Below are 72,089 nucleotides of genomic sequence, written 5' to 3'. Positions count from 1 at the left end.
CCCTTCAAGCCTCACTCTAGCCCAGTCGTTGCATGGAGACAGCATCCCAAGAAACTGGTGAAAGTAGGCTGACCACACTGCCCTATGGCAAACACAGGACAATGGCTGCCAGCGGTGGGGGCAGGGCTGCTGTCCCATGTCAGGGCTCCTTGGCAATGGGGCTGCTGCTCCAGGGTGAGGCGCTAGGGATGAAGGGGAATGGAAGATGGGGGCTTCAGAACCCCCTGGTGGTGGGATGTTCCAAAGCTTGCCAGCATGTGGGTGGGGGGTGGGAGCAGGGGAATGGAGCAGGAACTGCCTCCCTGAGGCATGGGAGGCTGAGGAAGGAGGGAGTCAGCCCATGCTGAGGGTTTCCTGGCAGCAGGAGCTGCTTCCCTTAAGTGTAGGGCACCAGGAAGAGAGCTAGACACCCTGTTGTGGAGTTTGCCAGCTTGATGGCTGCCAGGGAATGGGGCAGCTGCCACACAGAGAGGCTCCCCGGCAGCAGGGGCTGCTGCCACAAGTGTAGAGCTCCGGGAAACAGGGCAGCTATGGGGTGGAGGAGCTCCCTGGCAGGAGATGCCACCACCCCAAGACACTGTGTGCCAGGGAACAGGAGACCCACAAAATACAGGACAATTTTCCCATTTTCTTAAAAAAAGTCAGGATGGCTGTGAGACAGCTTAAATAAGGGACTGTCCTAGTAAAAACAGTGTGGGTGGTCACCCGAGGTGAAAGCATTAACGCTAGAACAATTGAAACCTGAACTGATAGAGGACAAAGCACTTGTGAATAGCCAGAAGTGAAGAAAGAACAAGGAAAACTTGGTGTTTTTCCATCTCCTTTGTACATTTCTGCTTTGGGTTTAATGTTGTCATTTTCCTCCTTAAACTGGGATAAAAATCTAACAAGGACAGAATAAGCCCCAAATGAAGATAATTTCCCAGCTGTTAAAGCCTTGTCCATAACAAGCCAAGGAAATGATACACGGTTCTTTGATGAGTGAATACGTGGTAAGTCCTCAGAGCAACAAGGTGCAAAGCCCAGGAGCCAGTTTAGTTTGTGTTGTGTGAGACTTGTTGCATTGAACTGGGAGTTCGGTGCCTAAATACCTTTGAGGAGCTAGTCCTGAATTTCTCTGAGCTTCTGATTCCCTTCCCCATCTGGCTAATAATTCTATCTTGTCTATTAGCCCAAGTGACTTATGACTTTAGCTATAGTCAACCTGAAACTCTTTCCTCACAGCTCATGAGGAGTTCTGGGGTTGACATTGACATAGGAATGTGCCATTTTGCGCTTGTGCAAAACGACACCCCAGAAGATTGAACCTCAGAGGTCAATCTTCCGTAGTCAGTGCAGAAATAGCCTCACTTAAAAATCTTGGCCATTAGGTAAGTTATTCTGGGAGAGGACTATCGTTCATACTGTCTTGCTATGTTACATGGTAAATGAGGCCTTGATGTCAGTAGGGGCTTGTATGGGTTACAGTAATACAAATAATTAAGAGAAATTACTACTTTAACTCCAACAAGGTCCACTGTGATCTGTAGCAAACTGAACGGAAATAGATACTACTGTTCCCCAAAGAGCATTACAAGAATGTTAAGGCTGTAAAGTCAAACCCTTCAAAGTTGCATTACCTAGAGAGGTGGTAGAATCTCTGTCCACAGAAGTTTTTAAGTCCTGGCTTGACAAAGTCCTGACTGGGATGATTTAGTTAGGTTTGAGTCTGCTTTGGGCAGTGGGCTGGACTCCTGAAGTCTTTTCCAGCCCTAGGATTGTGATTCTGAAATTTGGAAACTTCAGAACTAAATTTGTTTGAGCATCCTAAATCAGGATGCATGATAAGAGTCTTAAATGACATAAACATGTACTAAAGTATCAGAGAGGTAGCCGTGTTAGTCTGTAGCTCTGAGAACAGCAAGAAGTCTTGTGGCACCTTATAGACTAACAGATATTTTGGAGCATAAACTTTTGTGGGCAAAGACCCGCTTCATCAGATGCATGGGTGGCGGGGGTGGTTTCAAGGGGGTATTTAAAGGGTGGGGTCCCAGTAAAGGGGGAGGGCCAGAGCTGACAAGGTCTATTCAGCAAAGTGGAAATGGCCCAGTATCAATAGTACTTATCAAATGAGGAAAAAACAAGTCAGATCAGACAGGGGGACGTGAGCCTTTGTCAGAGTCTCACAGAGTCAAAGGCTCACATCCCCATCTAATCTGACTTGTTTTTTCCTCTTTTGATAAGTAGTGTTGATACTGGGCCATTTCCACCTTGCTGAATACTGAATATGTATTTCAGTGCTTCATTAGTAAACTTCAAAATGGCTATTTGCTTGGCCATTTCGAAGTTTTTGGCTAGTGTAGACATAGCCTCTCTATTTTACAATAAGGGAAACTGAACCAGACTGGATCTTGGCTGGTATAAATCTGCATCTCTCTGCTGAATTCAGCAGAGCTGATTTACACAGGCAGAGGATCTGGATTGAGATGAGCCAAGACAGATCATCTTCCTTTATATCTATTTTTATGTATGTCTCCTGCCAGGGAACAACAACTGTTATTCATAAAAGATTGCCAGCATCCTGTTATTTGGGAGGGATATTGCCAAAGCACTGATGGTGCTTTTAAAGGTCAGGTTATATTGTTTTTAAAGGGTCTTTTTCAGGATTATATTTCTTCTGCAATTTACCTTGCTACCATCCCAGCTGTGGCAACTGAACATCCATGTGGCTGAGGGTTAGTAAATCACAGCCTCTGTGTCGCTTTCTGAAAGGATAATCGTTTTCATTTGCAGAATATTTATTTTTCTTCACTATGATTTGACAGACAAACCACAGCATCCCAGGATTCCCCCAGAGTCCTTCCGAGCTGATAACAGACCCCAGTGGATTTATTCTACAGCCAGCAAGATTTGGAGTTTTGGTTTTTGTTCACAGAGATTTCTCCCTAGTTTTTCTGTGATATGTGCTGAGGTATTTACATTCCCTAGATGAGTCTCATTTTGGTTTGTGTTTAAGTTACAAGGTTGCTGAAAAATGTTTTCAGATTAGCATGGAATGCACATTAAGGAGAAGGATAGATGGATTTGTGGCTTAACCTTAACACTGAGGTGCAACAGTCAGGGGACTGGACTAGATGTCCTACTAAATTCCCCTACAGTCTGACAGGCCTATGTCTCTGTAGCACCTGGGCTCTCTTCCTAGCTTTGCCCTTGATTTGCTCTTATAAACAATTCAAGGTAATTGGGTGGAAGTCACTGTTATAACACCTCTTACGGGTCACTGAGGAATTAGCTCTTCAGCCTCTGGAGTGTCTCTCATCCACTGTTACCAGTCTTCTGTTCTGCCCCCAACTTGTATCAGGGCCTACATCCCACCCCAGACCACAGTGCCCTTCCCTGAGGGTACTGTCCTGCCTCTCTGGGGTCCTCCCCCCCAGGAACCCCAAACCCAAGATCACCTTGCCTCTGTGATCACTGCCAGTCTTCATCTAGCCCTTCACCTCGGGGGCAAACTGCAGTCTGAAATGGCCACTCATTGGCAAGCAGGTGTGGACTTGCTGCCCTGGCTGCCTCCCTGCAACCTGGGGCTTGTCTGGCCAAAGCTTCTCTAGCTCTACCTGCATTCACCCAGCCCTGTTCGGTGCGGTGCTGTGCTGTGCTAACAGGCCCCCTGTAGCTTCCCTGGCAATTATAGCCCTACTGCTAGAGCCAGAGCTATCTTCTCCCCCCTTCCACTCCCACAGTCCCTATTTATACAGCTCTGTCTGGGCCCCAATTAGCAGCTAATTACCTCAGCTGCAGGCTCCACAGTTTCAGCCTTTTCCTAAGGCTGCGTTTAACCCCTTCCCCAGTATGTCCAATATGAGGACTGGGGCAGTCACCTCACTACACCCAGTCTTATATCCAGGTGCTGTTGAACTCCTCAAGGCTTTTGGGAGACTAAAGACTGTTGTCCAGGAGCGCTGAAAAGTCACTCAGTTCCCCCACCTGGAAAATGAGGATAATGATGACACAGCACAGTGTTGTTTTGATCTCCCCTGGGAACCCTAATTATGGAACAGAGGCCCACAGTGCTCCTTGCCATAGAAACCCAGAACCAAAATTCTTTCCCTACCCAAACATGCTCCAACTCAAGTAACCGGTAAGTCTCTGTCTGCTGGTGTTAGAGAGGCAGCCATGTTAGTCTGTACTGTCACAAAACAAAAAAGCAGTCCTGTAGCACCTTGGAGACTAATACTACTATTATATATAGCTGTCCCACAAAAGCTATATACAAATAATATTGCAGACTGAAGGTGCTACATGACTGCCTTTCTGTTTCCTGCTAGTGTTGTGAAGTGCTCTGGACTCTTCTGATGGAAAGAGCTATGAAAGAGCAAAGTTACTGTGTGCAAAGTTACATTCCCAGCCAGCTGGAATAAATAGACATCAGGCCATTGACTAAGCTAGCTTAGGACCTGGCCCTTCCCTAGTTTCCACTGCTGCTGGATTTCATGTGATAGCTGCTCAGTTTCCTTTATCCACCTGGAGATAATGCCCCAGCTGTAATAAACAATGCTGGCCAGATTTCTCAGACTACAAGAGCAAAACCTTATCAGGTGGTATCTTGTATGGGAGGAACTCCAGATCATTACAGACATCGATGGCTTGTGCCTCACAATACCCCTGACAGAGATAGGACTTGTAATTAACGAGCTCCAGTTTCGAGGAGAACAAAGAGGGATCCGAAAATGTTAAATGACTAGCTCAAGGTTACACAAGGTCTTAGCAAGAGTTGTAGTAGATTTGCTCTCAAGTCTTACTTCAGGACCACAAGCTGCATCAGGCAGAGGCATAGAGGGTTACAAAAAGAGAGAGATCTTTTCCATTATTATATTTTTGTAAGATATGCTCTTTTCTCATCAGTTTCCGAATTCAGAGTTTTTCAACTAGTTCTAACCAGAAAGTATTGGGCACAAACAAGAACTCCTTGGATGAAGTTCTATAACTTGTATTATGCAGGAAGTCAAACTAGGTAATAGTAATGACCCCTTCTGGTCTCTCCACAAAATCTGTGAGTCTAACAGCAGACATGAGAATGAAGCCAAGGGTGTTTATCTCTCTCCTCAACTCTGAAAGCTAAACCAGAGTCTCTGCTTTGTCAGGATCTGTGATAGTTAAAGCCACTGCACTTGTATTAGTTTCTGCATATATGGCCAATATTATTTCCAAATAAGGACATGATCCAAAATCCCCAGATCCAGTGATCATTGAAGAAGCTCACATCTTGATTGGTGACAAGTATCAGAGAGGTAGCCATGTTAGTCTGTAGCTTTGAGAACAACAAGAAGTCTTGTGGCACCTTATAGACTAACAGATATTTTGGAGCATAAGCTTTTGTGGGCAAAGACCCACTACATTGTGATTGTAAGTCTGGCTTGGGATAACTGCCAATGATTTCCTTATAGCAGAACTACTGCTCTCATGTAGTTAAGGCTGAGACTCCCTGTTTAACAGCTGGTGCCAGTAAATGCTCCAAAATCCACATGCTTGCTCAGATTTGCCTGTGTCTCATGGGGATCAGGAGTTGAATTAGTGGTCTTAATTTTGGTTCCTGTGAGCCCGTGATTTCTAAGATACAACCTCCCCAGAAATCATATAATATCATAATGCTGGCTCGTATAATCTCCATGCATGTGTAATATATGGGGCCAGCACTACAGTTTAAGGGCACTTTTGACAACTTGCTGAGGCTCTGAATATGGAGAAAACCTTCTAACTGCCCGGGACAGAAGACACCTCTTGGCACCATCCTCCAACTGACCAAGAGAATGCTGAGGTGCTGCCAATCTTATTGGCTGCATGGATCAGTCAGCACTACCTTAGGGGCAGTGAGGATATATAAACATAGCCAGCCCCTGCATGAGAGCGAGAGAAAGGGAGATGCACGAGGACGGTCACTGTAAGGTTTTGGATTTTCCAGGAAGCACAGGGGCATGGATTCTGTACTGACCCAAAGGGAAGAATGCGTATGTGTGATCTTTGTTGTATTATCTCTTGTACTAACATCATCTCAGCTTACCCCACCAGCATGAGTAAGTGCTTGGGCATAGGGAAGAGGGTCACCTGCATGAATGGGGGCTAGTCCTGCTTGGAGCAGGGGGTTAACTAGATGACCCCCCAAGGTCTCTTCCAAACCCTCCTTTATGATACTATGAAATACATATGAAATCACCTCCAAGTCAGCAACCTCATCCTCTGCAAATTTAGGAGTCATCTCAGGACCCATAAAATCCAACCCCTCTGTTGTTTGCAAGCTCTCTGACCCCCTGATTGGTTATTGTGGCTTGGAAGGCAATGAGCAATGTCACCAGTGTGAGACTAATGCACTGAAAGGCAAATATATTGGCACAATCTGTAATGCTGACATCTTGATAAAGTACCTCTGGGCCCAAATGTGAGGTTGCATTGATTGCCTTTGAGTTTTTCCTTCTAAGACCGTCACCTCAGTAGCATGCTTGCACATGGTTCTTAAACACCACAGGGCAGCCGGCCAGCTTTCTACTTGCCTGCCTGTGAGAGAATAAAGCAAGAGAAATCCCAATGGCAGAAGGGTAGAAAATCACAATCACTGGGGATGGAAAAGACCAACAGTAACTGCATTACTCTTTAATCATTCCCTGGTTGACTGAGTCCTCTGTTTGACCTCATGAGAACCTCAGAGAAGCCACTTTATTTAGATCAGTTCAGGGCATGTTCAGCAGGACATTTCTGAATGTAGAAAGCTGATAATTTGCTAATTAGGAAGAGGCTTAAAAATTGTGAATGGAAGATGAAAAGACGTATTCCTGATAGTACAACTCCAGCTTGGAGTGAATTACTGATGCCTGTGCTCTGCTCTGGAAGGTAGCAATAAGTGGAACTGGAAAAGAAAGGATTGTTTCTAAGGGGTTAAGTTAAACTCAGAGTTAAACTTGGTCCTGCGGTTCCTAGAGTCAGATGGATGATGCAATAAGTAATGGTACCTGGCTCTTATCTGTAGATGTAAAATCATTTTGCGAAGGGCATCCTTCGGGTTATGTCTACACACCAGTGTTATTTCAGAATAAATTATTCTGGAAGGGATTTTCTGGACTAGCTTATTTAGAAATAGCGGGTCTATACACAAAGGCTACGTCTACACGTGAACCCTACATCGAAGTAGCCTATTTCGATGTGGCGACATCGAACTAGGCTATTTCGATGAATAACGTCTACACGTCCTCCAGGGCTGGCAACGTTGATGTTCAACATCGACGTTGCGCAGCACCACATCGAAATAGGCGCCGTGAGGGAACGTCTACACGCCAAAGTAGCACACATTGAAATAGGGGTGCCAGGCACAGCTGCAGACAGGGTCACAGGGCGGACTAGCGCTTCCGGGGCAACAGCTAGCCGCTCCCTTAAAGGGCCCCTCCCAGACACACTCAGCCTGCACAGCACGTGGTCTGAAGAGCCATAGGCACGCAGACCTTGGGCGACGCAGTCATGGACCCCCAGCAGCAGCAGCAGCAGCAGCAGCAGCAGCAGCAGAAGCCAGAGGTCCACCCAGCTGCCCCTGCTATTCCATCTCTAGGTAACGTGAGGGACTTCTGGGTAGGAGGTCATTCTATGCACTCTGAAACCTCCTCTTGATTCTCATACATATCTTGTGTCCTGATGTAGCTGCCTCTTCCTTTGAGCACTCAACATCCCTCTCCAAAAGTGTCTGCGAGTGGTTTATCTTATGGAAGAGTGGACAGGAGGCCCCGAGCCCTGACCAGAGTTACAGTGCAGAGGTTCTTCCTCCATTTCCTTCAGCTAAATGCAACTATCAAAGAAACTTCTGACAGAACAGACAGTCGCTAATATGGCTGACCATTTAGAACAGCTCAGCTGCTGGGCTGAAGGAGGTGAAGCACCACAGCTACAGGAATCCCAGCTCAGATCTGAAATAGAAACTCTCCAGTGGTTGCTGCCCTCCCTTTATAGACAGAGTAATCTTGGGAATCTGCAGGCAGCATTAGATTGACGGGAAATCAATAGCGAACTCCTGTCAAAGCTTTGTATACACTGCTTGCTCTTTACAAACAGCTTGGGGAAAAAGTCAGAAGAGTGCCTACTGCTCAAATAGTGCTCTTCAGACAGGCTGAAGTGGCTTTCAGAGATCCCCTTTGGAGGAGGAGTGAAAGGTGTTTATGAACTGGAACACACCCCATACACCAGGGACATCTTTAGATTCTAGAATAAAAAGGAGACTGTAGCCAAGAAGTCCATCCACACAGCAACAACCATCCACTCTATGTCTGGATTTCTGTTAGCCCCCCGCTGGTTCAGATCTGTTCCATTCTTCAGGTCAACCTAACTTAAGGATCTGTCTACTGATACTGATTTGCAATTTCTGCCTTCAAAGTTATTGATCTAATTTACATACCAGCTGTGGTAGGGAAAAGGGGCAGTGGTACGGAAAATATAGTGAAAGGTCTTTCGGGAGAAAATGATGTCTTCTCTGTGCAGGGGAATTTGAGGCTACTGTGATAAATTGAACAGCACCAGAAGAATGAAGAACAGGGAAAAAGACGACCTACAGAATTGTCTTTCAGCCATGTAGCTCTATGGTTAATATTGTAGCTGGTCACATCATGCACAGCAAATCACATATTCAGCCAGGGCTGCCAAGCTCTCTGTTTGCAAATTGCCTGCAAACAGATTGGAGGAAAATCTCAAACAGATTCATCACTATTTGAAATGATTTGCAAATTTGCTCATGCTCCGAGGGTGAATGGAAGTTGAAAATGCTATTATCGAATCTACAGTCACATTTATACATGCCACACTGACCTGGCTGCAGCCTTCAGGCCCTGCTGCAATATTAATATAAACAAAAATCTCATTGATTTTAATGCCAGAAGGGAACATGCTTTTCTCATGTGATCTCTGTAGAACATATTTCACTTTGTGATTCCTGCATGGAGCCCAGTAGCTTCTTAAAAAACACGTCTTTTAGAAAGAAATTTGATCTTGATTTAAGGACTCCAAGGGTAGGTCTACACAGCAAAGTTATCCTGAAATAACGCCCATTATTCTGAAATAACTTTGCTAGTGTCTACAGAACGCAACTGCTATTTCGAAATAATTTTGAAATAGCAGTTATCTTATTTTGAAATAGGTAAACCTCATTCCATGAGGAATAATGCCTATTCGACAGCAATCTTTTGAAGGGTGATGTTCCAGAAGAGATCTTTCAGAAGATCTTCTTTCGAAAAAGCATGTCCACACACACAAAAATTGATCAAAAGATTGATCCACTCTTTTAGCAGAGAGGGTCCACACAGCCACAGCAATGTCAAAAGAACAGGCCAGAGATCAAAACATCCAGCATCATGAGGATTGCTCTTTTGAAGAAAGGGTCCACATAGTGTCTACACATTCTTTTTTTCAAAAGAAGCTTTCAAAAGGAGGTGCTTTTCCTGATACAAGAGCTGAAGAGGGCTTCCGGAAGAAGAGCCACATTCTTTTGATTTTGGATTGAAAGAGTGCATTGTTTGTGTGGACGCTCTGCTTGTTCTTTCGAAAAAGGGCCTGATTTTCTGAAAGAACTTGCTAGTGTAGATGTATCCACGGAAAGAAAGACAGACACTCCTCTACCGCTTCAGTTGAAAGTCAGCTATCTTTTAGCTCCAACAACAGAGGCTCCTGAACTAAATTCCAGAGCTCACAGGTTTGAGTCTTCCTGTTGGTGATTACAAGTGGGGGCTTCTCTGGGATTTCAACTGTCTCTGAAGCTTTGGGAGGGACTTTTTCAGCTAGAGAAAGTATATAACTCACACGCCTAGGTTTGTGGTTCACTGGTCGTATACATAGGGAAAGAATGAGTCTCTTCTATAGCCTTAACAGAGAGCCATCTGTTTTTCACCTCAAACTGCAGAGTTACCATGTCCAATACATTCTCCACTTGTGGTGAACAGGACGCCATGGTCTGGCAATTCTGGGCTCTGGAGCTGCATGGAGCTCTCGGAGCCTTTAAATGCAGCTCCTTAGAGCTGCACCTATGGGACAAGCTTGGTGGGACTAGTATGTGGCAGCAGTGGCAGTGGCTCCAGCAGGCGCTGGTGGCTCCAGCAGGCACTGGCTTGAGGCCCCAGCATGGCTTGCATGGCGCCTTGTGACAGTGGGTCTCGTGAGCTGCTACATTCAGTTTGCCCGAGGCAGGAGGGCTGGAGATGCCTGTCTCTGGGGGAGGGCATTGATGAGGGGGCCTGGCTCTGGGGGAGGACTAGGACTGTGGCAAATAGGGACAGAACACAACCACAAGTGTGGTGATCCCTGAATTGCTTTCGGACACCACTGCTGTAGAGGCTCCACCACTCAGTTGCCGAGGTTCGAGCCTGTCTGTTGGAGGTTACACTAAATTAAAGGACTTTCTCTGTTTTCAAAGATCTTCTCCCTATATAGCTACTTTTGGACCATCAGAGGTCATGTTACGGGTGAATTGCATACCAAACACCATGTTCATGGCTTGTCTACACAAACAGCCTGTGGGCAGGTGAGTTTAAATCTACAGCATACTAGGGCCATGCACTAACTGTCTCTGAGGGCTGAAAGGTCCACAGTGCACACTTGACTTACTCTCATTTCAAAGCCGAGTAGTTCAAAGCTAACAAACTTTTTGTGTGTGGTAGCAGGATCCAGACAGACATTTTGTGCCTGGTGGGCTAGCAGGCTGACTGTAGATTTACACAGCAGCTTGCCATGCAGCAACTCCTCCTCTAGGTAAGTCCTCAGTGCTTGCAAGGCTAGTTTTTAATTTGCATTAATTATAAAACATCCAATGAGCAAACAGATAAAAATAGCATTTCTCAGGTAACTAACCAGCGTGGCTTAACATTTTCAATCAGCTATGTTTGGAAGTGCAACAGCATTAAATATTTCAGTTCAAAGTTTGCTTTCTAGGTGCAATCATGCTTGTAAAGTTTGAACACTCCCATGTTCATTGCAAGTGAATGCAAATGGGTCAAAGTGATGCTCTCTTTGAATTAGAATCATTATCCTTCCCCGTTCGGTGGGGGAAGAGAGCGAGAGAGGAGTGAGGAAAGACTAGAACAGAGGAGGAGAGAGGCATAGAGGAGAATACCAACAGTGTCAGAGACAGCATGGGAGGTGAGGAGCTCCCACATGGAGTGTTTGGGGCACACAGACCCTGTTACCATGAGGGTTCAGCTGGGAAGTTGGAAGGGACCGGTTACTCAGCCGAGTTGGACCCAGGGGCTCATACCCTCTGCCTGCTGAGCCAAGGGACTGAAGCCTGAATTCCAGCCAGGGCAAGTGGGCCCCAGACCATGGGACTGTGGGCTGAACAGATGTCTGAGGCCCAGGAGTGGCACTGACCCTGCTGCAACAGATGAGCAATAAGACACAAAAACATAAATGGGAAATTGTGGTTAGCTGGTGCTCCACATTCCCGTTAGTTTGTCTCATTCATGTGTAACATCCTTGTGTTTTGAGACTTAAGTTCTTTACACAACATCTAGCATGATAGGTTCCAGAGCTGGCTGGGGCTTTTAGATGTGAATATATTTGAAATATTGCTAGCTAATAATGACTGTGGGATTAGTTGGCACTAGCTGCTCAGTTCTTGATAATGTCCATTTAGCACTTAGGCCAGGACTATACTAGACCTTACAGTCGATTATAGCTACTCAATTCCAGCTCTGGCAATTGCATATCTGGAATCAATGTACCTGGCTGTCCTCAGTGCGGGAGGCCGATAGGAGAAACTCTCCCTTTGACCTCCCTTATGCCTTGTGAGATTGAGGAGTACAGGGGTTGTCAACCCCTGATCGTTCTATTTTGTGCATCCCCCTGGGCATGAGAAATAGAAACCCAGACTGGGTCGATCTTCTGGATAGTGAAGATGTACCCATAAATAGGACTTGACAATGTCAGGTGGAGAGCGAACTGGGATTGGAGGGAGAGAAAGTAGTCCTATCGGACGCAATTTTTTTTGAAGCCTAGATCTCTCTCTTTTCAAGATCCCTTAACATGAGGTTGTGCTTTCAAGTAGCCGATGGATGGCTTGTATGCAGGGGCAGGGGGGTCCTCCACACTCTGTTAGCCACGTGTTTCATTTATCTGTCACCTTTGTTTACTCTCATTTGTATACTTAACTAACTTGACTTGACACAATAAGGGCATGACCACAAGAAGCCAAAGACGTAGTTTAAATATTTTATATAATGCTTAAAAGAGAGAGAAAGACATAGCCAATCCTACATCTTGCTCATTTTTATTAGGAAGAAAGAAGTGGGGTGGGGGGAAGAAATGGGCAGCATTATTGCCAGTATATGCATGAATTCATAATAAAACTCCCCAAAGACAGGTAAAATATCAGTGCCTTCACTAATGGGAATTGATTCTGAATTTTATTCATTTTTAACAAGGTTTAATGAAGTTTCCTTGTATGTTGCTTCTAGTTGCTCATTAGTCCATTAAGTGCCATTTAATCTGGGAGATGCATGTAGAAGATAACAGTTTACGATGGATTTTGCTCAGCAACTCCTCCCTCGCTCTCGGACGAACTGAGAAGAAGTGACAGGCCCCAGTTCCACATGGTGGCTGTCACTGCTATGTCCTCCAAAATGGCATGAAAGATAAATGCGATTGGTCTGGAGTCTACTGGTTTCAGCTGATGCACTTGTAGCTGATTTGTTTGGAGGGGAATTAAGAATTTATAAGGGACGTGTCCTGTGTTTACAAGCTTGTGGTTCTCATAAACTGTGTATCCCCTTCTCTAAATGGCTGCTAAGAATTTAGTTCCAAAACCCAGAATCTGGATAAAAGGCTTTCATGTAATTCAGAGTGTTTTCCCTGTAAATGTCCTTGTTTTGCTATTCTGGTTACGTTGCTGCTTTGTGTACTCTAATGGAGCACCAGGTGTTGTTCCCCCATCAGTATCGAACGTGGCATTGTTCCGTTCGCTCCAGCCGCATGCTTAGATTAAGTCAGTCACTTCTAGCATCCACTGCAGGAGGAAGGTGAAGGCTGAAGGGTTCATGTGAGCTGGCAGGTACTGTTGGTGGCCATCTCTCGAGTGACATTCACTGGTGTCCCTGCAGTTGTCCTTGACTGAGTAACTGTGCTGCCTGCTGCACTGTCAGATTCCTGCTCCCACCTGCTCCGCTAGGACCTGGGTTAGCTGGGACACCTTTTTTAGACATGGCAGTGCCACTTCCTCCTCTCAGGAGCTGCATGTTACTTTTCCAGTACAGCTGCACAGACAGCTGGCTGTGACTCACACCTGCCCCTCCAAGCCTGACTATCGTGGAGCCCTGTTAGGCAACTGGATAATCGAGTCCATGGTAAGTGGTGCATGGACAACTGTGGGCACAGTGGATTTCACCATTAAGGTAATCTCTCCCGCCAGGCTTACATGCGTCATCATTCAGCTACATGCGACCGTCAAAGAAACTGCAATATCCTTAGCCCATGCTGCATAGGGCCCAACCTGCCCACAAAAAACATGTGCACTTCCGGGTGAAACCATCAGAGTAGAATCATTGTGCAGATCTTAATTGTGAGGTGAAGGAGGTCAGTCATGGGTGCGTAAGAACTGGCAATGGTGCTGCATTTTGTGCTTCTCACATAGCTTCAAGAGAGTTTCTGGTGCCTGCCCTTCACACTGGGCATTGATGCTGGACAGGGCAGGGATAGGGGCCTCTGACAAGGGAGCAGAGGTTCCTGCTGGTTAAACACACCCCTATTTTGAGTGTTCCTCCGATCTTGCTGACCTGCAGACTCTTTAGGAATAGGGACTCACAGAAAATTTGGTACGATGAATCCCGATTTAACCAGGCCAGTCCTCCTGAGAACAAGCAACCCTGTAGAACCCTGTTAGAGACTAACAAATGTAGTTGGTCCTGAGCTTTTGTGTGTAAGATCCACATTCTTAGATGATTGGTTTCCTCGGGCAATTGATCCCAATCCTTTGAGGAAATGGGTCTTGCCCACAAAAGCTACACATTTGCGAATCTCCAAGGAGCTAAAAGACCGCTTGTTATTTGTGACATTACAGACTAACACGATCCCTGCTCTGAGATCATTTACCATGCAAGCCCCCGAGAACGGTTTATCTGGTGTTATCTGCAGCTTAGGACCAAGCATCCATTTCCCATTAGACACCACACAACACAGAAGTACGTGACAGTGACAACAGAATTGACCAGCTTTTCTCTAAGTCAGCTTCATGCAAAGTGTCCATGACCTTCATTGCCTCAGGGTAACTCCACTGTCTTCAGACTTACACAGCAAGTGAGACCAGAATAGAGCCATAGGTCTCCAAATGGTAATTTCCATGCTCACTCACCGTAACTGTGTGGTGCAAATTAAGTACCCAATTGTACACACTTATTTCTACTCAGCACTGGGAAAATTAGCCTACTGAACCCTGCTACCTTGGGGTAGTAGATGTCCTCACACTGGCATTTGTTGGTGCTTTTAGTTTGTTGGGCCGAACTTCTTGCTTAGAAAACCAATAATGGCACATTGCAAAGATTCACGCGTAAAATGAGACAGAAACCACACTGCCACTTCAGCAGGTTGCCTGGGGGTCATCATGTGGCTCAGAGGCTGGTTTCTGGCCATGCCTTCAAGGCTGAGTTCATTGATTTTTAAGGCTTTTAGCAAAGCTTAGCACATCAGAACTGGACTACATCTGTCCTAGCATGCTCTGTCTTTCTTGGAATTGCTGTAAGTGCTGTTGGGTTTATAGGGTTGGGAGGGAAGGAAAGAATATTGATTTAGTTGCTGTCAACTTGTACTCTTTGATGTGGCTTGGGCACAAATTTAAACTCTTGAACTGTGGCCTTTGTGTACACAAATAATCATTATAGTTGTGCAAAACATGAATATTTCACTTCCCAGAGGCTCCAGGAGAACCTTTGAAGGGTTCAGGAGCAGACAAAACAGGAATATTTTATCTGATTTTGGGTCATAAACCATAGAAAAGTGGAGTTTCCCATGTTTTGACTCACAACCATAAAGTACTCTTGTTTTACCCAACCATTTGTGTGTCTCTAAAGATAAGGGACAGTTAAATGTAGTTTCCTTGATGACACTTAGATGCTATGGTGATGGGAGCAATAGAAAGCCTGTAGATCACCAAATGTTAAATGTCTTTCATGGGATTACAGAAGAAGTCTGCATTACAGCCAGCTGAGGAAGAGATGGTTTTTCTATCTCAGAAGAATGTTCAACATTTTTAAAAATGTCCTCATCCTGAACTGTGAAGGAATGCTGAAAAATGTGGAGAACCAAAAATCCCACAGTTCTTTCTTTGGTTTGGGACAATCAAAATATTTTTCTTCTCTGTTTTGACCTTTATTTCTTTTTAAAAAAAACTTTGTTGTATAAATTAAATTTCAAAACAAAAAACTCATCTCACTATGTATCATAAGGTTTCATCACTAAGGTTTTCATTTTGAATGTGTTGGAAAAAGGACCTTAAGACAATTTCAGAACTTTCATTTCAACATTTTACCAAGTTGGAAAAGATGTCCAAAATAAGTGTTGATTAATAGCTTATTTTAAAAAATAAATTTAGGTAAAAAATTCCCACTCAGCTCTTGTCCTGACCCTTATACCACAATGCCATCCTTCTAGTAAAGATCAAAATGAGTAGGAAGATATGTACTACAGGTTGAACCTCCTAATCCGGAACTCTCTCATCTGGCAAACTCCGTAATCCATCATAATTTGAGTTAGCTGGATGACCACTTATCCTGTGTGTGACCGAGTCTCCTGTGATCCCATAAAGTTTGTTTCCAGCCACAAGTCCTGGCTCTCAGTGTTCTGTACTGTTATTTAGCTGTAATTTACCCCTAAATGTCTCCTAAGAGCCTAGTAAGCAGTGGAAGTGTTGGTAATGTCCTCGACAATATTAACCTCCCGTGGTCTGGCAGATTCTCTCATTTGGTACCTGTCAGGTCCCAAGGGGCTGAGTGAGAAAGGTTCAATCTGTACCACTTTAGAGAACATGCACCAGTGTAAAAGCCTGCTTCTATTCAGGGTGAAATCCCACTCTTGCAGACTGGGGGCAAGACCATGACTGATCTGCCCATAGTCCTTTGCGACAGCAGTTCATACACCCAAGAGTGTCACTGGCTTTGTAGCACACCTGCATGACCAGCACCGTCAGGGAGCTGAGAACTACATTCTTACAGACTGGAGGCATCAGTGGCGAAGAATCTAACAGGCTCTGTCAACTCGGGAGTCCATCACAGCACCTGCCTCACTTGTTCACTTGACTGTAGATTCTGGACCAGACTCCACAGGCTACTCTACTCAACCAGAGTTGCTGCAGCTACAAGCTGGCTTGGGTCTGGTTTGCTCCCCCGGCTGTGACTGCAGGGACACCAATATTAGGCAATAAGTTACATGGTGGAATGATGCCCAGCCAGTGTCTGGAGGTGGTTTTCAATGCTTGGCCTCCCTGGCTACAGAGGTTCTCCACTGGCTATGGAACCTGGACACTGAGCTCTGGCAAGTGCCTGAGAAAGAGAGAAAAGGGAATAGGCAGGAACTTACATCTGGGAAAACTCTGAGTGTAATCCAGACGGCACTGCCCGCGCTAGCACTGGGCAAACTAAAGAGGGAGCTGAGCCAGGATGAAGAATGTAGAAATTGTTTCCTCTCAGGTTCTAGGAGATTGGCCTAGTAGAAGACTTTGTCCATTTCCAGTCTGGGAGCTGGCCCTGAGGTAAGAACCTGATGCATTGTATATTGTAAGTGCTCTTGTCCTGAAGCGCTATTCAAAGGAGACGCGTTATTGGTTAGTGTGTGTTGGTTTCTCCTTGCTCTGTCCTGCCCCAATTGGGGAGACAGGAGTAGTAGTGGGGGAAGTAGGTGCGTCTTCCCCACACCTTTACTCTCTATCAGGCTTGTCCCAGATTTCACTCAATTCCCAGCAATACATATCCATGCAAAATGCCTGCATCTTTCACTTACAACAATTTCAGTGCCATGACCCATGAAATGACACCTCCCCACCCCCAGCAGGTGGCTGCTTTACATCCCAGTGACCTGCTGGAATTAAGAGAAATGAGTATAATAGGAAATAAAGCTCTTCAGAATGGGAACAATGATTCATTTTATTGTAAAAGCTTTTTCTCACACCCCCTTCTTCCTAGCCCACTGGCGTCGGAGAGCTAGAGAGCCAGGCTGGCGCCAGGCCAGTAATTACAGTGATCAGGCGATTTGAAATGTTTTGCAAAGCTGGCGTAGCTTTTATAGGTGAGCTTCAGAACAGGGCAGCTTGGAAGGCCCCTTGCTTTTCACATAGCTGCCAGTTCATTATTCGAATAAGCAGGTACCCTCGCTCAGCCAATGTCTGGCTCTGTGAGCTGCCCATCCACCCTGGCGGGAGGGTGGGGATCCACAACCTGCTTGCCCACGAGAAAGGCAAGTAAGTCCCCAGGTGCCTGGGTCTTGGATACGCAATGGCCTGCATTCTGTTCCCACAGTGCAAAGAGGGTAGGAATGGTTCCTCGAGGGTACCCCTACACAGAAGACTTCCCTCCCTTGGGTAGCGCTGGAGCAAGGTCCCCAGCCTAGACTTTCTCTTAACTCCACAATGCAGAGGGCGGTTCAGGTGTAGGAATGACCACAGTGCACTGTCACTAGGAGCTGGGCAGGTCTCTGGCTGACCCAGAACTTGGGGACCGTTAAGGTGCCATCTCTAACCCTCTCCCCAATCTGGCCTCACCTCCTGAGACAGGGAAATGGAGAGCCCAGGCCCACAGAGGGCAAAGGTTACAGGAGGAGACAGAAGACTGTGCTGTGCAGCTGGGGTAGATCCCCATCCTTCCACACAGGAAATGCTGGCTTCTACCCTGGAGCCAAAGGAACTCCCCTCTTGGGTGTGGTAGCAGCAGTAGTAGGTGTCTTATCTTGCAGGCCCAGCTGCAAGAGAGGAACCCCTGGCAGGGAACCAGGGACTTAACCCATTGCCTTTAACTCCTCTCCGTGCCATGCAAAGAATAGGTATCGCCGGAGACGTGACCCTAGAGTCTAGTCTAATGAAGCAGGGATGAGTTTCAGATCAGTCAAGAGGTATTATCCTCAGCTCCAAGAGGGAATGAAATGGGACTTGTGAGAAGGGAGCAGCTGCAGGCAGCTATTCCGACCTTGTGGCACGCTGGCCTTCTCCTTGTTTTTGAGTGTACGTAGGAGGAGCTGGTGATTAAACATCATGGCTATTCATCATGTATATTGTGGTAGCACCTACCAGCCAGAAGCGTGTCAGGCTGATATGCTTTGGAATGAACAAATATATCTAGCTCTTATCTAGTGCTTTACAGAGCCAGTCAGTAACATGAACCCCATTTTGTGGATGGGGAAACTGAGGCACCACACGACACAGTGACTTGTGTGAGCTCAGCCAATGGCAGAGAACACAGATACTGGCACTTCAGACACATATTAACATAGATTGACATGTTGCTGCTCTCTGATATCCATCCAAGAGTGGTGTATTAATCCACATCCTGTAATTACTTGCTACCATGCTTAAAGACATTCTAATACCATACGCTGCACTACGCTACCTGACAAAGGAGCCCCTTGGAAGAACACGCATGCCTTTGACTGACTCACATGTGCCTGGATCCACAGGCAGGAGTGGTTTTGTCTCCTTATTGACAAAGGCACGTTTTAAAAAAATGTTATTTTGGGGGGAAGCATTAAAAACGAATTACTTTTGACTCTTAAATAATGGAGATGGAGCCTGAATCCCACTCATCATTTCAAACTGCCAACTCATTGACCACTTGAAACGAATTGAGGGCCGTTAAAGGTTTTATAGGAGATTTCATTAAAAATGTGTTGAGCTGGCTTAAGACGGAAATTGTTATAAAAACTGGCCCTGGTTCAAACAGCCAAATGTTTCCGTTTATTACCGAGATATTTTATTCCTGCCTGTGATCAGGCCCCATTATCCCACCGAAACTCGCAGGGCCAAAATCATCTGTATTGTGGCCTGTAATTGCTGTCGCTCCATGAGTGTCTGCCGGGAGAGCTGAGTAGTGCATGGCTGGCCTGCTCTCCAGAGCAGTATTGGGCTTGGCAGGTTTGACATATTCAGCCTGACCCTGGCAGTGCTTTCCCTTGCATGATAACCCAGTGTGGAATTTTGTGCCTGGAATAATACATGGCCCAAGAGCAATCACGGGGACGGAGTTCCACTGTGGGCTGGATGATGCAATGTGCTTCCACAGCAATGGGGAGGGTTAGGCCACGTGGGCCAGGGGAGGAACAGAGGGAAAGCATACAAGGCACGGGAAAGCAGAGCTCATGGTTCCCAAGCAGGGCCATGGAGATGCATCCAGCAGGGGGTTCCAGTCCTTTTAAGCACAAGATCGCTTTTTGAATTTGCGGTAAAATCCGGATTAGCTGACCCTGGGTTATCCAACAGTCCGTTTTATCCAACACTGCCCAGGGCAGGGGCGGCTGTCCCCTGGAGCCGCCTGGGGCTCCACGTCTGGGGCTGGTGGCAGCGGCCTACCTGGGGCTGCCCGCCTGGGACACGGGCCCCAGGGAGCTAGCCCTAGGGAGTCTGGTCCACACCAGCTGCCAGCTGGCCCAGAAATCAACTGCAGGCAGCTAGCAGCTGGCTGCCCACCCTGCAGAAGGGGCCGGGGTAGCCAACGGCCCCCTCCCTCTACTACCTCCACCCGTGATTACCTGCCACATTCGGTTATCTGATTGTAATCAGTCCCAATTATGTCAGATTATCAGGGTTTTACTGTAAATACAATCCAGGATCTACCTCAACCCCAACCCCAACCCATAGGTCCACCTCCTTCCTTCTCGGAGGTTCCACCCTGCTCACTCCATCCTCCTCCATCCCCCATCCTCACTCACTCTCATCAGGCTGGGGCGGGGGTTGGGGTGCAGGCTCCAGAAGAAGCCTTGGCCAGGGCCTTGCGGTTGGAGAAGGGGTCTAGGGTGCAGGTTCTGGGAGGGAGTTTGAGTGCAGGAAAGGACTCAGGGCTGGGACTCAAGATGAAGGCTCCAGATGGGCACCAAGTATCTCAGACACGTCCCAGACAGTGGCACAGCAGGACTAAGGCAGGCCCACCCCCACTCTGGCTCCACAGGGGCCACAGAAACAGGAGCAGGGGAGGGCCAGGGCAGGAGGTAGTCTGTCTTTGCCCTGCTGCACTGCTGGACTGTTAGTGGCCAACCTCCAGTTTGGCTGCAGGATTCTCCAGCAGACCCAACCCAGTTCCAGGAGACTCCCTGTCTGTGTCCTGTCTAATTTTTTTCCATCTGTGTGTGGAATGAATTTTCTTATTGAGATAATGTGCAGATGTGCACCACCAGTGGAAAGCAAAAACCTAGCTGTAATATCTATTTTTAAAAATTACCATCGGGATAATTACTCCGGCCATGACAGGTCAGGCATTTTAGAACACACTGCTCAAAGAATTAGATTTAAACACAAGAGGGAAATGCAGAAGGATGAAATGCGCAGACTATCCAAAAACAGGAAATAACACAACTGGAAGGGAGTAGCAACAATAGCAACACAAGTATGTGCTGGGCTGGGACATGAGTGAAAGAGACGGAGTGTGTGTGAGTGACAGAGATCATAGAACCCTGGGGCTCAAAGGGACCTCAGGAGGTCATTGAGTGCAGCCCCCAACCTTAACTATTCACCTTGCCCCTTTACACACCCTCAGACCTAGGAGCAGCTGCCAGCAAGCTCCCTCCATTCCAAGCCCTGTCATGGCTACCCTGCTCTGTATAGATGGGGTACAGGGACAAAGGGAGGAGGGATGCCCTGACATCATTGCCCCTCCCTCCTTCCTCATCCTGCACAGGAAACAGGAGGCTGTCTGGGGTGGGGAGTGGTCCAAGGCAGAGGGCTTGGGCCCCACAGAAGCGTGAGGAGGAGCAGCTGAACTGCTGGCGCTTGATAGCCTCGCAATCAAACCGGTCATAATCATCTGTCAGACTCCAGGATCTCCTGGGAGATCCCTATGGATTGATTGGTGAGCACTAACGTGGAGTGCTGCTCCCGGTGCCCAGAGGGAGTGGTACAGTACGGAGATGTGAGAGGCAGGCTTGGGAAACAGGGAGGCTGGTAGACAGATTCCCTGGATACAGGCACCATGGAAGAAGCAGGGGCTGAGCTGCCCTGCGAAGGTGGGGATTGCTGAGGGAGGAAGACGTAAGCCCTTTGTGGGGTGCAGCCAGCCAAAGAGTGACTCCCTAGAGAAGCAAGGAGGGAGCAGCAGAGGTCAAAAGGAGTGAGGGGGATTTCTGAAAAGATGATGTCACTGAGCCTGGCAGTGGCCTTGAAGGTGAGGGAAGCCATTATTTTAGTGCACGTTGGTGTGGAGCCAGCGGAGGGGGAGGGTTCTGGATGGAGGCAAAGTGAGCATGTTTCCAGCGATGGTCAGAAGGCACGATAACGGCTCTGTTCTCTGTACGACTAACGTGTACCGAGGGCTGGCACCTCACACATGTACCTGTTCCTCATCCGCGCTGCAGGCTGGCCCATTGCATCAGCTGCACATGTTGACCGACCCATTGGCCCCTTCTGCATGCTGCAAACCAAGCCATTGCTTCCCGCACACCTTCTGTGCCATTGGGGGGAAGCAGAAGGTATGAAACTGCAGAATGTATTAATTATGTCTCCATCTAGTTACCAGCTAATTACAGGATGCAGCTTCATTAACTATCCTAGCTGGATATTATGGATCAGCCATACAGAGATTCACTTGGATCACATGGGGCTGAAGTACCATCATCCAGGAGTCTGGCAGCTCTAATTCTGCATTCCTTCTCTCCCTCCCCATAAACCTGCGACACAGCAAAGACCATTTCTTCCCTTCTCCATCCTATTAACCATGGTGATTGGCTGCTGCAGGAGCAGGAGCTCCTGGACCATTCATAAATGTCTGGCTGCCTTCCAGGATATCAGTGGAGCTCCATGGTGGAGGTGCAGTCTCCCCCTCTCATGCCTGCCTTCTATTTTTGTTGTGTACCCTGGGCAATCTTCTCTCAAGGACGACAGCACTGCTCATAAACTATGCATAGGTCAGAAGAGCACTTAATGGAGAAATAACCATTTGTTAACACAACATTAAATGTTTAATAGTCCATTAGTGTAAAGTCTGTGTAGGGATTTGATTTTGTAATGGGGAATATTTTCCTCTGTGTCATCCTGCTACCCAGCTAAGTACTCAGTATCTATATTCATAATTACCAGGATCTTCTGACCTCACTAAAGAACCGGTTAGGATCCCCTTTCAGCCAATGTAATTACTTTTGATGTGCCATAGCTAATTACAAAGGGGCTTGTCCGTCTGCGTTCAGAAAAGTCTCTGTTCCTGCTGTACCTGATAATGTTGACTTCAAACAGAGTTTCTGAATGCTCCCCTCCAACAGGTTCATTCATATTACTGTGCACTGGGAATACTTCATGCCTCTTGGAAGACATTTAGCCTAAGGTATCAGAAGCTGGATAGTTATAGGTGAAATGAAAATGTACCTTCTTACAGGCCAGTAGAATAAGTTCCATTCAGGCTACATCTGAGTGCCTGTTCCGCTCGTGTTATAGAGGAAAAGACTTCTTGGTTTGGCCTTGTTTCAACTGATGCACTACACTTGTGTTCAGGACACTCAGGGTCAGGACCCAACCACATCAGATACCCTGTGCGATCTTCAGCAGGTCACCTAGGGCTGACCTAGCTACACTGATTTACACCTCCTGAAGCACTGCCTTTCAAATCAATGTTCCAGAAGAGCCTCTAGTAAGAAACCTTAAAACTGAAGTCCTACATGGATGTCATGACATATACACCAGCAATTTCTGTCAAAGTACTGGCCAAATTGTTGTTTTTTTTTTTCCCTCTCCAGCATCCTGTCTGCTCCTGCGCCTGCTCCTTTGCTGCCTGGTGAGTTGCACTTGGCCACTCGAAAAAGAAAGTAAAAAACATGTTTCAGGAAGAAATGGTATAAGTTACATTACTAAACATTGCCAATTGGCTGGCATCATTGCAACCTAAAAAGGCCTTCTGCTCTCACTTCCTGGCCAGCTAGGAGTTAGGCCCCAGCAGTCACTGCTGATTTTCCAAGTGCCTGCCAAGTGAATGGCTGGGAGGGACGGCAACATATGTTTATGGTCTCCATGGCTCATTTCTCAGTGGATTTTCCATCCCAGAAGGTGTCTTGGGGATACCAAAGAGTTTCAACAGCTCCATGAGTTCCGGGACAGAGGGGAATTAAATTACTTCCTCAAAACTTCTTCTACTGCTGACTCCCAGAAAGAAAGAAAGAAAGACAATAATTGAAGACTGATAATGAGGCTAGAATAATGACTGTGGCATTCCTAGGAGCACCAGGCCTGATCCCGAGTGGTGTAACTCAACATCGACTGCAGCAGATTGGTTATTTACACCAGCTGCAAGTCTGGTCCATTGCCTTCAACGGAGATTTGCCAGTTTGGCCCATTGTTGTTGCCTCAGTCTTTATTAATTCAGTCAGCTCTCCCTGTTCTGTCACAAGGAGGGATAAAAACACAACAGGCACCAGAGGCATATCATTCAGGCAAAGGGAATGGTGAGCAAACGAAACTAGTTTGTCAAGATCAGCACGACATGGCTGTTCCCTCAGGCTAAGCACAGATGTGCCTCCCTTATAACATGATCACAACAATTAAAACAACTGTACCAGCATTTATCACATTGATGAAAACATGCTGTACTGCATTGTGTGGCAGTCAGAGAGTGCATTATTTATGTGTCTTTATACAGCACACAACTATTTTCAACTTTGTTTTTGTAAATGCTTCTGTGTATGCAGGAGGTGGTTCATCTGTGGGAGAAGAGAATTGTCTGTTTAGGCATTTCTGGCTTGCTATCAACATGATAACTAGCTAGCAATAGTAAATGACCTAAGGGTATGTCTATACAGCAGCATTATTTCAAAATAAGCTATTCTGGAAGAGCTACGTGTAGAATTGGCTCTTTCGTTTGACCATCAGCCTGGGAAAGACCGAGACACTGTTTCAACCTGCTCTAGGATCTGCTGATCTCCCCGCTTCAATCTCTATTGAAGGAACAGAGTTAAAAACAGTAGAGGAGTTCCAGTACCTTGGCAGTGTGATAGCCAATGATGGCTCCCTTGACAAAGAAATCAATATCAGAATCTGCCAGGCCAGCCGGGCACTAGGACGTCTGAGAGCATGAGTGTTGAATCAGCATAATATCCGACAGTCCACTAAACTGAAGGCATACAAGGCTGTAGTCCTGACCAGTCTCCTGTATGGCTGTGAAACCTGGACCTTGTACAGAAAACATACAAAACTGCTGGAGCGCTTCCACACATGCAGCCTGAGGTCAATACTGCTCATTTGATGGCAGGACAGAATTACAAACCTGGAAGTCTTGGACAGAGCAGGAGCCACGAGCATTGAAGCCATGATTCTGAAAGCCCAGCTTCACTGGACAGGGCATGTCATACGAATGTAAGGGTCAAGAAACCCTAAGCAACTCCTCTACAGTGAACTCTCCCAGGGCAAAAGGAAACAAGACAGGCCTCGCAGGAGGTAAAAAGACTGTGTGAAGGCCAACATTACTCATTCTGGTTTAAAACCAGATCAGCTAGAGCAGCATGCAAAAGACCGAACAGGCTGGCGTGCTCTCATACGACCTGCGTATGACAACTCTGAAGAGCAGTGATGCATATGCCTCGTTGATGCTCATGAGAGGAAGAAAGCAACAGCAGCAGCCGCTGCACCAACAAAGCCAGACAATTCCCTTGCCCCCACTGTGAACACCCATGCCATTCAAAGCTTGGACTCCTCAGCCACATGCGAGTCCACAACCGATGAGCTTGTGCAAGCGCAAGCCATCATTGTCTGACACGACGGACTACCTACATGTGTAGACATATCCTCAGGCTATGATTACACTGTGAGATACATTTGTATACCAAAATAGAAACCTCTCAGCTAAATGCCACACTTGAAATAATAGGACTCTTTGGAGAGCAGTATTTCATTCCCACTACTCCTGGGTGTCCTTGGTGTGAGAGGGGTGGTGGAACATTTGAAACAGCTGCTTGCAATTTTTGCAACACATATTGTGTAAGTTATTTCGAGATACAGCTATGGTGTAGCCCGAGCCTCAGTGTTTCTCTGGTTTCACAATTTTATAGGGTATTTCTACACAGCAAAGCTTATTTGGAAATAGGTGAACCTCATTGTATGAGGAATAGTGCCTATTTTAAAATAAGTATTTCAAAATAGGGGCTGTGTAGACAGGGGATCGAGACTATTTCTAAATAAGCCATAGTGTGTCCAATGGCTCTATTTCAAAATGGTGTCTATTGTGTATGGATGGTATTTTTCAAATAATACTCAGCTATTTTGAAATGCCTTTTGTGTGTAGCAGCATTAATTTGAAATAAGCTATTCTGGAAAATCTCTTCCAGAATAGTTTATTTCAAAATAAGGCTGAGCTGTACACATACCCATAGGCATAGAGTTTAAAGCTATGACCTCTTCTATAGCACAGGTCTTTTAATTTCACTTCGTTACCCATATATTGAGCTCAATAAATTAAACTAAATTAAAGCATTTCAGGTTGCAAAAGTCTAAACTGTTGTATGCGACAGGCAGAAAATAAACACTGCAACTTTCAGGGTTTTGAGAGAGACTAAGGTGTCCCCAATTCCCGAGATCCCCACAATAATGCAGAATTGATTAGCTGAGATAGACCCAGATGATTCCAGCAGGTGAACCATACCCCAAACTGCAGATGAAGGTAAAATATTCCCCAGGTCCCTGTGAATCTGATCTTGGGGAAAATTCCTTCCCAACTTCAGAAACAATGGGTGGGTTTAAAAACCGGGAATGGGGATTATGTGCTACCGAGATCAGGTTGCTTGGAGAAAAGGTGTTTCAAGGAAGAAAATTCAATGAAGAATAGAACAGAGAGTTGGCAACAGCTTGCAAGAGAGGTAAGCACTCAACTTTCAATAGAATTTGGGCACCAAACTTCCTTTGGCACCTGTAAAAAAAAAAGGAAAAGTCAAAGTTAGAAAATGAGCAGATTCTCTGAAAAGACACAGCTGTTGTTGTGACATGTTAACGGCACATGGAGATCAGGTTCAAATCGCTGAGCCTGTCTGATGTCAAAATACAGGAGACATCTCTGACCTAATTCAGCCTGATATGCTTTGTCTGAAGGGAAAGGCAGCTGACAGGATTTGCCTGTTTAAAGTGTGAATAGAGGACTGACCCCAGAAGGTTACAACCCTTTTTCACAAATGGTGTCCTGAGAGCTTTATTGTCCATGGACAGCAAACAGCAAGTGTCGCATACAGTAAAGTGTACACAGAGGAGAATTGTCTCAATGACTGCCAGAACTGGTTGATAAATGGGGTGAGAGGTCATGAAGGATCCATGGAAAATTATCCCCATTTTTCATTGAAGATTGGAACATTGCTATCCATGTCTAGTCACTATGAGTCTGAGAGAGGCCACTGATTGCTGGTCCATTGTATTTTGTACAACATGCATGAGGAGAGAGCAGCCATTTTGTTCTCTGAGCTGCCTTGAGACCTTACAGAGAAAAGTCTCACACACGTGCAAAAATGCAAAGTGCCCTTTCCTGAAGACCTTATATTTGTTCTTTCTTGTAGCTGATTTTACTCTAATCTACTCTATATTGAAAGAGTTTGTCTGTGAGTCTGTCTGTCTATTTGTTCAAGAATTCCACCTAAATGGTAAGAGCTGGGCCACCAAATTTGATATACAGCTTCCTCTTACTATCACACAAAGCAAGATAAGGGGTTGGTTGTGTCAGGGGTGGGGAGGCTGAAGATCCCCAACCCCCAGACTTTTTGCTTGCTATTCCTCTTCCTAACTGCCAGGGAGTGAGGGAAAAGTGCACAGTTTGCTGCAATCCTCACTGTAGCTGGGGATGGCAGGGGGCAGGTGAGCTGTGCATTTTGCTCTTGCTCCCTCATAAGGACAGAAGGGGAACAGCAAGTGGTTAGGGCTGAGGAAGGGGTCTGGGCAGGGGGCTGGTGGCATGGGGGATGCAGGATGCAGGGTTGGAGGTGTGAGGAGTAGCAGAGGGCAGTAGGCTGGCGTGTGGGGCTCAGGCTTTGAAAAATACAGTCATTGAAATCAAGCATGTACTTTTTTTTATTTTCCAAATAAGCCCAAAAACAAACAAACCAATCACGAAACCTAAATCCCCCACATCATGATTAACTTAAGTACCTGAGCCATGCTGGGTAAATTTGCTAGTCATAAAATGAAAGTCATTCTGCCTGAGAGTAGCCAGTGCCTGGGAAAACACAACCCATTCCTTTATTGAAACCTTTTGTTTCTTTCCAGACACCTGCTGGTAACAGTAAATATATCTACTCATGTCCCTGTAGTCCAGTTAATGCAATAAAACATGACAAGCTTCCAGCCTCTATTACTGAAAAGCCTGGGCTTGTAATAACCCCCAACTCTCCCACTCCTCTGACTGAAGCACAGAATTTATAAGCAACACATGAAAAGATCCCACAAAGCATTATGCTGAATGGCGAATGTAGGATCAGCAGGTGTCGATATTTTTAAACCAAGGCATGAAAGCTCAGCGTGGCTGGGATGCACTGTTTAAGGAACAGGTGCATTAGCAGTCACAAAAGACCAGAGGTAGCTATTTCTGTCCTGCTCTAACAGAGAGGCGCTGAGACAGAAGGCAAAACCTTCTCAGTAAGGCAGGGTTTGTTTCCTTCCTCCTCCTCCTCCTCATCACCCTCTTCATCAATGGTCCTGGAAAGATTGCCCTTGGCAATAGATAGCCTGGTGGGGTAGACCCAGTGCTTGTGCCCCTTTTGGATTGTGTTTCTTGGTGCTGGGAGCTGTTGAATCCAGAGGTTGGTGGGTGGAGCTACCAAGTCAGCAAAAGTTCTCTCCCCACCCTCAGTTGACCTGTGAGCCATAGAGCCCAGAACTCTACTGGGCAGAGAATGGGTGGGTGCTGGAATGGCTGCCCTTGCTTTTCTGTTTAATTAGTGCAGGTGCCATGCACGGAGGATCATAAGCTTGCATGGCTCTCAACATGGACCTGAAGTGATGTGCCTGACAAAACGCTGCTCTGTGACCCCCAGCAATGCAACCCCTTCCGCGTGTGACTAAATAGGGATCTTTTCCCCTTCCCAGTGTCCCCTTGTGCTTTCAGGGCTGCTGAGTATACTTCTGTGGGCATTCTGTGATTTGGCCCCTCTCAGTGTCATGCCCACTCCACTGTTGCTCTATAGCTGCTCTGAGGACCTTTCTTGGGTCCAAAATAGCTCCGGCAATATCAAAATGCAGGGTCAATGGCAGCGGTCTTAATGCCTCCACCCCTGGAATAGCACTGCAGTGTGGGAACAGACAAGCAAATGGCAGAAGCATCTGAGGGGCAGAAGTAGAAGATGATTCTCAATTAAATCAACTGTTTATTTCAAAGAACTATTGGGCAAGTGTGACCAGGGAGAGGACAAAGCTGCTATTGAAAAGTCGCCACTCCCCAGGGTTCAAAACCAATGTAGTTTTCACAGCACAGGTTCATTTGCATGACTGTCATTTATTGAGTGTGATCCGCTGGGCCTCTTCCCAAAGCCCATCTCCATCGCTGGTAGTCCCGGTGCGAACAAGGAATTGAGCAAAAACTCTGTGTTTGCTGTGGAGATCCAGGTTGAAATCCTTGCTCCACATCATCGAGAGAAGCTTTTGTTAACCACAGATCACTCTGAACCAAGCAGAAAAGGGACTTGAACCAGAGTCTTTCATCTAGAAGGCCAGCTGCCTAACTGCCAGCTTACAACTTATAAACGAATTAAAGGGTCAGTTTCTTTTTCTCTTTCTAACCCTGTAGGTTTCCCTGGAAGATGAAATGTTGCTGAAAATGTTCTAACAAGTGTCATACGCGGGTCTGAGTGGGCGGTAATTCAGAGAAATCTCTTAAAAGCCAGGGCAGGTGGGCCACCCTAACACCTACGTGGCTACAAGGAGTTCCAGAACATTTTACTTTGGATGTTGTCTTCCAAACCAGGGCACTTTGGAAAGCAGCACGGACGCTTGGGTTCCGTCTCGTTACAGCAACCTCTTTTATCACAGACCCCGTTAGTCCTCTTTAATAGCATTTCAAGGGTGGGCAGGAGTGTGGCACCGGTCAACTCCTGAAGACTAACAAACTGTGGCAGTAAAAGCACTTGCTTTAATAGCTTCCTGTTTCATCTGATGAATGCCATCATAGCGGCAGGCTGCTCTGCTTTATGACCCAGCAATAGTTCATCAAAGACCCATCCGCCTGATGAGACTTATCTGGCTTCTTAGGCAAAGGCTGTCGCTACAGCTTGGGAGATCCATCCTGTAGTGACACCCTGCATCGAGGAGCTGCCTGCCGCCTACATGGTGGGGATGCTTAGAGAAATCCCAAAAAAGTCTCATGAGCTTTCAGCTGCAAGAGGTGTTTACTGAGATTTGAGCCCTGTTGTGCAAGGTGCTGGACAAATGCAGAGTAAGAGACTATCCCCCAAAGAGTTTGCACACTAAATAGACAACATATACAGGGTAGAAGTGAAGCTTTAGAACTAATCGGGGCAATAATCAAACTGGCACTTGATAGATTTATGAATGGGATTATACAAGAGGGTTGATGGTGGTATCAGGGGTCTGGACTTGATGTCCCATGAGGCCTCTTCCAGTCCTGTGATCCTATCCTAGTATCCCCATTTTACAGGGTGGTAAGTAAGGCACAGAGAGATTGAATTGTTTGCCCAAAGGTCACAGAGGAAGGGAGTGGTAGAAATGGGCATTGAGTCTTAGGGTGCATCCACACTCGAATTGGAAGTGTAACTCACAGCTGGAGCAGACATACCTATGCTAGCTCTGATTAAGCTAGAAGTGTAGCCGTGACAGTGCGGGTAGCAGGAAGGGCTGGCCTGTACCTCTGGTTTCAGATGGAATGGTATCATTATCTCACCACAACAGCTACACTTCTGTTGTAGCACTCGAGCTTGCAACACAGTATGTTAGCACCTTCCAGTTCCAGTGTAAACATGCCCATGTGTTTGGGGCCTCAGCCATATCACCACCCTTCCTCTGAACACGGGGATTGGATTCTGAGTGTGACCCGGACTTTAAACTCTCCAGGTGGGTTTGGACATCCTAGAGACCACCTGACTGAGCTGGAATTGGAGGTTCTGGATTTGGCTCGTCTGTAATGATGACGGCTGTTTGGGAGGATTGCCTGGTTGATGTTTGTGCAATGCACAGGGTTTGTTCTGCACTGCTCATTATTTCACATGATGCTGTAATTCCCCTTTAAGGGAGCTCTTCCCCACTGGACTCTTGTCGACCACTGGCCCAAGCTACCCTTCCCTTTTTCTTACTTCCTGGTGTTTATTTATAGACGTTTCTCATGTTTCCCCTCAGCTCACTTCTCTGCTGGACTCTCCCTGTTTGCTGTCTGTGGAGCCCTTCTCTGGATTCCTTCCAGTTTCCCAATACACGTTTAAAAACAAAAAGTGACAAATAAGCTGGGCTCCTTCAATGTGTACAAAAAAGCCCAAGTAAGCTAGAGGCAGATTATGCCCTTTTTGGCTCCCTCTATTCATTACAGGGCATGGAGGTCTCTCAGCTCTCATTGCTTGTGTTCGGGACATGGGAATATTCAGGGGCGTTAAAAAAGAGGCTTCAAGTTAACAGGATTTCCTTTCCAATTACGATGCACCACTCGGGGCCATGCTTTGATTTGGTGGCTACAGGAGGCCAGGAACTGTGAGCCCAGGTCTTTGGGATGCAGATGCTATGGTTAAAGGTAGCCTGCAAACAATACACCTACCAGCAAGTGCATTCACTGGCTCTGCTTGGCCATAAGGCATTCATTCTGCACATGGCCAGGCTGTCATTGCAAAGATACTGCGGGACTGTAGAAGTAACCCTCACTGAATGCACATGCTTTCATCAGATTACTGTGTCCTGTAAGCAAGGGCCATTGCTGCCACAGTTTGTTTTGTAATTGCGGCGGGAAAGGGAGGTAAGGTGTGTGATCACAATCTTGCCAGCCCCCTGTGTTTGGAAGCTATATGGGAGGCCTCAAAGCCATGAGGATGGTTTATATATTGTGAGGTAAAACCAACATCAGTGAGGGCCTCCTTTTCTTTGCCTTCCAGGGTCACTCTCATCCTGGTTTCCAGACTTGCTCAGCATCCAGGATGCCTGAAAATGGCCTTTTTTAAAATTGAAAGCTGAGATTGTCACCTAATCCCATGCCTCCTGGACCTGGACCTTTCTGAAACACAGAAGAGATGGCCCGCTGTGATTGTAAATAGAGTGACAGGCAGATGAGAGTGGTTCTCTCATTCTCCAGGAGCCTAGAAAAGTCTGCATTCCTCCGAGACGCTGTGACTGTCTTAACTTGAAGATCAAATGCCCACAATGTGTTAATGGTGACTTGTAATTTCCTCCAAAACAAGTTAGCGCAACAGGACTAGCCCAGTTCTGCCATTGCCTGCAGGAACTCCAGATGAGGAGATGGTTGGAAACTGGCCATGCTTTATTAACCATTGTGGGTTATTTTCCTTCACTGGCCTATGGGTTTTCCCTTCATCTTCTGTCCAAAAATGCAGAATGTCCAGCAGTATTACTAACACTTCCCTTGCTTTCTTATCTCTAAGTGACATTTAGGTGTAAATTCCAGGTAAATAACAGCACAGAACACTTAGAGCCAGGTCTGGTGCTGGAAACAAACTTTATGGGACCCCGGGAAACTTGGCCACACACATGGTAAGTGGTCATCCAGCTAACTAAAATCATGCTGGATTATGGATGTTGCCAGAGAAGAGAGTCCCAAATTAGAGAGGTTAAATCTGCGTTACAAAGGAAGCTACAGATGTCCGTCACCACATCCCACAACCTGCAGAATGTCACTGCTGATTGCCATGCAGCTAGGGATGCTCTAGTCGAGGAACATTTTCCAGTTGCTCCACAGCCACTTCATCCTCCCCTCATCTAGCCAATATGTCATGCCTCCACCTCCCTCTGTACAGTTTCAGGAAGCAGGCCAGCCTGCAAACCCCTTTTGCTTTCAGAAGCACTTGGATACTGCAACAGTTCTGAAAAGAAGACTCATTTGGCAAGTATAGCCAAATAACAAAACAACGGCTGTCCATCTGCTCCTTTGCTCAGGCTTGTATTTCAATTGTATCTTCAGAACACAGAATCCACTCTGAGCCCCACTAGCAGGGAATCATTTAAATAAGAAGTTGGTTCCTTTGCAGCCTTCCTAGTCCAATGTCCCATATGATGACTGTGTTTCTTTGTGCATGGGGTCATGATAAAAATAAAAGGAATGCTGATCTGTTAAGCCACAGGCATGGACTACTACTGAAAAGCACAGCTACTGGATTTTTCTGCAGCCAGGGATAGCAGGTTCGAATCTCTGGTTTCTCAAAAGTAACATACAAGAACAAAAGCAAATAAATACATGGTGGAGTTTGCATTTCCTGGCGCTGTCAGGTGGTGGGTACAGATGGAGATGCTCTTCCCAGGGGTTCAGAAGAATCGGAGAAAGCTGTCTCCTTTATTCTGAGATGAAGCTGTTGAAATGTGTGTGAAAAGTGGGGGAGTAGTTTGTCTAGCATGGTCTGCCCTTTCGATCCCCGCTGAATGGTGGGTTATCTGTACTGCCAGGCTTGAAGATAATATGGAGCATTCTAGTGACTGGAGCAAAGGAAAGGCAGTCAGAACTCCTGACTACTCTTTCTAACTCAACTGATTTCTGGCCCTTGGACAAATCCCTGTAAGATGGGGACACTCTTTCTGCCCTACAAGGGAGCTGTGGGTAGGAGGGGCTCAAAAACAGCAATTACATTTCAGGAAAAAAGGTTGGACAAAGTGGAATAACCCCCGCCCCCGCTCCACCAATTTTTTGGTGACAACCAGACTGACAGCTGACAGCCACCAAGAGCCTGGAAGGTGAAGCTGGGACCTGAGCCTGGCTCCCCCACAGCCCTTTCAGCTAAGCAGTATAGTCAGTCCATTGGTTGCTGGCCCAATGAAAAGAGCACTGCATGAAGATAGGGGTGGTGCTGGTTTATATACTTGCTCTGCTGCTGTGATGTGAACTGGGGCTTCTATATCCCAGGCTGTTGTTGTGACCATTGCCTACACAGTCAGCCTCTTCCACCGGAGCTGTTCTACTCCCTATCAGTCTTTAAAAAGGTTTGCCGACAACATCCTGAACAGAACTAGGCATGAGATTCAATGGACATTTCCGAGCACTGAGATCCTCAGAAGAGAGAATCATCATTTGTCGGTAGCTTTGTGCATCAGCCACCATCCCACTTTCAGTACCATATGATGGTGGTTAGCTCTGAGAACAAGAAGCAGCTGATATTCATTACAGAAATAGAGAGACAGATCTAGCCTGAACACACCAAATGTCACCTATGAGTACCTGGGGATGTCATCCACCAAGATTCCTAACCCTCTCAAAAGGCCAACTTTCCCCCCTGGGCTACGTGCTGCTGTCTCTGAGATAACCTCATAACCTTGTGGAACCCAAGCAGGTGTTCACCCTCCTACGGGAGCAGTTCCCAGCATGCTCTCTGGATAGCCAGTCCTTTAAATCCAGCAGAGACAAACAACTTCAACCCTTAAGTGTCTGCTTTCATATGTGACTGCCGCAAAATCCTCTCCATGGATCACGACCTTGCAATAATGGAGAGGCTTGCATGTTACAATGACCCCAAGAAAGATGCTACCTGGAGTCATGCACTTCCTTACAGTCACCTATGGCAGAATGGTCCAGGGGGAGGTTCTGGACAACATGTGATCCAAGAAGTCCTCAATGGCAAAGCAGACAGAGGAGAACTGTCCAGTGGAGGTGAAACTGCTGTGTCATGTAACGGCTGTGAAGTCAGACAAAAGCTGCAGCTGACAGAGGATTTTCAAGCATCATGGTGTCCATGCCATTAGTCTCAAGCCCTCCATCTGTCAAGGACACTGTGGTGACTGTTGTGCACCAGCCTCTCCACTTTAAAAGTAGTCCTGCACCGGCATCTTCCAGCTTTGGGAAAGCGACACTTGCACAAGGTAAAAGTCTGGGGATGACTGGTGATCGGTGACAGCAACAGGACTGTGAGAGCTGGAAGTTCCTAGTCACAGACCAACATTCCGGTGGTGGCTGTGCGATTCAGTCATCTTGCATGATGACTGAGGTAGGTCGAGCACATCAGCAGCTGCACCCATGACCAAGCAGTCCCCTTTAGGACACACTCTGCTCACTCCACATGGGAAGGGGGCTAGAAAAGGTGCCCTAAAAATATTCTTACTTCTGTTCCTCTTGTTTATCTGTGTTTTTCTGAACCCCTGGGAAGAGCATCTCTGTGTGTAGCCACTTCCTGGCAACGCTAGGAAATGCAAACCTCTGCATCCAGCAGGATCCCCATCCCAGCAGTTGAAAATGTAAGACACTTTTTAATTTTGGAACTTGGAACATACGTCCCCTGATGGCAACTCTAACCTTGACAGACCAGAATGACACAAAGTCATTTGTTGCTTGTGAATTGAGCTTAACTTCAATATCTCTGCCTTGTCTGAAATTAGAAGAGCTGATGAAGGACAGGTGAAGGAAGAGGGAGGAGGAGACACCTACTTCTGGAGGGGAAAATCTTTGGATGAACCTCAGTTGCATGAAGTGTCCTTTGTGCTGGCGGGAGGCATGTCAGGGGGAAAGTAGCCCAGGTAACATAGGGTTAATAACAGCTTAAAGTTTTGTTTGTTAGCAAAGCCTCCCAGATGCACGGAAATAGCTCTGGTTGGTAAGGGCTTTCAGAGACTGTTTGTGAGAGAAATAAGGATGTAAAAGGAGACTGTGAGAGAAATGGGGATGTAAAAAGAGACTGTTTGGGAGGGGGAGGAAACTAAGGGAAATGAAAAAGGGTATAAATATGCTTGCCTTGTCTGCTGTTAAGTGTGCAGGCTTTGTGGAATATATCCCCCTGCACACTATTTTGGTATACCAAATAAAGCACTTAGGTTAATCTCTTCCACTCTCGGTGTGTTATTGGGCCAGCGTTGCACACCGGGCACAAACTGCCACTGTGCCACCTCGGGAGGAGGCAACATTTGTAATAAAAAGAGAAGCCTGTGGCAGACGCCCAATGTAAAACCAGAGCACTCAAGAACAAATGGTGGACTGAGAAGTAGTAAGAACTCCAATGTCTTGCAGACATCCACAAGCAAGTGATTTCTTCAAAGCCATTAAGGCTGTCAATGGGCCAGCTTGTTATGGTGTGAATCCCCTTCGCTCCAAGGATGGAACCACAGTCCTGAAGGACCTCGAGGCCATCAATTTTTTCTTTAAAGAATATTTTGAAGAACTTCTTAACCATAACTCTATGGATGCTGGTGAAGACTTTGAGCAAATCCCCCTATGACCTCCTAGGAATCAGCTTGGAGACCTTCCCCATTTGTATGAGGTACATAATGTCACTGAGCAGATGAAGAACCACAAGGCAGCAGGTCCTGATGAGATCTCAGCTGAAATCTTTAAAGATGGTGGACCAGAGATAATTTGGCAGCTTTACCTGCTCATCTTTAAAGTCTGGATAGAGGATGATATGCCCAGTGAAACGAGGGGTACCCTGACTGTCACCCTCTTCAAGGAAGGGAATATAGCAGACTGTGGAAACTACCATGGTCTCTCTCTCCTCATTACTGCATGCAAAGCTGTGGCACAGATTCTTGCAGCTTGCCTTCTGCCCTTGTCAGAAGAGATCGTACCAGAGTGGTTTTGACCATGTCACAGAACTGGCAGCTGCAAGAGAAGTGTTGGGAGCAAAACCAACCCCTATATATGGCTTTCATTGATTTCACAAATCCCTTTGATTCAGTGAATCACCATGCCCTCTGGATTGTACTTTCCAAGATTGGATGTCCTGATAAATATATCAATGTCCTAAAGTTTCTTCACAATAACATGAAAACAACTCTTCTGCGTAGTACTGACTTCCACAACAAATCTTGCAAAGTACAAACAGGAGTCAAACAGGGCTGTATCATCAACCCAACCACGTCTATGTTTTTTTATTGCCGTAATCCTTTACTAATTGCTGGGCAGCTCCCAGATGGTGTTGAAATCACTTATAGAATGGATGGAAAGCTGTTCAGCCTATAGTAAGATTTCCACCACATCTATTGTGGAACTTCAGCGTGCTGATGACAATACTATTTTTTTCCACTCTGAGAAAGATCTTCAAACCATCCTGAATGTGGTTGCTGATGCTTACACATGTCTTGGTCTCAAGCTCAATATCAAGAAGAACAAAGTGGTCCATCTGCCCTCCCTAAATGAGGTACTATACACTTCATCTAATAAAAGCAATGGAGTAGTGCTGAAGAATGTCAACCATTTTCTCTACCTTGGAAGTCATCTCTCATCCAAGGCAATTATTGATGCAGATATCCAACTCCATCTGAGCTGTGCCAGTGCAGCTTTTGCTTGTTTATGGCACAGGACGTTGAAGATCATGGCATTCGAATAGACACCAAGCTTCTTATTCATCAGGCCATTATTCTCCCAGCATTGTAGTATTGGTCTGAAATCTGGACAACCCACAGACATCACTTGAATGTCCTTGAGAGGCATCACCAACACTGTGAAGATTAAAATTGAATGAATGAGGAAAACACTATTTCTTTCCCATTTTTTTTCACAAAATTCCTTCATTTTCAACCCATCCTAGTGGTCTTAGAGGAGTGCCATTGTGTCTCCTGCCCAACAGGAAAGTTAGCCTTGTAACCTACTTGCTGTGCTGCTACCAAAGTACCAGATTGCCAGGAGGAAGCGGTGTCTCTCATCAGTTAACTGTTTTTGTGCCTCAAGGTTTTCAGAAGTGGCTTAACACCCATTGAATTCCAGAGGAGCAAATTTAAGACAACACTGAGAGTGCCTTTTGCAATCCTACCCTGAGAGTCTGGAGCTGAGGTGGAAGAATAACAACCAAGTTATATAAAGAGTAAAAGATGAATGTGACTCAGTTGCATTGAAAGTTCATGGGTGCAGCAGAAGAGTTTCTAACTCTGGTTCCAGATAAACACTACAGCCAGGGCTCCAGATTGGTGGGGGTGGGGACTGATTTAGAGCCCTGAACCCTTTAAATTGCTGTTGGTGCCCTGTACAATGTGATCTGGGCAGGGCTAAGGGCTCGCTCACAGAGATGCAATGCTGTCCAGGAGGTGCTGATGGCTGGTTGGCCCTACCCTAGGGCTACCATATGAAAAAAGAGGACACTCCTAAGAGGGAGTGTAGCTGTATCGGTATCTACCAACTTATATTAATGTGTAAAAGTATATCTGGTACATTAGTATTACATGAGTCGGTAGATACTGATACAGACACACTCCCTGTTAGGAGTGTCTTCTTTTTCAAAAGTGTAACTATGGTAACCCCACGTAACCCTGCCCTCCCCTTCTGCCTGAGGCCTCACTCCAAGCTCCCCAACACTGCCCAGGGCCTGGCAGTCTGTCACCACTCCATCCCTGGCTACAGCCAGCTAGCCTGTTACGGCACTGGCAGGTTATATGCACCGCTCTAGACACTGGTTTTGAAATGCACCCATTAAGGGGGTGTCACACATCATAGAGCAACACATGGCTTGCAGGAGAGACATAAAGTATGCAGTGACAGTGGTCTTACAGTGTCCAAAGGTCAATTATAGAAATGCAAGTTATACAAACCCAATAAAAAAGAGAACTGTGGGAAGATGTTTGTTTTTTCCAATACTTTCCTTTCTTGCCTTGATGCTGGTTGCTTTGGCCTTGGTTAGAGCACAAACGCCACATTTAAACTGTGCTGCACTGCAGGAGTGTTCAGATCCAGTGTCTGAGTTCACAGTCATCTCTGCCTTTCATGAAGGGAGAAGCAGATGGAGAAAGCAAGGGAGTGGAGGGAACTGAAGGGGAATTGTATGGGGAGAAACAAAAATAAGAATGATTCATTTGGTCAAATACTGCACCAGCACTGCACCAATGAGGTTAATGGACTGTTTGTACAGCACCCAGCACAGGGGTGAGCAAATTTTTATGTTAGGCCCCACTTTTTATCCCTTCAATTAGTAGTTTCTCCCCCAACTCCAACCCATCTAATGTGATCCAAACCAACAGAAATTTTGGTTATGTTCATATGAAAATAAAACCTTTTTGGCGCATGTAAGAAAATAAGTCTGTAGAACGTAAAAACTTAATTAATCGGCATATAACTGTGAATACACATATTTAAAAACAGTAACATGTTTCAACCTTTTTAATGGGGTGGATGATCCTGAGATCCAGCAGCCGATCAGCACCCTTCTTATAAAACTGCACATTCCCCCGGAAAGGCCTCCCCCCACTTTTGTGGGCTTTGGATGCAAGAACACTAGAGCTGGCTGAAATAATTCCTTTGGGCAGATTATATTTTTATCATAATGAAAATTCACACAACAGTTGTTCATTTTCTTAGAGTATTTGGGTTGTTTTGGATGAAATATGACACTGTGTATATTTCAGTTTATTTTGGGGAGAAAGTTGGGATTTTTTTGTCCTCACCAAAATGAATTATTCATGAATTTCAAAAAATGAGACACTTTCATAGAAACTGAAAAATGGAGCGGCTTGCTGTTGAGTCCGCCCTGTGACCCTGTCTGCAGCTGTGCCTGGCACCCTTATTTCGATGTGTGCTAATTTGGCGTGTAGACTTTCCCTCGCAGCACCTATTTCGATGTGGTGCTGCGCAACGTCGATGTTGAACGTCGACGTTGCCAGCCCTGGAGGACGTGTAGACGTTATTCATCAAAATAGCCTATTTCAATGTCGCTACATCGAAATAAGCTGCTTTGATGTAGGCTTCACGTGTAGACATAGCTGAAATGAGAGTTTAAATTCTGCCTCTATTATAGATTGCCTGTGTGACATTTGGCCAGTCAATCACCCACTACCTCAATTCCCTTCTGCAAAAACAGATCCTTAACGCTCATTTGAATTTTTCACCATGTTGTTTGTTTGACTAATGCTGTCTGAAGCTGAAACAAACACCCTGGAAACCCCTGCATTTTGACAGGAAGGTTTCGGAGAGTTCCCTGGTGAATTTTCCCATCATTCCCTGAGGGAAAGGGTCGAATCCAAATCTGAAAATTTCATTCTGAAAATAAGCTCTCTGTCACAGTTCCTTTTGTTTGGCATCCAGTGGGGAACAATACATTTTGAAACCTGAATGGTTGCCATGAAATGGTTTTGTCCGTTTCCAGCTGCTGTTGTGATGTTACTTCCTTTGTCTTCTCTCAGCAGACTGTACATTTTTGGGGGGAGGGACAAGCCTCGACTATATGCATATACAGTGCCTGGCAAAGTGGGGCCCCAGTCTCAGCTGGGAGATGTATGTACTATTCTGTAACTATTAAATTCACTAATGAGTATCAGGATGGTCATCGTGTTAGTCTTCATCTGCAAAAACTGAGAGAAGTCCTGTGGCACATTATAGAGTAACAAATATATTGCAGCATAAGCTTTCATGGGCAAAGACTCACTGTGTCAGCTGCATCTGTTAGTCTACAAGGTGCCACAGGACTTCTCACTGACTGATGAGTTAGTCCTAGTCAAGAGGGAGGACTTGATTCTGCAAATGGATTTTCATGGCCTGGTCCCTCTGCCTCTGAAGAGCCCCACTCCAGGCAATAGAACTCTGTGTGTGCATTAGAACATCTCCAGGCAGATCCAACTGGAGAAATAGGAATAGCATCCTGAATTGCTATTCAGCTTCTAGATTTTGCTATTTGGGCTGTGCTTGTATAGCAGCATATTCTTCTCTGTGCTGGAATTGAAGTTGTTCAGGTTTTGGTGCCTTTGCTTTTCTGGTTCTATATAATATGCTAGCTATAATATCATATCATCTACTCATCATCATGCCACCTGAATGACTAATGCAAATCCATGATAGTGGGTGATGATAATGTAGGAAATTCCAAACAGCTGAAGTTTGCTTTGAGTTCTGGGTTCAGTGGAGCACTGAATCTTCAAGATGAAGTCCATGGAGACTGGCAAGCTTCACCTGGATTCATCAAATTCTGTATCATATCTACTATGACTATCATTTGGCTCCCACGTATTCACAGAAAGTTTCCAGACCAGGTGACTTATATGAGCTTTGCACAGTCAACAAAACTAAGCAAGTTCTCCATGTTTCCTATATTCATCGTGGTCAGCTCTGCTCCCTTGAAATATCAGGAGAGATACTGTAGTGTCCCCATATTGGCTGAAAAGGGCCAAGTGCTGAATTTTAACCTATTTTGTCAACAAATATCAAAGTATCAGAAGATATAGGATAAATACAGCACCGAGACTTTTCTCATGCATCCCCACAGGACAGTTGGATTGTATCAGGGAATCAAAGGTTAAACTCTCACTGCCTTATCTGGAGAAATGTAAAGAGAACACACGTTGCACCAGTTCTGCTTGACTGGTATATCCTGAGGCAGCCAATGTTATGATGACTTTTTGCATCTGAAAACCAGGAAATGTTGGTACCCAGGATTGACACGTTGCAGCTCCGCCTACGATTCTTCGCATGGTATTTGGCTTTGATCAGTTAAATGCATCCCTTCCACTCTCTAAAAATGTGGGGGGGTAGGCGATGTTTTCTGATGTTTCTGACTTCCTCAGGGAAAATTCACTGCATTCCCAACCTTCAGTGCTTCTTCATTCTTGGTTTCTGGCTCTGAGAACAACACTAAAGATAGACCCAAGTGCAACATTTGGGTTCAGAGACAAACTTTTCATGTTTTGGGGAGACTTGAATCAACAGCTTTGGTTTGGGTTGGCCTATAATGGATCTATGAGTCTGTGACAAACTTTGACTCTGAACTCCTCAAAAACTTGGGAATGGGGATGGTTCTTGACTCCTGGCTTGGTCATGTGTCAACTGCAGAACCATCTGCTTGCATCACTTCTCCAAGGGGTATCTGCAAGATTTGTTCCCACTGATTGTACCATCTTCCACATAAAAGGCTTTCTGAATGCTCTTCCAGCAAAGAAAAGAATGCAAATGAGGTAATTATGAGCTCCGCTTACCTTTTTGACCCTTGTGCATTATGCCTGCTTTTATACCTCATGTGTGCTCTGTAGTGGAAAAAATCAGAGTGATGGGGAGGAAATTTATAAGTAAAGGTGATCTTGGTTTATGAAAGTTGTGGGGAAGGTTATTTTAAATTAATAAATGGGGTGAACGTTAACCTTCATTGCTGTGTCTGAAAGACTGACAGTTTTGCAGCTCTGGTGCAGGCAAAACATCCATCCATCACTAACTCTTCTGGTTGATTGAGCACTAGAGGGTTTCGCTAATAATACTTTATATTTGTGTAGCATGATTCAGCCCAAAGTGCTTAATCTGCCATATGCATCCACGGAGGAATCACTTTACTATTGAAATGCAGCCCCCTTCTGGGCCAAAGGACTCCTCACTTTCCACCCACGGGAAGGAGCGAACATTTTGGCCAAGGATGAGATCTCTGTTCTTAAACAAGGTACAACAGAAACTTGGGCCTCAGACTTTTAAACTTCCCCAATGGATATGGATGCACAAATCCCAGCAATTAATGGGTCCCGTTCCTAGTAGACACCTTGGAAATCTCAGACTGAATGTCTGTGTGGAAATGATACAGGATGCAGTTGGAACTACTGGTACGGATGTTAGCAATATAGGGTACCACTAGACATGAACTTAACCAGAAATTTCTTCCATAAACTCACAGGCAATTGCTGTAAACAGGTCTAAAACCTTACCTATTAAATGATAACTGCATCTAACCTGTAACAAACTTTCATAAGTGTTTGCTCAGGATATTCAGTCAGCCAACTCCTTTCACCTGCCAGGCTCTCTCCTGCTTAGCAGGGCAGCTGCAGGAGAGACCTGGGAGCCACACTGGGAGAAGCTGCACTTCCACCCTCAGCCATGTGCCCCACCAGGCCAGTTCCTTCTTGCCAGAGGGGTGCACCTAGGTTCACTGGCTTCCTTTCACCTGTGCATGCACAGGGCAAAGAGAGAATTTGAGGAGCCTGATTCCTCTCTTATTCTTCACTAGGAAACTCATGAATGATGGAATTACTCCTAATTTACCCTACAGGACAACTAATATATTTCCCTATCTAACAAAATAAGGCTACATCAGCCGTGCTGATCACAAACCAGCTATTGCAGAGAAACAAGGTATGTAATCTTTAGACGGATACTTCATCCAAAGGCAGGTCACGGGAAGGACAACAGAAATGAACTAAATTCTAATGAGAAATGCTAAGCCGTGGCATGAAGGAGAACACAAGAGTTTTCTGTGGGGTGGAAATGTCATTGCCCTACAGAACTAAAACTAAGAAAGGAAAATGATAATTAAATCTCTCATTTTCCTTGTCCTCGTTTGCTCTCCAATCCAGTGGTGAAAATAACTCAGACTTTCTAAGTGGTACAAATCATGGTGTGTGCACTGTTCTTAAAATAGGGGTTACAAAAAGTATGGTTTGATATTATTTGTTAAGGACTATCTCATATTCACATGCATTGTGGCTCTTGAAGTCTTGATTTTGTAACCGAATTTGAAAAAAATGGCTCTTCTCGCTATTTTGGTTGCACACCCTGAGCCACTCTGTGGCACTGTTGTACTGAGTACTACTGATTCCACTGATTTCAATAGGACTGCTCATGGTTTGAGGTACTAGTCACCATAGGTGGAGGGATAGTAGTCTAGCTTGATGCTTAAATAAGTAGCAGGACTCTTTGGCTGAAGATTAACATCAAATCCCTCCTTTAGTAGTTCTGAAGAAGTGGGTCTGTCCCACGAAAGCTCACCTAATAAATTATTTTGTTAGTCTTTAAAGTGCTACTTGACTGCTTTTTTGTTTCTTTCGTAGGTTGTTTTTCTTTGGCAGAAAAATGAACTTGGGAAAGCAGCTGCTACCCTACAGTATTTAAGGTAGAGTCAATGGAGGAAAAGATATTACACTGAAGCTCTTGTGGGCCTTTATTTAATTAGGTTTCCTCAAGACTCTCTGATCTGATAAGAACACATATTTCCTGTGCTTTAGAAATAAAGGCTATGCATAATTACAGAAAATGGGGCAACACACACCATTACAGACTAATGGAGATTAGTGTTATGGGTAAATTATATTCTGGCCCAGTAGCAAGGTTATTTCTGTTTTCGATACAGTACTTAAATGACTTAACTGATGAAATCAACAGCAGGAAGGCCCACTTAATTTGGTAATAACAGGAACGCAAACAGAGGATAAGCCACTTTTAGTGCCATTGATAGGATCCAGCCGGATTTTGGCAGCTTAAAAGTCGGAGCCCCTGCGTAGCAGATGGCACTTCCATGGACCGCATCAAAATGCAAAGTTACTTAATGAATTTCTGATAGGGAAAATCTCAGAACCACCATTCTGTGCAAGGCTCGGCTGAAACAGCGGAAAGACCTCAATAAAAGCAGGCAGGAAAGATTGAGTTCTGCTAACCCCTGCAGCCTCCCTTGCAGATATATTTCAGAAGAGGAGTAGCAGGCACTTGGTTATCTGAGGCATTGGTATTGGTGGCTGTATACATCAGGTAAAATAAATTCACCTCATTCTTACCTACAGCCTTAGAGTCCAGTACGCAGAAGGTTAATCCACAGCTCCCTAGTAAAAGCCAAGCACTTGCACTGCCAAGCAGTACGGAAGAAGGGAAATAATTGATATACTCTTCAGTTGGTCTGAAGAAGTGGGTCTGTCCCATGAAGGCTCACCACTAAATAAATTATTTTGTTAGTCTTTAAAGTGCTACTGGACTGCTTTTTTCTTCTGTTTGTGTAACAGTTTGAATAGTCTGACCAGTGCATGAGACATTACAATGACTATGCTGTGTCTCCTGGGGCATCCCTATCGTACAAACACACACGCAAGGCTGGAACAAAACACACACGCACACGCTCTGCACTTGGTCTTTGATACCAGCCATCATAACAAGGATCATTAATGAACATGAACTGTCCCCTCTTTTTTTCAATGGCAATTCCTACTTTATACTATATTCTTCTCGTAAAGAAATTCAATGAAATCATAAAACACAATATTTAATGGAGCCAAGAATGAAAACTGAGACAGAATTTTTTCTGAGGGTCAGATTAGAAACAAGTTAACTGTGAAATGAAAAATCTCTGGCAAATAGAATCTTGCAGAAGTAAACAAATGGAGAAGAAGTCACATGTCCCAGAATCCAGCAGCATATCTTCTATCACATGCTCTCCACCAGTACAAACCTTTTGGGAGATATTCAGGAGATGTGATCCCAGTTTTAATGAAGGGCTGGAGAAGAGAGGTTGGGAATGAGTTGACCGACAAAGCACAGGTGTATCCAGAAGCCAGCAACTTATGCATTCAAAGAGCAAACAAACAGGTAAACAAAGCCCTGGAAGTAGAGAAATATTACAGCACTTTTATCTTTGCAAAGTGCAAATGTGTATCTTGGTTGGGCCAAAGATTCAACAAAGACCCTCAGAACTGAAGCAAGTGTATAAAAGGCAGAGAAGAGTAAAAGAGAACTTTTTGAGATCTAGATGAGGCAATCAATATCTCTGTTTTCTCTTGGCTCAGAAACGTCTTCAGAAGGGAGATTTATTTAATGAGGAAAAGCAGAAGACTAGTTTTGAATGGTAGCGTCCTTAAATATGACAGGAAGAAAGTTGATGACCCATGACCAGAGAGTAGAAAGAGGAAAAGAAAAGTTAGAATTCATGTAGTTCCCAGTGTCCAAGTATTTTTGTCGGTGTGTCTGTAAGTGAAGGAAGACAGTTTATAGGGGGTGAACGTATAGCTCTTAGTACAGATTATACACTCATCTCTAATTGTTTTACATTTAAATGGCTGAATTGTTAGCTGAAAGGTGGATTAGCACACACACATCCCTTCATTAGCTGCGCTGCAGTGAGTTTCCTGATTGCTTCACTCCCTTGCAACGCTAGAAGGGTCTTTGTCCAGGTCAGCGGGAGGTTCTCCTAGGAGGATCTCTGAAAGGATTCCTTGTGTCAGACCATCTTCATCTCTCTCCCTGATGCTCTGAAATCGTCGTTGATTCATTTGCATCCCCGTCATTCTTCATAGCTCCTATGTGCCCTACAGGAAGGAAGGCTGACTTGTGCTCATGGTGGAAAGGGCTTCTCCTTTGCTGGGTTTGATCTTGGTAAATCCATTTAGGTCCTACTTCTGTAAAGCTTCTGCTTCATTTTAGAGTTGAGAGGCAGCCCATGGGTTTAAATGAATACTTCAGCATCAGCTAGTCTGTCCGTGTTTTCAAAACAAAGCAGATGCATAAGTGCTTTACTGAATCAGGACCTTACTTGCTCTGAACCTCCGTGTCCTTGTTTGGAAAAGCAGACACCACTATCCTACTTGATGGAATGGGTAACGAGGCTACATTCAGTACAGCATACCAGCTGCTCGGATGCCAGGCTTCCAAGCACCAGTGAAGCTGGGAGCTTTATCCTTCTTTTATATGTTTACTCTCTGTGGGCCTGTGTACACAGCAGCTTTATTTCAAAATAAACTATTCTGGAAGAGAGATTCTGAAAAAACACTGCTGCACACAAAATGCATTTCAAAATAGCACTCAGCTATTTTGAAATAGAAGTCTACACACAATAGAGCCTATTTTGAAGTAGAGCCATTGGATGCACTCTGGCTTATTTTGAAATAGGCTCTATTCCCTCTCTACACAGCCCCTATCTCTAAATAGCTATTTCAAAGCCAACCTCTGTTTTGAAATTATTTGTGTTGCACAGATGGTAGCAAAGTTATTTTGAAATGGGGGCTATTATTTTGAGATAACTTTGCTGTGTAGACCTATCCTGTGTGGGCTTTGGCATCTACTACATACTGTAGTTAGTAGCATGCCTTCTAGAAATGGATAGAACAGAAGGGTGTGTTCAGGTGTTGCTCAAAATATTCACTTAGATTTGGGTTTTGTGAGCCCAAAACTGGAGGCTGCTTTGAAATGAGATCCATTTCCTCTGCATACACTTGCCTTTCAGGGACAACCACAAGGCATGAATGGCGGAGTTTCAGACCAGACAGAGGAGTGCTAGCAGAGAAGTAAACAGGGTATTGGGTTTGGGGCAGGCCAGGAGGGAAACAATTGTTTTGTCTAAGTGTGCAGCAAACTTCCTCTGCTTGGCAACCAGCAAGGCCCCAACGCCTCGGTGATTAGCCACAGCTAATTGTTTACATTTGCCACTCATCTCCATGTAATGGGTTTGCTTTGTGCAGCACAGATGAGGTGGCTTATGGAAGAAATAGCTACTTTGAAATAGCTTCTATAATTTTATCAAGATGGGCCAGGGCTTGAAACATGTATCCAAATCCCTGCCGGCTCAATGCCCCCTATAATTCTTTTATATCTCTGCCTGTGCAGGCCTGAACTGGGACACTTAATGGCTGTTCAGCTTTAGGAAATTTAGTTAATAGTAGAAGACTTACTCATTCTTGCCCAGGTCTGGGGCAGATCTGAGGCACAGCTGTGCAGGCTGCCTGCTGACTTTACTGCAGGCTGGTGAGGGCCTCATGCCCTGATTGGTGGCTCCTCCCTGGGAGCAGCCTGGGATGGAGGGACCTGCGTGCCAGAATGGTCTGGGGCTGGCCTGGGGCAGGTGGTAGTTTGATTTTGCATGTCCACACTAGGCATGAAAAACTGAACCTGAGAAGATCAAGATGATCAGGTTGATCATCTGGGTAGTGAAGACCTACCCTTATTCTGGACAGAGCTAGCAGAACGGAACCCACTGCCCTCTGCTCCTACAGGTACCCATGAAAGTGACAGCATTGGAAGCCCTGGGAAATGAGAAGAAAAGTCCACTGGAGAAGGTGTACAAACTTCTGGTGAGCACTTCCCTACCCTCTAGGAGAATAAAAAATCCCCCAGCACCCAGGGAAATGGGGAGTAGACAGGTTAGCAGAACCAAAAGACTGAAGTGTTGGCAAGAAGCAACCAGCATTCCTGTGGCACCTTAGAGGCTGCTTTTTTTTTTCCCTGAAGTTGCAGGCCACCTCGGCTGTCCCTCTCTGAGACTGGTAAGAAGCAGTGTGTTGTGGATAGGACACTAGCCTGGCAATTAGGGATATGCCTCTCAGCAGAAGAGGACAGAGATGCGTCCTTTGGATTGGACCCATGCTTTCAAGTTGCTTCAGAATAGACACACGAAAACTTTTCTGAATTTAGCCTCTGTGACTGTCTTTGCCTCGGTGGCAGGGGGAGGGGGAGGAGGCTGGAAATGGGAGAGAGTCTCCTTATTTTTCATTATGTATTTTGAGTGGCATGGAGCCGTTTTCTTCCTCCAGGGCAGCAGCTCACTTGAACTTACTGCAATAAATAAATAAAAGATTCTAGGGAATGTCCTGATTTAATTAATTTTGCTGCAAGGAACTTCTTAAAAAGCCGGCATCACAACAAAACAACCCTTATTTTTAACTCTGTCCTTCAATGTGTTTCTTACTGACCTACTGCTGGCTCTTAGCCCTTGGAAATTATTGCAGTTTTACACTAAGCCTGAGGTCCTCTGGCAACTCCTGCAGTTGGCCTCAGTTCAGTGAAGAACTTAAATATGTTCTTGCCCTCTCTATTCAGCGCTGTATTTAAGAACATGCAGAAGTGCTTTTCAGAATATGGGTGGACTTAAGAATGTGCTAAAGATGTGCACCTGCTTACGTTTCATGTTAAATATGGGCAGACGTAAGCATAGGCTTAGATGATACAAAAGGGTTTAAGTGCTGTGTTGAACCAGAGCCATTAAGAGGAATAGCGCTCGTAGTGAATGCAAGGGATTGGAGTGACGCAGGAAAAGGGGGCAGCTTTTTCATGATCCTTGATACTGTCGTATTTCATTGACCACACTGCGGGGGAATGAATCAATGTTTTTGTTGCACTCACCATCAGTTCCTGGCCTGAGTCAGGGAAGCTAATGATCCAACCAGCTGACCAAATTCCGCAAAGGAGCCTTGTCATGTTCTGCCTGAGACACATTGCACGTCCTCTATGAAGACTGGACATGCAACTTAACCTCTCTGTGTCTCAGACAGTAGGGTGGAGTCATACTTACTTATGGGGCATTACTGTGGTGACACGAAGGTTGTGTATGTATGCTCTTCCTCAAAGTGAGAGGCAAGAAGCTATCGAAGGGAATGCTTCCACCTGTATTTCTAAACAGATGCTGGACTTCTGAATACAGCTGCATTGGGTATTCTGGGGCTGCAACCTGCCTCACCATTTTCCTTTGCAACCTGGGTGACTTGCATTTCAGATCTGGGTGGTGTGCATCTGATGTGCAGTTTCCCCTAAGTCCACTGTGAATCCACTCCATGGCTCAGCATGTTTCCAAGCAGGGCAGATCACTGGGCTCTCCATAAAGGATATACCATTTTCAGGACTGGCTAGAGTTACTTGCCACCTTCTGATACTTGGAATGCTCTGTCACCTATTAATATACTCTAGGTGCCATCTTTGTCATCTGATTGTTTATTCTGCAGAACGTAGGAATTGCCATATCACCATGACTCAGTGGTCTGTATAGCCTACAGCAATCTAGGTAATTTTTCTGCTCTTCTGCTTCCCACCACACTGAAATAGAACAAATAGATCTGTCAAGTCTAGCAATCCACCTCTTAGAACTGTAGAATCCTAGGGCTGGAAGGGACGTCAGAAGGTCATCGAGTCCAGGCCCCTGCCTAAAGCAGGATCAACTCTAACTAAACCATCCCAGCCAGGGCTTTGTCAAGCCAGGTCTTAAAAACCTCCAGGGGTGAAGATTCCACCATGTCTCTAGGTAACACATTCCAGTGCTTCACCATCCTCCTGGTGAAATAGTTTTTCCTAATATCCAACCTACACTTCCTCCTCTGTAACTTGGAGCATTGCTCCTTGTTCTGCCATCTGCCACTACTGAGAACAGAGTCTTTCCATCCTGCAACCTCCTGCCATCCCAGGGCAGGCCATCCATCCATATAGTTTAGTATCTTCTCTGACAATGAGCCAAACTGGAGCCTTCAGTCAAATGTGCAAAACAGCCCGTAATGTCCAGGACTGTGGAATGTTCTTCTGAAATGTAGCAGGACCTGTCTGGGCATGATGGTCCTAACTGGCTGCCAAATGGGTGTTAATTTCATTCACTTTACAGTTTGCAAAGCCTTTGCACCTCAGTTCCTCACTTCACCCAGATGAAGAGCTGTGTTCAGTTGTAGGCCCCCAATTATAGGAAGGATGTGGATACACTGGAGAGGGTCCAGCGGAGGGCAACCAAAATAATTAGTATCGGGGGGATAGCCGTGTTAGTCTGGATCTGTAACAGCAAAGAAGGGTCCTGTGGCACCTTATAGGCTAACAGAAAAGTTTTGAGCATGAGCTTTTGTGAGCACAGAATCTCCGAAAGCTCATGCTCAAAACTTTTCTGTTAGTCTATAAGGTGCCACAGGACCCTTCGTTACTGTTGCAAAATAATTAGGGAGCTGGGGCATATGACCTATGAAGAAAGGTTGAGGGAATTGGGACTGTGTAGTCTGCAGAAGAGAAGGCTGAGGGGTACTTGATAACAGCCTTCAACTTACTGAAGGGAGGTTGCGAAAAGGCTGGAGAGAAGCTGTTCACAGTGGTCACGGATGGCAGAACACGGAACAATGGTCTCAAGTTGTGGCTGGGAAGGTCCAGGTTGAACATTAGGAAAAACATTTTCATTAGGAGGGTGGTGAAGCATTGGAATGGTCTACCCAGGGAAGTAGTAGTAGAGTCTCCATCCCTGGAGGTATTTAAGTCTCGCCTCGACAAAGCCCTGGCTGGGCTGATCTGATGGGTTTGGTCCTGCCTAGGGCAGGGGGCTGGACTTGATGGCTTGTTTAGGTCTCTTCCAGCTCTATTGTTCTGTGATTCTATGATTCTAAGAACTGTCTTTACTCTCCAGATAATACAGTAAAATAAGACATGCAGAATGCTGTATGGGATGGAGCCATGGTTCGTTGCTGACCGCAATGTCACTTTAGGAGCCTGATGCTCTTCAACTTTCCCTAAAATGGTGAATCTTCAAACATTGGGCCGCAACTCTTAGCTGATGTGTGCTTATGTAGCTCCACTGATTGCAGCACAGCTGTGCCAATTTACACCAGCTTTTCTAGTTCACATTTCATATTCATGTTAAGTCCTAGGTCAGCAAAGCCCTCATGGCTATGCTTGTCTCTAAGTCCCATTCATTTTGTCTTCAAAGAGAAGCCAACTCAATGTGTAACTCAACAGTTGCCCTGAAATCAAAGCCTGTGCACACACAGAAACCCTTCACTTGAGTACGATGGTGCTTGAAATTCAAGTTGGCTGACCTAAGGGGATACAGGCTAAAACACAAGTGAGCACAACTAATCAGCTGATAACAGAAGAGCTCCATTCAAGGGTCACTAATCCTCCAGTGCATTCCACCAATTCCCCTTATGGGCCAAGAAAGGATATACATGTTCTCCCATGATTCCTTGGGAGAGAATTGAAAGAGCAGCTTAATTTAATGCAGTTTTAAGACCCGAGGGATATGCTTCCAGAAATTGCAGCACTACACAGGGGTGTGTGCCATGCCCGGGTAGACACAGCAGCAGTAGAGTGTGGCTGCCGTTGCTCAAGGCAGGCTAGCTCAAGAGCAGTAACTCATGTAGGTAGCTAAAGCCAGAGGAAACTCAGATTAGAAATAAGACACACATTTTTATCATGGAGGCTATGTCTACACTGCAGAGTTTTTCAGAAATAAAGTTTTTCAGTTTTCTAAGGTCAAAATTAGTTGTTTCTGAAAAGAGCATCCACACTGCCAGAGCATTTCAAAGCAGAACATTCACACTAGAGATCCCAGTTTTGAAATAAGAGCAATGATGGGGTGCCTCCCTGGAGGCCAGTTAAGTCATAATTAACGTCTGCTTTGTACACACTGAGTCAATTTTGAAATTGAAAGTGGGGGTTAAAAGTCATTCGTTTTGGGGGAGTTACTATTTCAAGTTCAATGTCCTGTTGTTCCAGAATAACAAGCTTCGCAGTGTGGACACAAGAGGCATTTTTTCTAGAAAAAGGGGGTGTCTGAAAACAAAGAAAACAAAACAAAACAGTGTAGACAAGCCCTAAGAGTGATGAAAAATTTGGGCCTTGAAGTGAAAATTGACACGTGAGTGAGGCTGCTTTACTGGACGGAACCTTTTGGGAGAGATCGGTCCCCCATGGGCAGCTCTCACACATGCAGCCAGCTGCTGAATATAAAGCAGGAGAAGAGACTGCAGTGTAAAAAAACCCCAAGAAACATTTTTCCTGCATTGTCATCTAGCTTGAAAAGCATTTCATCCAAGTTCAAATGACATTACTTAGTATCAATTATCTTTCCGCTGAAGGCTGAGAGGGGTGCTGAGCCTGGTGTTTTTACCTCATTAGCATGGCTTCCCTCTTCACCATTTGCAATAGTAGCTCCCTTTGATCCCGCCTTTGATTGTACTGTGCGACAAAAGCCCATGGAGTTGGTTATTATTTCCATTAAGGGTAATGCTGCTGTTTTCTTTGGCAAGCCAATTGGCTGTCTTTGCCACCTCCTTGCTTGTATCAGCCAGGACGACCTTTCCTCCTGCACCCAGCCTGTGGACAAATGACAGGTGCTCGACCATTCAAGAGGGCACAGTCTCCTTGCCCCATGAATGTGATTAAACAAAGACCTGATATTAATGCAAGGGGAAGAGTACTAGATGACGTAGGGGACAGATGATGAAATTCAAGCTTTTTTACCTTTCTAGCTCACTAGGTTAGCAGAAGTTCTGTGCCCTGGGAGCACACCCATCCTAACACATATGCAGAATACACACCTGCATAGGGCACCCCAAAATGTGGGAACACCACTGAGTCTTAATGTCCACACACACACACACACACACACGCACACACACCCTGCCTCATTCTATCCCTGTTCTGTGGCTCTGATTACTCTGGAGAAGGTCTAGTTAACTTAAAATTAGAAAAGCCTGATAGACTTATTAGCAGAACACTGAACTTGTGAAAGAGTCATTCAAGTGCTAATGAAGCCATATAACAGGCATTTGCTAAATCCCCACAGTTTCTGAATCTACTGCGTGTTCGTCAACGAGACCTTAGTTTAAAATTCGCTTTAAGTATTTCATTCATGAGTTGATGAAGATGGTAAAAATCACAGCTCTAAAAAAACTGTCATTTCCCCCCACCCTGTGCACCAGTTTATTAGCCCTGCATAGGGGTCCATAAATCCTAAGGAATGCCCTGCCTGTGAGGTTGCTGATTATGACCCCTGTGATATTGCTGTGATCAAAAAGAGGTAGGAGAAGGTCTTTAGCCAGGGGAATGTGGCATAGCTTCAAGACTGAGCCTACTATCAGCTACTCCATATTTGGTGACCTAGGCAAAATGAACTGGTAACCACTTTCCAGACTTTTGGTGTACTGGGCAAACTCCAGCAGACAGGGTGGTTGAAAAGGTACAGAGTGAGCTACAGAGCATCTGGTGATCAAATCCAACCCAGGCTGGCTGCAATAGAAAGTTAAGAGCATCTTGTTACTGTGAAATGAGTTTGGTGGGTATGGCCCATCTCACAAGAAACACCATGGTGCTGGCTTTGACATCTTACCTGGGTCGTTGACCGTTTCATTAGAGTGACTGAACCTGGGGGTTCTGTGGAGATTGAATGAACTTGGCAAGCCGAGGATTAAGAAAAGCTAGAGGGGGGGTAAGCTGGCATTGTCTCAGTCTAGGATTCACCTCATTTGCTCATAAGCAGAAGGTGCATCTCTGTATCTAGGTTGAACAGTCTGGCATCTTTGACTTATACATTAAGGCTGACATTCCCTGGGCAGAGGGCTGGCACAATGCCTATGCACCCAGGAGCCCTATTTTCATGGAATTATAGAAATGTAAGCCTGTGGGGGACCTTTTCAGAAGTTGTCATGTCCAGTTCTTTGTGCTGAGGGTGGACCACCTCTAGCAGGCCCAGCCTGTTCTTTAAAACTTCCAGTGGTGGGGATTCCATAACAAAACATAAGAACAGCCAGACTGGGTCAGAATAAAGGTCCATCTAGCCCGGTATCCTGTCTCCCAACAGTGGACAATGCCAGGAGCCCCAGAGGGAATGAACATAGCAGGTAATCATCAAGTGTTCCATCCCCTGTCGCCCCTTCCCAGCTTCTGGCAGTAGTTAGGGACATCGTCCTTGTCCATGCTGGCTAATAGCCATTGATAGACCTATCGTCCATGAATTTATCTAGCTCTTTTTTTGAACCTTGGAAATGCAGAGCTTAATTACCCTTAAAGTAAGATTTTTTTTTTCACTGTTACCAAGTCTGCAAATTAAGCCCATTATTTCTTCTTCTGCCCTTAGCAGACACAGGAAGCAGTTCGTCAACAACCTCTTTACAGAAGCCATTAATGCACATGAAGACTGTTATCAGGTTCACACTCACTCTTCTTTTCTTTGGACTAAACTTGCCCGGGGCAGGGGGTGCGGGGGGGGCGGTGAACCTTTATTCAGAGCTCAGGATTTCTAAACCATTTTATTTTTCCTGTGGCTTTCCTCTGAACTGTCTCCACTCCAAGTGCTCTGGCTGAAGCTTCCACGGTGCCAAGCCGAGTAGGACAATTACCTCCCGTGCTTTATACACAACATTCCTTTTAATATGCCCCAGAATGAGATCAGCTTTGTCACAGCTACATCCCATTATTGACTCATAGTCCATTTGTGATTCACTATAAACCCTCGGATCCTTTTCAGCAATAGCTTAAATGGCACTTAAATGGTACCTTGGCCTTATGTTAGCCCTTTGCACGGGGGTAAATTTCATATCTATATAATAGCATTTGTTCCCAGTACCATTCAACAGCCCAAATAATAGACTTCTGTTTACTTGAACCACAAACATGAGTGTTTCTAATGCAAGCAGGATGATTAAAACAAACCATGAGCGATGAAAAGACCAATGCTAGGAAGATACAAAAGGATAATAATCATCCTTAACTTGAACACATGGTGCACAGTGCCCAGGGATTCCATTATTAGTTTTTCATGCTTCTCTGGTGCTAAAAAGCAATCGGGGGATATAAAACTTAGAGGCCTCTTTGAAGCATAAAACGGTCTCTCGGGCAAATCAGTTATCTGTTCCATTCCATGTGGCAGCTGCATGGAGGGAAAATATATCTAACCCATTAAAGAGAGTGTAAATTAGCGGTGAGTGGCCCATGCTGCATAATGGAGGATTGGCTTTTGTGGTATAGAAGATGAAGGACTAGATCAACACAGGCATTTAGGTGCTAAACTGCCACTTTAAGCACCTAAAAGTCCAAGATTAAGATCTTCAAAACTCACATTCAGTTGCTGCCTAGCCCTGGTGATGGCTAAAAGTCCCTAGACTCCTACACTTCGGCTGGCAACATGGTCTACTTTTCTGCTACTCGGAAAGTGCTTACACCTGAGCCCTGGGGGGATACTCACACTAGATGTTATTCCACCTATCTCACCTGCAGAGTCCAATTGAGTTGGCATAGCCAGTAGATACAGGATGATCTCTAACCTTCAGCCCTGTGGAATGAGGACTCACCTGGGAAAAAGGAGACCCAATATCAGTTCCCCTGATGTGGAGCAAGGGCTGAAGCTCAGCTATGTCATCTCCAAGGCAGCTGCCTGGCTATGAGCTACTCTGGAGTGGGTGCTTTAATCACCCCCATGGAAGATGTTTCACTGGATTTGGCTAATAAGTATTCATTGAGTGGGGGTAAAAGCAAGAACGACTGGATAGTCCAGTGGTTTGGCATCTCACCCGGCATATGGGAGACCCAGATTTCAGTGTATGCTCCAATGGATATTTGGTTGGTTCCACTGGAACAGCTTCATTAGGAAAGATGGAGAGACTCTCACTTCAAAGGGCCCTTTAGGCCAGCTCTGAGGTACTCACCTTGGAGAGGAGGAGATCCACATTCAGATTCGTGCTCCACATTGCTACACTTAGAGCCCTCACCTGGGTTGTCTGAGACCCAACTGCTAGGCAGCTCCTCAGTTCTGCATGAGAAAGGGCTTCATCTCCAACCCAGAAACCAAGAGCCTAAGGGTGTGAGGTGCTTAGAATATTCCGCTGATAAATGCTGCTTACCATCAACTCATGTTGACTTCATGGCCATGCCCTCAGACCCTTTTACTTTGAGAGCTGATTCTGGATGGTGCTGAGCTGCCTGAGTGCCTGTTATCTATAGTGAGTCTCAAGAACGTGAAACTTTCTGGTTTTGATGAACTGGCATTTTGTGAGAAGAAAAATTGTGCCAAAAATGCCTGAGCAACTCTAGTAATTTCTTTTCCCCCTCCCCTGTTAAAGTAAAGCAGGACTAAAGTCATTACCCTAATCCAACCACCCCCACACTTCAGTGTGTGTGAGAACTGGATCTGAATTTGTTGCATGTAAGTCCTCTTTACTTGGGTGGGAGCTTGGGTGTCTTCCAAGTGTTGGTGTTGACCCAGAGGGACCCATATCTGTTGTATAAATAGGAGTGGACTTGTAATGCTGGGGTGTCCTTCTCCTTTGGGGCCATCTGTCTAGCTTCAGGCAGGTTGCAGAACTGGTGGTCTCACTACCATGTCTGGCAGAGAGCCAATGCAGCAGAGGGCACAATGTTGCTCAGGGTCTAACTTTGGGGAAAGGGAAGGGGATTTGAGAGGTGGGTTGTGCCCACGCATTGTGAGCAAGGGGACATGGGATGGGAACATGTGGAGGGAGGAGGCTGGAGCTCTCTCTCTGCGTAGTAAATGGCCTAGCATATTCTGGACATTTCTAGGGAATTCAGTCAGAATATTCCCATCACCATCTCCAGCAAAGATGATCTAGTCCTATAATGACCACAAGTGGCTAGGATTGATGCTTTCTATCTCATCCACATTCAGGCATTGATATAGTGTCGCTTGAACATGAAGCAGGAATTATTACAGGGATGTTCCACAGGGATGTTCCACAAATGATCGATGGGGCTTTCTGCCCTTAAAAACCTATGATGCTTAGGATCATATACAGGATTTATGGCCAGATTTTCTAAAGTTGTCCCCAGTTTTTAGATGCCTCCTTCGAGACCCCTCTGTTCCAATCAGCAGACAGGGTGGGAGTTGGTGGGAGCTGTGGGTGCTTGGCGCTTCCAGAAATCAGGGATGTGGTTTCTCTCGTTGAGCACTTGAATACAGAGGCCACTTCTGAAAATGTTGTGCAGTTTGCCTTGAAATTGGATTGAAAACTAACAAAAATCTGCATGGATCAGGAAAGAGAAGTTGCTAGAGGTTAAAAAAGGCAGTGAGCTATCTTTACCACGAGACAGCCTGCTACTGGGAAGAAAGGTCTAGCAGTGATTTTAGCTCCAGTCTATTCTGGCCAAAGAAGCCCAGAGCTCTGGTGGTCATCCATTATTATCCAACCTTGTCAGCAGCTAATCACCGATATTCCAGGTTTGTAAGGTTACTTTTAAGGCTTACTTTAACCTAACAAAGTTTGTATGGCTACAGCCTGATAACAGGACCATTAGCATTCATTAAGTGTGGTCATAAATCTTTCTCCCCCTGAAATAGCAATAACTGAGCCTTCCAGCCATTGTAACAAATGCCATGTCTAATCTTTTCCCTGCCATGCCTCTGTGTAGCTCCCTTGCTGAGAAAAACCTGCAAATTCTAAGCATGCTAGGAGGAGACAAGGCCTTCATCATTACTCCTGAGAGAGCAGGAGACATGCAAAAACAAAACTGCTGACTTTCTTCCAAAAAGTGGTTTCTATATAAACTCCCAGAGTTACACTGGGGTCTAAGAACAGCCAGTTTGGATTGGTCAGTGGTGTCCTGTCTTTGATCAGCATGAGATGCTTTAGAGGTGGATGCAAGAAACTCTTATCACAGAAATAATGTTCCCGCTGGAAATATTGATTCCTAACCAGAAAAGTAGCTGATATCTGAAACCCTGGACAGCAAGGATGTGTTTCCCTCATAAATGTTTATTCTTTCTTGTGCTTGAGTGTTTTGAATTCCCTTCTTCACTGTTACGCTCAGTAATGACTCCCACAGATCACTTTATATATTTTGAAAGAAAGAAAGAAAGTTTTATTTTGACTTATTTTAAATGTTGCCTACTTCATTTCACTGAACGTTCCTTGATGAGCCATGGCACTATGAGAAAGGGTATAAAAAGGATGAATGCCCTGTGTTCCTTTGCTTTATATACATTTAGCACATCTCATATTGAAACCTGTCCATAGTAACTGCAGAGGAGAAGACTCAGAGAAAGAACAATCAAGGAGGAGATGATATCGACTGAAAGAGAGAACTGTTAAAGGGACGTTTAATGGACATTCATATGGTTTTACAAAATCCAAAGCTATGAGATGAATAACCCTAGAGATGATCAGAACTGCATGGACTAAACATCTCTTCTTCTTTCCACCCGACAGAAGGCGTCATTCTGCATTCAGAAGAGCTGCCGGCAATGTGATGCGCCCCCAAGAACAGAGGTGCTGTCTCCTCCATCACCCGGGAGGTCTTTCAATTCAGATGGGATGTCATTTTGCAAATAGATCTGTTCTACTTCAACTGCAAGGGACTGGCCTGCAAGCAGGAATCACTAAGGAAGGTCCTGGCCATAAGACTGGATAGTCTCCCTGGCATTCTAAATTGATCCATTATGTCTGTGTTTTGTTTCTATTAATTCATGAGCAAACAAATGGGTCTGGTTGGAAAATTTCAATATTTGGCATCCTTTGATGGAAAAAAAAAAGGTGGGTAGAAAAATTACCCTCTTCCCAACACCCCTATAGCTTTATTTAAATGAGTTTAATTCTATTCCTATTAGAATAAAGATTTCATTACAATTGTGAGAAGAACCCTATTCTGCACACCATACCAGTAGCCCTGAGATGCAATAAGAACACGCAGAGATGCTTCCCAGCAGGTTACAAGCAGTTAGAATTCATCAAGGAAAAAAAAAAAATAACCCACCAGCAGTAATATTGTTGTAAGCCCCAGTGGCTGGAAACATAATTTTCTTTCAAAAGGATGCAGAAAAGAGATCTTGCTAACTGAGATTTGAAATGAGATGGAGACTTCGGTGTCTGAGTTCATAGAAGTCAGTGAGGGACTTTCCCTTGATTTTGATGGGGCTTCGCTCAAGAAGAAAAAGACAGGGTTATATAGAGGGGTTTGCAGTTCCAAACCAGAGGAGATGCAAAGTAGAAAGCTCTCGGGGAAAAGTTAGTGGCATTTTGTGAAACGCAGTGCTAGGTCAGAGAACTGAAAGAACCATGGAGTCCAGAGGAAAAGACCTTATAGATGTCACTGGGCTACTGTTCTGCAGCTGGTTACTTTGACCCTGATTTACCAACCCTCTCTTATTCCGCAAAGCACTTAAAGCTGACTAGCACTTAAGCACTTCACTTTAAAGCCACTCTGTAGCATGTACTTAAAGAGAAGTGTGTTCCTCAGAGCTTTACTGAATCAGAGTTTCTATGATGATTGTAATGAAAAGACTCTGACTCTAGCGAGACTGGTTGAAGCAAGGTGGTTAACATCTCAGGGCCCAAATATTCAAGAAGAGCTAATAAGTTTGGGTGGCCAGCTTGAGGTGTCTTACGGGGGCCTGATTTTCAGAGTATGGTGTTTAGCACTTTCTGAAATTCAGATCTTCCAGTTTGCTCCCAAAAATGGGTATCCCTAAAATCACAGAATCCCAGGGCTGGAAGAGACCTCAGGAGGGCATCAAGTCCAGTCCTCTGCCTAAAGCAGGACCAACCCCAACTAAATCATCGCAGCCAGGACTTTGTCAAGATGGGATTTAAAAACCTCTAGGGATGGAGATTCCATCACCTCTCTAGGTGACACATTCCAGTGCTTCACCACCCGCCTGGGGAAATAGTTTTGTTTTTTTTTCCTATCCAACCTAGGCCTCCCTGACTGTAACTGGAGATCATTGCTCCTTGTTCTGCCATCAGTCACTATCGAGAACAGACTCTCTCCATCCTCTTTTGGTTTCCACTTCAGGAAATTGCAGGCTGCTCTCAAGCAGCCCTTCTCTCTCCTCTTCTGCGAAACAAATAAGCCCAAATCCCTCAGCATCTCCTTGCAGGACATGTGCTCCAGCCTAATCATTTTGGTTGCCCTCTGCTGGACCCAATGCATCTACATCCTTTTCATAATGGGGAGCCCAGAACGAGACACAATACTCCAGATGTGGCCTCACCGACGTGGAATTCGAGGGAATAACAACTTCTCTGCATCTGAGGAAATACTCCTCCCTAATGCTCCCCAATACGCTGTTAGCAAGGGCACACTGCTGACTTGTACCCAGCCTCTCACCCACTGTAATCCTGAGATCCTTTTCTGCTGCACTGCTACTTAACCAATTCGTCCCTGTCCAGTAACAATGCTTGGGATGATTCTGTCCCAAGTGATGGACTCTGCACTTGTCCTTCCTGAACATCATCAGATTTCTTTTGGTTCAATCCTCCAAGTTGTCTACGTCACTCTGGACCCTCTCCCTATCCTCCAGCATATCTACCTCTCCCCCACTAGCTTAGTGTAGTCTCATTTCAAATGTGGTCTAATTATGTACTACTGAATGCACTATCACAGGATGGCTACCAATAATTCTCTAAATAAGACAACGTACAAATATTTGACTAAAGATTTCAGGTTAAAGAACTCCTTTGCATGGGGTTTGATATTACATTTCAACTTGGTGTAAGGCATGACCATAACATTCTGAATGAGATAAGAAAAGCAAACAGGGAAAATCCCATTTTGTGTTCATGAAGAAGGTACTTCATAATTATTTCATTATCTGTGCATTATTTTTATCACTAACTCCTCAGTCTTAGTCTATTATCCAAAGCCCTTAGGAGTGAATATAATAGTGTGCTTGCAAACAGGAAGAGAGACTTAAAGACTCCTTCAGAATAAATTAAAAATGAAACTTAGGTGAACTCATCAAGCTTTATTAACCTTTGGAAGTGAGTTTTGGGTCTCCCTAGAAAATTAACCCCTGGAGTATCATACATTAAAGTATTTCCTGGGGAAGTTTGCTAATATTTTCTGAGCAAGTCACTTAACTCTTTTGACTCACTGATGATGAATTCAACCATTTTCATGGATTCAAATTGTCTGACACCAACTTTTATTTCCTGATATACTTATTCCTAGCAATTATTCTTAAATATTTTCACACTGTTCACCAGCAGCTGGTTTGGAGTCTGAGACAGGTTGATAGTTTGGAAGATGGATACGTAGATGCTTCGACCCATAGGCATATCTCCTACACTTACCCAGTGCACAGCTGCCCCCTGCCCATAGTGGCTGAGACACACATTGCACTTCATGTATCAGAGGGGTAGCCGTGTTAGTCTGGATCTGTAACAGCAACGACGGGTCCTGTGGCACCTTATAGACTAACAGAAAAGTTTTGAGCATGACCTTTCGTGAGCACAGACTCACTTCATCAGGTGCATCTGATGCATTTCATGAGCATCTGATGAAGTGAGTCTGTGCTCACGAAAGCTCATGCTCAAAACTTTTCTGTGAGTCTATAAGGTGCCACAGGACCCTTCGTTGCTATTGCACTTCATGGGTTTCTACAGCTTTTGTTCATGCACAGATGAGTCTTTTAGGTGAGGTAACAGTGGCTGGTGACTGTAGATCTAGAAGTCTTCACTTCTACCCCTGCTGCTAACGACCCAACCAGCAGCATCATTGTTATACGTTTCCAAGCCAAGTCACTTCTTTTTGATGGGACCAGGCTATTTGCTAACCTGGTGGCCTGTCTCTCTCCTGCCCCCATCTCTCTCACTATGAAAAATGTCAAAACATTTCGGTTTCGTTTCACACTGGAAGAGAAAAATAGGCCACAACCTCAATATTTTTGGCACAAGGAGCTTTGTGTTCTCCGGACAGCTCTCAAAGTGAGCATTCCAATGGGGATGTTTAGATCATCTTGTGTTACTCATCATGTTTCATATAGTAGTGCCTGCGGGCCAGCCAGGATCACAGCTTCTTTGTACTGGGCACTGCCACTGAGACTTCACAGTGAGTACATACGCCGTACATGAAGCCAGGAAAGGCCACTGCATTTTCATAAGTGCCCGAGTAATAACTGTCATCACATATTGACTTGTGAATGGCCTCCATTATCCTCCAGTTATATGTTTCCCTTGAGAATCCTGGTTGTCTGCTTACAGAGTGAAATTCCCCCTAGTACAGAGGACCTGCCCAAGGTTGAAGGACCATTTAAGCTCCGAGGAGTTTTTCCAGCAGTCTACTCTCATATTATTTGTGTAACAGTAGAGGCCCCAGTCAAGGTCAGGCTCCATGGCATGAAATGCTGTAAAGCAACTACTAAGAGGTGGTAAACAAAGGGGTGGAGGCAAAAAAAGAATGAAGCACGTCCAGGGAAAAGGCCCCTGCTCTCTTGATGGCTTCCTCATGTCCCTATCCATGCAGCCATATGATCACTCAAAGCTCTTGCTATTATTTTTTCTTGGGAAAGTTCACCAACTTTTTTTTTGATCTTGAGAAATAAAACACTTGTGGTTGAATTTGAGTCTTGAGAGTAAGCACAGGTCAGTTCTTTCTTTATTCAGCCCTGTTTGCTGATCCTTGACATGTACTGTACAGAACCAGCACTGCATCGTTTGTCACCCTTGCAACAGGGGGAAAGAATCGTTTTCATTTCCCAGAAGTCTTTAGACCCATTCATCTTTCATAAGTAGCTCTTATGCAGTTCAAGGGAACTGAGCCCTCTCCTGTTTGCAGGGGGAGCGGGATAACAGAGAGAGAAGAGCTATATGTAGGAAATACAAAAGAAGTCCGTTTCCAAAGAGGTGCTTCAAGACACGGAAAATAGAGATCCCTTTTGTAGTTAATGAGCTTCGTGCCCAAGTCTCCTGCCCATTGTTCTGCAAACATTTGTCAAGGCACCACATTCGCAGTGATCTCAGTGAGCAATGTGAATGGTTTTAGAACACCCTGGTCCCCGATTTGCTCCTGGTCTGAAAGCTTTATGGCTTTCCGTTCCCTCGCTCATGGCCTAACACAGCAGTGTGTGAGCCGCTGATACAGTGCACCTGCTCTTTGGAAACAGGCAGCCTGGGCTCGTTTGTGAGCCACTTGATGATGGTGGGACCATTTGGGAAGAGCTTTCTATGGTCATGGGGTGCCAGAGTCTGTGCTCCAGCCTCAACATCTACCCCACAACTTTACAACCCCATAGCCCAAGCCTGAGCCAGGGGCACCCTCAGGGGTTTAATTGCAGCGTAGATGAAACCGCACTGCAGAGTGTTCTATCTGACCTGTCATCTCATCCTGCACTGACAATCTGTGCAGGCATTGACAGAGCTTTACCTGCTGAGAATGACCTCCAGGGCTCCTTTCCCTGCTCAGCCCACCTGATCTCTTGCCTGGGAAAGCTTTTTGCTGTTTACCACACCCATCTCTGTGGGCTGGCAGCCTCCACCCAGTCCGTGAGGTCACCTTTCATCACCCACCTGTTGCACTTTCAAACTCGAACCTTCATTGTTCTCCTGTGCTGGTGACTCACTCCCTCCAGGTCCTCCCTGAGAACTTTCGTCTGCAATGATGCCTGCAAAAACCTATGGCGGCCTGCAGCATACATACGCAGCATGCCTCTCTTGCACAGGTGTAAATAGCCATGTAGTGAGTGAGTCGCTTTGTAGCCCAAACACAGGGGTATGTTCTGTAAGCTGAGCTCTGGGAAGCACTCCAAGGACAGATCTCTCCCCAGCAGAGATTCAGGTGCCAACCTGCTGATTATCTGAGTTCCCACAGCCACACATGTTTCTACTGTGATGCAAATCCACACATGCCTGGGTGCCTGGAACAAAACTTATTCTGCCCATGGATGGAGAAGTTAGAGGGAACATTGGTCTGTACCCTAGATGGCTGTCTGTACACCCACGCACTGCCAAGGTGCACTTATGCTGCTATTTTGTCTGCTGCCTCCTGTCTGCTGGAATCTGCCCCCAGTTCAGGGACAGGCTCTGGCCAGGGAAAAGGCTCCACACATCCATGGCAGTGAAAGGCTCCAGCAGTGGGGTGACAGGAAGGAAAGACTAGCACAGTGAGGTTTGGAACTGATTATGACATCAGAAAGGACCAATGTGCCATCTAGGATGACCTCCTGCTTAACAGATGCCATAGGATGTCCCCGAGTAAGGTCCCATTTGAACCAGAGGAGACTTTTCAGGAAACTTTCAACCTTGAATTTAAAACATCCCTGGGCGAGAATCCAGCACGACTCTTGGTAGGTTGTTCCAATGGTTTCTTACCCTCCTGGTTGAAAATCTTCCCTGTATTTCTAATCTGATCACACTTTCTATTCCCAGAACTCACTGCAGATGCAGGGGGCATCTGTATAAACGTCACATGAAAAATTGCCCCTTCCCACTAAATAATTGAAATAGCCACAGATCCTGCCTCCACCTTTGTTGTGTATATAGCCACTTTATTAGCACTCTGACTTCTTCCCTAATTCTCTGTCTGGAGAAACAAGTGGCCTTCCAGTTCCAGTCTTCAGCCACTAACCTCCTCTTTTGCCCTCTGTTTCACTCTCGCCCCTCACTTGCTTGGAAGCAGCGGCCATAGCTTGACTTCAGCACTTTCCCCCCAACTCAGTTGTAGAGAAAGACAAGATTTCTTCCTGCACTAAGAACCCAGACACACACACAGAGTGGTCCCTCAATTAAGGTCCCGGCGGCAGAATCTGAATGTTTGGATTGAATTGACATCTCTGCCACAGAACCTGGACCAAATTACTTAACCTCTCTGTGTGTCAATGCCTCTGCTGTTAAATGGAAGCAATGGTATAGGATGTGGAGGAGCTAAATGAATTCATGTTTCTGTTGTGATTGGATGCTGGGTGGGAGCAAAAGCTAATGTTGCTTGGATGCTTAAAGTTCCCCTTACCCTGCAGGAATGGGCATTTTCTTTTTAGCAAGAACTCATTGTTACTGGAATTCAGGCCCAGGGTGTGGTAGCTGGTGAGGAGGGAAGGCTGCAGGTGTCTCTTGAGTATGGCTCATAAGCTGAACCAGCAGGCAGGTAAGTTGTTTGTAAACCGCTCTTGCAGGTGAGTTGATTTACCACCGTGTTCCCTGCCGCCATACCGATGCCTTTTTCACCCCTGGGAAAATGCATCGTCTCCACAACTGATCACTCGCCACCAGGCAAAACAACGGAGCCCTCAAGAATGAGTATTCGCATATCCCTGAGTCACTCTGTGAGGAGTCAGTAGAATGTATGGCTGGCAGACAAAGAAACAAATAAAATAAATTAATCACCGTGTCCTACTTTAGCATGGCTGGCAGCAGCAGAGCTGCAGCTGCTCAGCAGAATTGATTAACTACTTATTAAACAAGAGCAGTGGTGACAAGAGCTTTAAAGCACACATCAAATTAAGGGCAGTGAATCTTCCGGGGGAAGAGCAGGATGTGGGGGAAGAGAGGAAAATGAATGCAAGTGAATGGGAGCTTCAGTCACAACCTTGCACAAGCCAGAGGGGGCTGTTCCAGTGGCTGTGGGCTGCTATTATTACTTCCTGCGCAGCAGAAGCTACAAGGTCCTACCCAGAACTGGGGCCCTCTTGTGCTCCACTGTGGGAAACAGCCCCTGCTCAGAAGAGTTCTCATTTATGCATATGAAGGGTAGGAAGAGATGCAACAGCACAGGATAAGCGGAGTGACTTGCCCAGCCTCGGACAACAGTTTGTTAGCAGACCAGGGAGAAGAGCCCAGGTCTCCTGGCCAGTGCCTCGACTACCAGGCAACGCTGCTTTTGTGGTTCTTGTGCTCCGTGGTCCATTGCTGTTTGGATGGGTGTGCTTCTGGGCTCGAATAGGCCCTTCATCCCAGAGGAAGCAGTTGTCTTCAGTCTGTGTCTTGTTTATCCCATTCTGACATGACTTCATCTGTGTTGTTGGTTGCCATGGTCTATTACCTATCCTCTAAGAGGGCAGGTTTTTTCGTGTGTTGGTCCCTGGTCCTATGCTCAAGGGTGGCACTGAGTTAATACTTGTAAAGTGCCATGGAGTTTGGTCTTGGTCATCGGGTTCAGCAGAGTTTAAACTTGTATTAAAAAGGTACCAGCCTTGTAAAGGAGGAGTCATGTCACCTTCCAGTGACTGGTTCACCCGGATCTTCCCTCAGGATCAAGTTCAAGTTAGAAATAAAGCACACTTGTGTAACACAATGAAGGAAATTAACCATTGCAGCAAACTCCCATGGGAAGTGGTGGATTCTGCCTCTTGGGAAGGCTTCCCATGAAGACTGGGCACCTTTATTGAAGCAATGGTTAGTAAATATAAATTACTGTGTTCAATATAGGAGTAGCTGGTTGAGGTCCTCTGGCCTTCATTCAACTGGAAGTCAGATGAGAGCCTCTAATCATGATGCCTTCTGGCCACAAAAGTTATGAAAAAGCTTTTTAGGGATTCCTCTTTAAGAAGCTGTTGCCTTTTCAGTCCCTGTGCCATTAAACCCAAAGCACTTACCTATAATTGACTCTAGCCTGTTTGGGTTTTGCCTAATTTGTGTTTCACTGTGTATCTAAATATCAGTCTTTCCCACCTTTCAGTTCTGCCCCTTCCAGCTCTCAGGTTCATCCAGTTGTCCCTTCACCACCTGTGGTGTGGAAAGTAGAAATTCCACAATGTAGTACTAGAACTCTAACTTTCCCCCCAATGTCTCTCTTACAGGAGCAGAGTGTTATTCGATCATGTTCAACCTACCTACACCTGAAGTCTCCCAGAGGATGGGTGAAATCCTATGGCTTCAGGGTTGTACGTGTCGTTCAGCTGTTTACAGCTAATATTAGCTGTAATTCCAGCTCTCCCCTGCTGCTAATTGGCACGACCTTGGGTGAAGCTACTCTACTATCCTTTGACATCCGTGTGCTATGAAGATGAATTAGTTATTTAGGGAACAATCAGATTCCCTGGTATAGCCAAAGTGCATCCATTCCTCTTCAGGCGTATTAAGGGCTGGATAAACTTTCAAGCTAATGCATATTGCAAATCCACTATCACTCTGGAGATGTCAGCACCTTAATATTTTCTTAGTCACTAATGAAAAAAAATCTTTAGGGGAAAAAAATCCTCAGACACTCAAAACAGGGATGCGGGGAGCAAAGTCAATAGATCTTCTGAGTTCCAATTAAGAGGGTTTGGGGAGCTGTCTGCCTTTATCAATCTCCAACTCCAACATAGCCTGCTAAGGTCGAATAATGGCCAGGTAGGTGCTGTGAATTGCATCTCAGACTCAGAGGCAGCGTCAGCCTTTCTCCAAGGAACGTGGGCAGTTTCTGAAGGATACTCCAGGTGTGGGACGTAACTATCCATTAGTTTTGGGAGAAGACCGACTTTCCAGCACTGCCTGGTCCCAGCAAAGTTGGAATAGGACCTGAGGCTCCCTCCCAGCTCCTCCCACCAATGTCCTTTAATAAATCAATGTTCTGAATTGAAGGAGACCTGCAAAGCTTTGAGCAAAGCTAAAGGAATCTGATTGTTCCCTCGTTACACAGTGGTGTCAGTGAAAGCACCTGGGTATGCGAGGAAAGAACTGGTGGAAGGTTTTCCAGGAAAAAAACTTAGTCTGACGAATATCTGTGAAGAGCCCTGCCTCCCTGGAGATTTCTGTGAGAACCAAATCCCCAGGGTAGATGCAGCTATGCAAACAGAAGAGTGCTTTTGCTGGCACAGCTAATGCTATGGAGTGGTGGGGCAATCCCACCTACCTATGCCAGCACAGGTTCTGTAGCATAGTCTTAGGTCTGTTTCTACCGCACTTAGAGGAGGTTAAGCTAGTTAGACTGAAAGTGAGATGCAGTCCCACCCAGGGTTATAGGATACGCACACTCCCATATGCTTTGGTGAGACCTAGGCTTAGATCTTATAGTAATGGGTGGGCTAGATTGGGGTGCAAAAAGTCAGGGGTCAGGCCCCCTCAGGGGGCATGAAATTTCATAAGTAGGGTGCAGCACAATTGGCCGCTGGGTCTCAGGCATATCCAGCTCATTAAAATGTTGAACTATGTTACTGTTTTTATGTCTGTGCATTCATATTTCTATACCAATTAATGCAGCTTTTACATTCAACAGACTTATATTCTTACATGTGTAAAAAGGGTTTTCTTCATATGAATTTAATTGAAACTTCCATCAGTTTGGATTACAATAGACAGGTTGCGGGGCCCTGCTAATTGCAGGGATGAAAAGTGGGTCCCCACGTAAAAAGTTTGTTTACCCTTGTGCTAGAAAACCTCAGCTATGCTGATATTCTTCAGGCCAAACAACTGCACCCTGTTCTGCTTCAGTTTCCCCATCCATGCAATGGGGATAATAATAATGGCCTACTTTGCAAGGGCATTTTTGGACCCCTGATCTAGCTCACCTATACTTACTGTATCTGGGTCATGTGTACTTATAGCTGTGTCAGTCTCAGGATATGAGGTAGACAAGGTAAGAGGTATGAGGTAATAGTTTTCGTTGGACCAGTTTATGTTGGTGAGAGAGACAAGCTTTTGAGCTGCACAGAGCTCTGCTTCAGGGCTCGGAAAGAGACTCCCAGCCAAATGCAAGGTAGGACAGATCCTTTAGCATATAAGCACTCCTCTGTTCCACCTCGTGTTTTGCTGGGAATACCTCACTAACAGAATTTGGTCCAATAAAAGTTATCACCACACGCCCTTGGTCTCTTTAATATACTTACATTGGCCAGTGAGGATTACTGTCTCTATTCCAGTGACACCAACAGACAATTCCTATGTGCCAAGTGATTTGTGATTCTTAGATTCAAGGCCTGATACACCCGCAAAGGCGTTATTAATTGTGGTAAAATCCAGCAGAGAGGAGAGTTCAGGGGGTTTGTTGTGGGAAACATAAAGTGTGGGTCTAATTGTGATCTCATGCTGATTTCACTCTGGATTAGCACCACTGGCATCAGGTGAACTGAACAACACCATCCCAAGAACAGACCTGGGCCCAACAGCAGCGCCCACTCGTGAGTCACAAAGAGACCCGAGTGCTCTGAGCGGAGGCTGGGTGAGAATGAGGCACTTGGACTTGACATATGGCCCCGAGGCAGGAGGATTAAGCCAAGCCACATCAGCTGTGTCCCCTGCCAGGCATTCAATGGAGTGACAGGACTCCAGATGGCCAGCCGGCCTCTCCAGCTGAAACTGGTCTTGCACAGCAGCTGACTGAAGGAGAGGAAAGCTCAGGTGAGGTGCAGGGAGGCAGCTAGGTGGAAGTAAGAGCACTGATGAAATCTTGCTCTGAGAAGAGTGAAGGAGGCAATTCCATTCTAGAGTCTGGGCAACGGTGACATTTGTTTTCTGTCTACTGCACCTCTACATGTCTACACACTTACCTCATGCGCGGGATTCCACTGCACCCTGGCCAGCAGAGCTGCTGCTGCACAGGGACCTGCACCCACTCAGCTGTGGACACCGCGCTCTCTTAGGTTCGTCCGGAATAAGACCTTTTGAAATAGAAGTGAGGTGGGGATGGGACTGCCCCGCCCCCAGCTTAGGAGAAGCTGACCAGGACCTGGCCTCCCTGGCCCTGGTGCATGCCTGGTGGAGCCCCTTGATCTACATCCACCCCTGCTCCTGGGTGTAGATGGGGCCACAGCTTCCCAAGACATTGGCTGTGTGGCCACAGGTGGCTGTGTTCCTGTGCCAGGAGCGGAGATCATGGAGTTTGGTCTTCTCCCCGTAGACCTCAATGAGGTTCTGGATCTCTGCACCCAACCAGGAAGCTGCATGCCTCCTGCTGGCCCGGGCTCGGGGTAGGCTCCCAGGGAGCTGGTGTGGGCTGGTCGGACCCTTCATGCTGACTCAGGGTGGTTGGATCAGTGGGGCTTGCTTCACACCACAAACCCTTCCTGCATACTGTTTACCTTTAAGGGCTCCAGGGTGTGTGTGGAGGGGTGGAGGGAGCATGGAGTTTTCCCGCTGTGTGGCCAGAGCACCCAGCAGGGCACCTTTGGGAGGGCTGAAGGCCCCTTAGTTCGAGTTAGCCCTTATTCCCCCTCCAAACAGTGTTTATTTTGAAATAACTAGTTTGAGATAGGCACTATTGCTCCTGAAGAGAGAATTACCGGTTTTGAAATAATGCACCCACTATTTCAAATTTATGTCAAAATAGCGGGTGCCTAGTGTAGACAACAGCAAAGTTACTTCCAAATAACTGTGCCATGTAGCTGTAGTCTTAGAGAGACTTGACTTCTTTGTTGTTGTTATTCTTAATCCATGTTAGACCCAAAGTTTGTCTGCTGCTAGTGGAGAAAAGCACCATAATCCTTCAGGATAATTGAGACTGCATGGCTGAAAATAAATTGCCTTTTGGTTTCCTGAAAACCTTCCCCCAGTGATAGAATAATGCACAGTTTATCTATGTAACACTGCACTTAATGTTTGTTATAGTTTTAACCTCTTCTTTCTGGCAGATTTCCAAGGTGGATGATTTCACTCAATCTCCTTGCGTGTCTCAATTTCCCTCAGCGGTGTCTAATGCAAAAACTTATTCTTTATTACCACTCCTGAAAATACTGTACAGCTCTGCTTGGCATGGAACAATTCTATGTAACACCCTAGAAGTGATTGCATTTCTGTGGTGAGAGAACGAGCCATGTAGACCTACTGTCTAATTTTCATATTGGGGGTGTGATTTGAACAGGACTCGTTGACCCACAATTTGGATGCTAAAACTGGTGCTTAGGGGCATGAAAATGTTGGCTTTTGGAGGGCGGGGGTTGCTTTGGGGGATTTTTTGTTTGTTTGTTTGTTTTTTTGTGCCTATTTATTGGCTGGACTGGACATGATATTTCCACACTAGTATTAATTTAATGTTTTGAATGCAAACTTGGCACTACGCTGATTCACTTTGTGGGTGTAATAGTATTGACCTTAGTGCTCCGCAAAAGCGACCTAATGGTATTTACAGTGAAGACGGTGACATTGTAAAATCAAGCTAACTGCCTTAAAACTGACTTTCTGATGTAGTGTAGACATAGCCTCAGACTATGGATCTGCATGTTTCAGCTAGTTCTAAAACAGCTCTTTGATTCTCCTCCAGACCAGAGGGAAGCAAAACCCTGAAAGAGACAATGGCAAGGTTGCTGGTGACCTGAGACCATTGCTGATTTGCTGAACAATATTGTGTCATTATTTTGTGTTCTCCCCAGTCTGTATGTCCGTACCCATCTCTTGGGTCTTGCCTTATATTTTGCTGTTATGCGCTTTGGGGCATGGATCATCTTTTTGCCCAGCTGGGTGATGCAATAACACACGTACAAATAAAGAATAAATAAAAAGTCTCTGAACATGGTGGGTGCTTGGAATCAAACTCTAGGCCCTGATTTTGCCAAGAGCACTTGCATCTAAGGACCGTCATGGGTTGAACCTAACTCTTCCTCTGAAAATTCCTGCTATTTGAAATCCAGATACCGATTTCTCTGCCAGAGGCCATCCTCCACCCCTGGTGAAAAAAGCTCTAGAAACAGAAAGTTAGGTGGGAGTTTCTCTCTGGGGATTAGGGTGTGTTTAGTGGAAATAAGCAAAGATGGGAAAAGTACTCCAAAAGTTACTTGAGTAAAAGTCCAGCTGCTTTGCCAGTAATTAAGTACAAGTCATTGGTGTCCCTCTGGAAAACTGCTAGAGTAAAAGTATGCACACATATACATATCACAGCTTGATTGTACTCAAGTACAGTAAACCCTTGAGTTACATGGGGGTTGCATTCCTGCAACCTCCACATAACTCAAATTTTCACAGAAGTTGAGGGGAGATGGGAACCAGGCGGTCCCTGGGCTTGCAGGAACCTGGAAACTGACCGGACCACTAGGGAGGGGAGCTGGGAACCAGTGCAACTGCTTGTGGGACCCAGGAAACTGACCAGCCATGTGCCTGTCCTGGGGGATATTTTCAGAAGGTCTCACAATTATTCGTGCCTATGCAGCTGAATCCCCTCCGAGTAATTGTGAGATCTTTTGAAAATGTCCCTCAATACAAGTCTGTGGCTGCAGGGTTTGGCATGTATCTGTTATCGATTGGAAGCATATATGCATTATCAGTGGATTTGGCCATATATCTTATACATTCCAGGGTTGTTGCAACTAAAACTCAGCAGGAAATGGCACGTTTTCCCACCCTGTGAAAATTTTCTAGCTCTCAAAATAATTTCCCATCTTGATGTGGGACAAAGTGCCAAAATCTTGGCGAGCCTATTCTGAAACCAAAATCCTGCACAAGATTGGTTTTGGTCACTCAAAAAGTTTTGTTTTGATCATTTAGAAATGCTGTTTGGATGCTGACTACTTGTTTTTACTCTAATTAGTTCACGTTTCAAAATGAAGTCATTTAAAAGGAAAACACCAGAACTGTGTGTTTTGAAAATGTCAGTGTGACAGCTGTGGCAATTTCCTGGACAAACCTCACTGAATTAAATTAAACCTTAATGAATTCACTTTAAGTATTTGTGGAGTTCATTGTGTTAAAAGTGCAAATATGTATGCATTATTGTGGGATTTCACAGAAAAATCTTTGTAGGGAGACAGCTAATATAAACTATGGGAAAGGTTATAAGCTTCAAAAGACTGGTTGAAACAATAGGCCAGACAACAATGGACTTTCAAAGGTGAGTAGGCTTCCCTGGAAATCCCTAGGGGTAGCTGTAGTCAAATGTACCTTTTCTAAACAAACAAGCAGTCAAATAGCACTTTAAAGACGAACAAAATAATTTATTAGGTGCTATTTTGTGGGACAGACCCACTTCTTCAGACCGCAGCCAGACCAGAACAGACTCAATATTTAAGTCACAGAGAACCAAAAACAGGAATCAAGGTGGACAAATCAGAAAAAATGATCAAGGTGAGCAAATCAGAGAGTAGAGGGGCAGAAGTGTCGGGGGGACAAGAAG

Source organism: Carettochelys insculpta, chromosome 25 (assembly GCF_033958435.1).
Source record: "Carettochelys insculpta isolate YL-2023 chromosome 25, ASM3395843v1, whole genome shotgun sequence".
NCBI classification, from domain to species: domain Eukaryota; kingdom Metazoa; phylum Chordata; order Testudines; family Carettochelyidae; genus Carettochelys; species Carettochelys insculpta.
The sequence above is the reverse complement of the archived record's forward strand: the minus strand, read 5'-3'. Positions refer to the sequence as shown.